Here is a 72,089-nt window from a genome sequence, read left to right as displayed (position 1 = left end):
TGGATAGGGGCGACTTGGCTGTCCTCATCCTCCTGGACCTCTTCGCAGCCTTTGACACAATTTCCCAAGGCATTTTGAAACAACGGCTGTGGGAGATAGGTGTCAGAGGGGGGGGCCCTGGGGTGGATTGAGGACTATCTGACTGGTCGCCTTACCACCGTTCGAGTCGACTCCCTGGTCTCCGGCAGTCGCCCTGTGACTGTGGGTGTACCTCAAGGGTCGATCCTGAGTCCGTTGCTCTTCAACCTGTACCTGACCCCCTTGGCTAAAATCATCAAATCATTCGGCTTTGAAACTGTGTCATACGCGGATGACACCCAGCTGCTGATCACGTGCGGTGTAGATTCCGCTTACACCTGCACTCGTTTTAAAAACTGCATGGTCGAGTTCAGCAGCTGGATGCGGGGAAACAAGCTCCAACTAAACGCGGGCAAGACAGAAATTATCTTGTTTGGCAAGGTAGAGAGGTGCTGGACTCGGGAGTGGTGGCCTGCTGAACTGGGTGCATGCCCGAAGCCCCAACCTGGGAATCATAATTGACAGCACTCTGTCTATGAAAAATCATGTAGCCATAGTGACGGGTACCTGCTACGGTATAATGCACTGCCTCAGAAAGATCTTTAGATGGCTCCCCATTGAGGCCAGAAAACCTTTGGTGCAGGGCCTTATCATTAGTCATCTTGATTATGGTAACGCCTTGTACCACGGCTTGAATGGGGACCTACTGGCAAAGCTGCAAATTTTGCAGAATACCGCAGCCAGACTAGTTCTGGACATGCCGGCTGGAACTGCTTCTTCGCCGTATCTGGAAAAGTTGCATTGGCTTCCCATCCGGCAAAGAGGCCAATTTAAGATCTTGTGCCTGGCCCACAACGCGCTGTACAACAAAGGGCTCCGCTACCTCCAAAAAAAACTTAACCGGTATGTTTCGAAAAGGCCCTCAAGGTCTAGTAATAAGTCTTTACTGACTCAACCCCGTGCGCGTTCCTCTAGGTATGGCCAACGCTCTTTTTCCTACCTTGCCCCGACACTTTGGAATAAACTGCCCTCTCACCTTCTTTCCATTGTGGAACACCAGCAATTCTGTAAAGCACTGAAAACCTGGCTTTCCCCAAGTAGGACCCCCGTGTTCTTTAAGCTCCTTGTCTCTTTTTTCACTTCTCTTTCTGGTTTCTTATGCTGCAAGCGCCTTGAGACCTCACAGTGATAAGCTGCCCTATACAAGAACTTCTGACATTGACATTGACATTAAACTACAATAGAAACATGAAAATCCTCTCAATAGTGAGAAACTCCATAATGGTTATGAAATAGCTGACCCCTCCTCCGAAATAGTCCAGTTATGACTAGCTACACAATCATTAACTTGTGCTCCCTTGAGGAAAATCACAACTCACCCACTAAAAGCACAGCTCATGACCTCACATTTGAAGTGAGAGATGACTTAAATGGTGACAATACATGACATTATGTATAACATAACTACAACCTTGTGCAACTCTGGTTGAAAGCAAGCTATGTCAAAACACTGCACCCAATCTTCTCAGTGGATAACCAACCCTCTCTGTGGATGTATTCCAATGATCAAGGCTCTGTAAATGGCCAGGCAGTGATAGCACTTTTGTAATTATGATTAGATCGGACTTTGGAATGAAAAAGTCAGATTTTTTTTGCAAAAAACGTTGGTCCCTTGCAGCGAATCTGCACAAAACCTTGGAGAACAAAGTTAATCCACTTTGGATTATTCATGGCAGTTTTTGAGCGTATGCGCATCAAGCAGGGGCTAAAACCAGTGAGATCTCAAAAGTGACATGTTCCATTTCAACTCCCATAGAACTCTTTGCACCTCAATACCGAAAAATATTACACCAAACTTGGCATGAAGGTAAAATTTTACGGATCACTGACATAATATCGACACTACTAATGTCGACCAACAAAATTATTAACACACTAATATCGACCACAAAAATATCAACATCCTATATTTATTTAATAAAATACACAAATATCAAAATAACAATATCACTATACATCTAATAGTGAAAACAGAAATATTGTGAACAAAAATATCATAATCATTAAATAAACATAAAAAACAACAAAAATATCTCAATTAAAAATATAGGCCACATTATTTTTTTAAACACACAAAAATTGACACCTTAAAAGTAATAAAAATAACCCAACACATAACATTAAGAATAAAGACAATAGTGCAAACACACACAATATAATTAACTAATTTCAAAACATTTTAATAGTAAAATAAAACACCACTACACAATAATGAACATAACTCACATCATCAAATAAATCATTTTTATAAACAAAGTAACTAAAGATAAAAAAATATTTTAGACATTTACAATATTATTACCTTACAAAATAAATACCAACATATTACTAAATATACACATAATATAAAAAGAATAAACCATAATTTAACTTTAATTTGTGTTTGCCAAATAAGGATCAACTGCCTAAACAATTTAAACGGAAAGGAATCCGACCTGTCATTCTGACCGGCTTCCAACGGGCTCGGAGAGCCCATCCGACCTTCGGAATGATTTCAGTAATCCCAAGGGTGACTCTTTCCGCCCAAGGGATTACAAATTTCGAATCCCAACAGCCTTCCTGTGCTGGCCTTTCTGACACAGAAAGGCTGTTGGAAGTCAACTTCGGGAGCCTCCATGGGTGCACAGTCTCCAGTTGGAGGCTGAGGGGGAACCTATGGTGCCCCCTGTTGATCCCTGCACCCCATGGCAGGCACCTTGAGATGCCTGCCACGGGTTGCAGGGATGAACTGCACCTCTTTGTTTTACAGTGAGAGCATGCATTCTGGTCAGAATGCATGCTCCTATTGTAAGGAATAGGACTGCGACTGACCAGTGTTCGAACACATCCTAATTGATTGGTCAAGACAGCCAACATAAGGTCGATCTGTCCCAATACCAAAAGGATGTTGGGCGGACTTAAGTCCACCCAACATCATAATTAGGGCCTGTATAAACAAATAAAAAATCAACTTAAATCTGAATTATACCAGCAATGAACAGAAAAAGCTCATTCTCTGCTGGATGTTTTCTACACCATCACACTGCCACATCCAAGACTTCTAATTCAACTTTATAAAGTAAGTAAAATATGACGCTAATTTGATAATGTAACAAAATAAAACTAAACTAATTTTAAACAAACTTAACAAATAACCTAATCTTTTTATGTTATATCTCCTCTACAGAATATCCAAAGTACGCACAACTAACTACAAACAACATCCAAGAAACTCCTCCAAAGAAAGGAAGTATAAATTAAAAAAATACTAATCTAATAACTAAAACTCCCAACCCAAAAGCCTACTAACTACCCACTCCCCAAAATACAAAAAATACTGTTAAACAAATTAATTACAAATATATTTTTCTTCAACAGAAAAAAACAAGCACTGCTCCAAAAACCAACTGAAAACTTCACAAAAGTCAACATTTTCTACAAAAGCAAACATGTAAGTATATTTACAATCTGCACTGTTTTTAATAAAATAAAAACATGTATAATACATTTAAAATTTTCTAAATAAATTTCTCATCAAAGTTCAAATATCGAAATGACTGAAGGTACAACATTCATAATATCGCAAAAAGGAAAACTTCTACTATGTTATATGATATATTTCTACACTCAAGAGAAACAAACAGCCGACAATATTATGGAAATGCACTAAATACTATTTTAATGCATGTTATGGGAGGGCAACAACAAGGGAAACTACTGTAATAAATGTCAAAGAGCATAACCCCCCCTACCATAGCAGAGATAGAAGTAGGAGATATTTTAGAAACTCTTAAATGAAGCCATCAAATCCATCAATCAGGCGTTTGTTAAGCGCAACTACTCACCCGTAAGGGTCTCCCTGAGGATGGGGGGTACAGGTTCCAGTACATCAAGGAGTGGGTCCGTCCAAGAACCAGGTTGTGAGGTTTCCTACGAAGATGGGAAGCGAGTTGGAGTGGAAGGGCGTTCCGGGCTTTGGCCTCGAGGTAGGAGAAGGAGCTGCCTCCCGATCTGGTTTTTCTGGTACGTGGTACCACGGCCTAGCAGAGCTGGACTGATCGTAGGGTCCTTTGGGGTGCGTGGAATTTGAGTTGGCTGTTCAGGTACGCTGGCCCGGTGTTGTGGAGGGCCTTGTGTGTGACTCTTGCCTCGATGGGGAGCCAGTGGAATGTGCGCAGGTGCTGGGAGATGTGGCAGTGTTTTGGCAGGTTGAGGACCAGTCTTGCGGCAGCGGTCTGGATGTTATGAAGCTTGCAGGTGAGGTTTTTGTTTATTCCGGAGTAGAGTGCATTGCCGTAGTCGAGTCTACTGGTGATGAAGGAGTGAGTGACGGTGTTTCTGTGTTCAAGGGGGATCCATTTGAAGGTCTTACGTAGGAGGCAGAGGGTGTGGAGCAGGGGGCTGAGACTGAGTTGATCTGGCAGTCCATTTTTAGCTCGGAGTCCATGATGATTCCCAGGTTGCATGCGTGGTCAGTGAGGGTGGGTGAGTTTCTGAGGGAGGGTGGCCACCATGTGTCATTCCAAGCTTTGGAGTTTGGGCCCATGATGAGTTCTTCTGTCTTGGTGTTTCGTTGTAGGCAGGTTCTTTATCTGTACTGGGGTTTTCCTGCAGCCGGATTGGGAGGAGTCAAGGATGTTGCGCTGTTCGATAAAAGTTGGCTGTTGATGGCTTTCTTGATGACTTTCGCCGGGAACAGGAGCAGGGAGATGGGTCTGTAGTTTATGAGGTCGGTGGCGTCCCCCGAGGGTTTCTTCGGGAGGGGGTTGACCTTGGCGTGTTTCCAGTCGTCGGGGAACAAGGCGGCTGCCAGGGAGCGGTTGATGTTGTGGCGGAGCATGGGTGCGATGGTGTCAGTGGCTCTGTTGAAGATGTGGTGGGGGCAGGGGTCCGTGGAGGTTATTGTCCAAGGGACCCCCTTCCACATCCCCAGAGAGTTGCCTTTATGAGGTGTACTGAAAGTGCTCCACCTTTTTGTGGGCTACTTTCAGTGCGCCTCCTAATGGCATGTTTGTCTCAGTGCCACAATCAGTACTATAGCACAGGAGCAGAGGCAAAGTGATTCCCTCATGTGCATGGGGCCATGCCCACATTAAATGAGAAACTGATCTCTCCATGATGACAGAGGCCAAGAAGGTCACAGCAACTTGCTTCGGACTTCTCAGAAGCCTGCGGAAAATCCTAGATAGAATCCCTATGCAACTAAATAAGACAGTGGTCCATTCTCTAGTCACCTCGTGACTGGACTATCGAATCTCATTATTTTTGGGGGCACCCAAATATGCCACCCAGAGACTGCAAGTGGCCCAGAATGAGGCAAGGCTGCTGTGTAACATCCCGATACAAGAGTCAGTGAGAAAGGATTTGTTTAGACTCCACTGGCTCACGGTAGAAGCCAGAATAAAATTAAAGGCACTTATTTATTTATTTATTTGATGAGTTTTATATAGCGCTGGCTAGACCCGGAGGTATCAGAGAGCTTTACATGAGGTTGAGAACAAAACAATATTCTGTTACATAAGATACTAGAGCAATTTGTGAACAGGAAAACCAGAAATAATGGAGCAGAGGGGGTAGAGGGTGAGAGAGAAAAGGGGCATAATACAAGAGGATGAACAGTGATTAAAAACATTGCATCAAAATACAGATAACATCGATTACCTGAGGAATTTTAAAGGACCATATGGCGGAAGAGGAGCAAACCAAGCAGCGAGGAGCAATCTGTAAGTCTAAGGCAACCACAAGATGGAGGGATCAGGTCAAGGACCCCAAGGACCACATAACAAAATGTCGGGCTGCAGGCGAGCACATCCGTTCAGAAATCAAAAAAGGAACACCTACCCCAGGAGCAGGGCGGAATGAGGAGGGCAAGTCACCTGAAGTAGAAAGGGGGAAAGGCTAGAAGTTTTTAAAGTGGGGAAGAAGTCAGCACAGGCACCAGCCCGGTAGGGGAAAAGCAGCTACGGTGTCCGGACGGAGCGCACAGCACGCAAAAGGGAGAACAAGCTTGAAGAGAGAAAAGCAGAGCACCAGCGTCACGGCACTCTGGAGGAAGCTCCGATGGGGAAGAACGATCCACACGCCCCAGCTGCAGCCCTGGGAAGGCGCCGCAGGAGCCAGGAAACTGCAGCACAGGTCCGGAAGGCAAGCGTCAATCGGTGGGGCCACCAGGGCAGGAAAGACAGTCATCGGCATCGGACGTCCAGAGGGAAGTGAAACCGGTGGGCTGGCAGTAGGGCAAGCAGCAGCAATCAAGCCCAGAGGCAGAGGAAAGTCCAGGAGGGGAGAGCCTCATCCCCGCTCACCGACGGCCATCCGGAGAGCTCAATCGGGCATTGGCATTGCCAAGATGACTCAGACGATCGCAGGTCATCAAAGACTCGAGGAATGGTGGGGGAGAAAGAAGACAAGTTGCGGATATACGAGGAGAGCTGTGCCCGATGCCCGGCTGGGTAGGTGACCGCCGTGGCGAGAAACAAAAGCCAATCTCCCCTATAGCTGGCGGGCAGCTCCACCGGGCATCGGCCATGACTGCTCGGTCTCCACAGAAGAAAAGCACCAATCACATTCCAACTCCAAGAATCTCGAGTTCACAAGCGGGAGCCAGATAAACGAGGACCGCCGGTAAACAAGATCACAGGTGAGCAATGGGGTCCAAGGAGGAGGTGGGAATCTGGGATTTGAGCCAATAAGGCAATCCCTGGCCGGGAGCTCGCGGCCGTAGCTCCTCACCTGTTGGCCATCTTGGATTTAGTTTCTGGCAATGGTTATTATTCATAGAGCACGGCACAATAGAGGCCCAAAAAACGTTGGGTGGTTAGTCTCTCCCTACATTCCGAAGAGGCAGTTGAGATCCAGTAATGAAGAGCGCCTAAAACAGACAAAGGTCAGGAGGGAGAAATGGGGAGGAAGATCTTTCTCCCATCTAGCTCCCAAACCCTGGAACTCTTTGCTGTTAGATCACAGATTGATAGACAAAGAACAAGAGTTTCGCAGAGAGATCAAGACTTGGCTGTTTAAGCAATACATTTAAGACATGGTTTGACCCTTATTCAGTACCTGACCACGCAGCGCTGGGAAGCCTTAGGGCAGCTATGCGCTTTATAAATCCCAATAATAATAATAATACCCTCTCTTGATAGCGCTGGTGTTACATGTGCACCAGTGCTATCAGTAGTACAGAAGGAGATGCACAAGCTTCGGTGGCCACTTCTGTAATACCATTCTGCCTCAAGAGCGCACAGAGTGGACACACACATGCTCATGGTGCCCCGGGGCATAATGTATAATAGGGCTGCTAGAGCTCAAATGATTTGCCCAGAATCATAGGATGTTCAGAGGCATAACAAAATCCTGTCCAGCCCCTTCAGCAGAGGCCCCCCCAGTCCTTCAGAAGCCTTCAGAGCCTTCAGAGGGGACCCATTCCATTCAAGGCCAATGAATATCTGTGAGAAATGGAAGACTCAGAGGACCCACTTCACATTCTGCAGCGGGCCCCATCATTTTACGTTACAGCACTGAGCTCAACTCATGGGGGATCCACTGATTCATTTTTATTCACAAGTGGATTGTGCCAGTGATCCGTTCTGGCACCATTTATTTTATAATATAAATTAACAATCTTTTTTGTTGTTGCTCCAAATGGTCTAGATATGCTCAAAATTGGTAAACCACCTTTACAACGCAACTTTCATTCCACAAACCTTCACTCCGCATACCATTACAACGAAAGTACCATTACTCCGCAATACTATTATAACGCATTCCATTACATCTTATATGTTTTTAGCACGCATGCTTTTACAACGAAATTCGTTGTAAAAGCATGGATGGTAAAAGCATATGTTTTTAATATTTAGGTTTAAGGTAAGTATATGGTTTTAGTTTGGGGGTGTTGGGGTATATGTTTTAGGGGTTATGGGGTATTTTAAGGGTGGGGGTGGGTTTGGGTTATGGGGTACAAGGGTATTGTTAGGGTTCAGGGATAGGTTTGGGTTTTTGGGTACAGGCGTATTTCTAGGGTTCAGGGCTAGGTTTGGGGGTAAAAAGGGGTATTTTTAGGGTTCAGGGCTAGGTTTGGGTTTTGGGGTACAGGGGTATTTTTAGGGTTCAGGGTTAGGTTTGGGTTTTGGGGTACAGGGGTATTTTTAGGGATCAGGGCTAGGTTTGGGTTTTGGGGTACAGGGGTATTTTTAGGGTTCAGGGCTAGGTTTGGGTTTTGGGGTACAGGTGTATTTTTAGGGTTCAGGGATAGGTTTGGGTTTTAGGGTACATGGGTATTTTTAGGGTTCAGGGATAGGTTTCGGTTTTGGGGTACAGGGGTATTTTTAGGGTTCAAGGATAAGTTTGGGTTTAGTGGTACAGGGGTGTTTTAGGGTTCAGGGCTAGGTTTGGGTTTTGGGGTACAGGGGTATTTTTAGGGTTCAGGGCTAGGTTTGGGTTTTGGGGTACAGGGGTATTTTAAGGGTTCAGGGGTAGGTTTGGGCTTTGGGGTACGGGGGTATTTTTAGGGTTCAGGGATAGGTCTAGGGTACAGGGGCATTTTCAGGGTTCAGGGTTAGGTTTGGGTTTTGGGGTACAGGTGCATTTTTAGGGTTAATGGCTAGGTTTGGGTTTTGGGGTACAGGGGCGTTTTTAGGGTTCAGGGCTAGATTTGGGTTTTGGGGTACAGGGGCATTTTTAGGGTTCAGGGATAGTTTGGGGATTTGGGGTGCAGGGTTTATTTTTAGGGTCAGGATGGATTAGTGGGTAAGGGTGATGGGGTATTTTAAGGCGTAAGTGTGGGTTATGATTATGGGGTGGAGGGGTATTTAAAGGGACTAGGGTGGGATTCGTTTTTAGGGTGTAAAGGGTAATTAAAAAAATAAACATATATATATAAATATATATGAAATATTAATATCTATATACATATAAATAATACAATTTAAAAAAAAAAATGTTTTATTTAAACAAAAAATATATATGTGTGTGTGTATATATATATATATATATACACACATATATGTATATATATATATATATATATATATATATATATATATATATCAATCACCAACACGCTTTTGCGCTTCCAGAAGGGCTCACCACAACATTCCTGGACCATCCGGTCTCTTGGGACTCCCAAACAGCTTCACAAAATCCCTCCACACAAGTATGCAGGTCCGACGCGCTTCGGGGACAAAAACGCCCCTTCCTCTTAGACACAGCACAAGGGCAAAGCAAGCTCACCTCGTTTCATCCAAACATATTTATTTGAAATGATCCGCCCTTAGTGGGCGTGGCTTGTTCAGTTAAGTTGCCGGGGCTGCTGGTTAATGTAGTCCAGCACGGTATTTGTTAATACCTACAATAGGTTGCATGCCTTGTGCGCATTTATCAATGTTTGTTAGGTCCTTTAGTAGGAAGGGAGGGAGTGTTCTGAAGCCATGACATCAATGGGAATGTTGTGCTGTCAGGCGCGAATTTGTATCCATATCTCAGTCTTCGCAGATGCTGTGTTTGTGTCAGCCTGCATAAGCGGAGCTCCTTCCCACGACTCAAGCCAGCCGTGTAATATTCCAATCACCAACACGCTTTTATGCTTCCAGAAGGGCTCACCACGGCATTCCTGAACAAATACTCACCGTGCTGGACTACATTAGCCAGCAGCCCTGGCAACGTAACTGAACACGCCACGCCCACTAAGGGCGGATCATTCCGAATAAATATGTTTGGATGAAACGAGGTGAGCCTGCTTTGCCCTTGTGCTGTGTCCATGAGGAAGAGGCATTTTTGTTCCCGAAACATGTCGGACCTGCATACTTGTTGGGAGGGGTTTTGTTAAGCTGTTTGGGAGCCCCAAGAGACTGGATGGTCCAGGAATGCCGTGATGAGCCCTTCTGGAAGCGCAAAAGCGTGTTGGTGATATATATACATCCAACCAGCTGAGTTGCCTGTAGTGAGGAGCCCACACAGGTTACTTGCATTTGCCAACTTCTTCAATGGGGAATTACATTGCAGGCAGAGAAACAAAGTTCGCATTGCATTAAGTCCTGCCGGACGCGTTTCGTGCGAAGCACTTAATCATGGGCTGTGGGCTCCTAAAAGAGATCCAGTCAAAGCTGTTGTTTAAGCACCACTCAAATATTCAGTCCCCGCCCCGATGGGCGTTTCCACTCGCATGGCACACTGGACTTTGTAGTGCTGTAGTCTTCCTTAGTGGGTCGCGAGTCACTGGATCCACATTTTCATATTATTTTCCACAGTAGGTAGCGTTGTAACATCTCCCCCGCTAGCGATGTTTTTCACAATTCACCATTGGGCTTCACCTGCTCCCAAAGCCGTCATGTCACATGGCGCCACAGCGGGACTGTACAACGGTACAGCGGGGCCTCCCTCGCGGCCCAGGCTGCGCCGCTCACATCCAACCACCAGAGTTGCCTGTAGTGAGGAGCCCACGCAGGTTACTTGCATTTGCCAACTTCTTCAATGGGGAATTACATTGCAGGCAGAGAAACAATCTTTGCATTGCATTAAGTCCTGCCCGACGCGTTTCGTGCGAAGCACTTAATCATGGGCTGCGGGCTTCTAAAAGAGTTCCAGTCACAGCTGTTGCTTAAGCACCACTCAAATACTCAGTCCCTGCCCCGATGGGCGTATCCACTCGCATGGCACACTGGACTTTGTAGTGCTGTAGTCTTCCCTAGTGGGTCGCGAGTGACTGGACCCAAATTTTCATATTATTTTCCACAGTGGGTAGCGTTGTAACATCTCCCCCGCTAGCGATGTTTTTCACAATTCACCATTGGGCTTCACCTGCTCCCAAAGCCGTCACGTCACATGGCGCAACAGCGGGACTGTACAACGGTATAGCGGGGCCTCCCTCGCGGCTCAGGCTGCGCCGCTCACATCCAGCCACCAGAGTTGCCTGTAGTGAGGAGCCCACGCAGGTTACTTGCATTTGCCAACTTCTTTAATGGGGAATTACATTGCAGGCAGAGAAACAAACTTCGTATTGCATTAAGTCCTGCCTATATATATATAAAGTACTTTTACAAAGTATATGACTTTACCACACATGTATTTGCATTGTAATGGCATGCGTGATAAAGTCATATGAGTTGTAAAAGTTTGAGGAATTATGGCTTTGCAGAGTAATTGTTCAAAGCACAAGAAAGAGACTGCCCCACCTGTTTAATACATTGGCTCAATTAGAGTCCCTGATCTAAGCCATGCAGAGGAGAGCTCACTGACACCAGAGACTGGACCACAATTTTATAAAAGTAACAAAAATCATTTTATTTATCTTTGATTCATTATTTTTTTCTTTTCCTTTTTCTCTACAAATTTCAGTGAGTCATTTCTTAATAATACAAGATCAATCAAAATCAGAGAGAGCATCACAATACATTATTTTGATACATATCCCACAACCACTCCAACAGGTCTCAACATCAAACACATTTTATATCGTCATACACACTCAATAGTTAAGCATACTCCAAACATTCCTCATTCATCCAGGTCCATCATTTTTCCAAGATCAGATGTAACCCAATTCTTCTGTCCAGATGACTCTCCCGCTGACAAAATGGGAGATCAGATGGCAAAAATATATCCGGACAGGTTACACCACGCCAACGCGTGTTTCGGTGCGATGCCAGATTTTAAGGCCACACCTTCATCAGGGCGATCAGAAAAAGGAGGGGGGGACAGGAAGAACACGCATACAATAAGCTATACGAAAGTGACGATTTTCCAACAATGTCGACGCTAAGGTTAACTTCTCGATTCAGGGTGCGTGGAGATTCAACCAAAACAAGGACCAGAGTGCAGGGTCGAGTGATTTGGCAAATCACGGGCGTCTGGGTCCCATATATTTTTCCTCGCAATATCGCCAAATTCACAAAAGGTGGAGCGGATACATCCAAGCCGCAACGTCATGCAATCATAGCAAATGAAACGGCCTCAGGAAATTAATTGATCTCACATCAGGGTCTGATTCATTACGAGGCACTTTCCTCCGTTTTCGGCAGGGTATAGGGCAGCAACGAGTCGAATTTTTCGGAGATTTGACTCCTGCCGGCTGGACAACATATGAAGAAAGTTTCCACAGTTCCGATGTACACGTAGATAATGGGGAGTTCCCGAGGGGAGTAATTATAAATTAAAAAATGCTGAGTGATGGTATGCAGGATAAAAGAATGTGGGATGACTTCATATATTCCTCAAAATTGGCACTTACATTTTATCTGAACTTTATATGCAGAAGATGCAGTTTTGATAGCTTGCATTGCCAATGGACTGCAACTGCTGTTCACACTTTTTTGTAGAGTAAATGAATGAACTAAAACTCAGTGCAAAGGTGTCCAAATCTTATGCAATTATACTTGGCTTGAAATGCACTAAGACCATGTGAATTATTATTTCGGGCATGACACTTAAAAGGATTGATTCTTTGTATTTGAGAGTTGCTTATCATTGTTCTCTTGACTAGCACAACCTGTGGCAACCACACTTAATAAAACCTTTTGGTGCTCTTTTTAGGTTTGCAACTAATCTTGGTTCAAAACCAATTAACCCTTTTACCGCTGCGGCAATTCCGCTGCGGTGCAGCACCTTTGGTGAGTGGGCAGGGTTGCATCGCCCAAAGGACGCGTGACGGCCTTTGGCCGACAGAAGCACGCAACGGGTTAAATGAAAGTTTAATATCTGTAATGCCAAAGTGTATCCATTGCATATTACGGTGCTGGTTTGTGGGGCTACACCATTATCTCTGATCTACATTGTGATGACAACAGATTTTGTAGCTGCTTGCCATCTTTACCTCTTTGCTCATTCACCATTATCTGTTGTGAAGAATTAGGTCAATCAATCCTGGTATTTGATCAAAATGTGTTCACTTCTATGGGCCTCCACATGGCACTAAAAGGAAACCGTCCTGAACTAAAATGCCATAAAAGAATGTAGCCTTTGAACTGGAACATGCAACTCTTTGATTAGCTTATGATAAATCTTGTTTCCAGGATAACGATAGGGGAAACAACCATTACAATGCAGTCATTACAACGCACTACCTTTACAATGTGGTTGGTACAATGCAATTGCATTTACATCGCATGTCATTACAACGCATTATAAGGTAAGTAATGGATTTCTTTTTAGTTTTAGTGTGGGTATGGGTTTGGGGGTACATGGGAGTAGTAATTTCTACCCCTACACTATCCAACACTTACCCTACTGTTGCACTCACTGGAGTGGGAATAGTAATTTTTATCCCTACACTATCCAACACTTACCCTATTGTTGCACTCACTGGAGTGGGAATAGTAATTTTACCCCTACACTATCCAAAACGTACCCCACTGTTACCCTAAAGGAGAGGAGATGCGAAGAAAGGCAAAAATGACTTGTGAAGGAGAAGAAGCTAGGTACATATGAGTCACAATGGACAATCATGGAATGTTCGGTCACATATATATTTGACTGTCACAGTGTATGTTTTTCTTTCAGCAGAATCTTGTGCACAATGTGAGCATCCATAAATGGTGCTGTGATTTGCAATTCGCTAAGAGATTAGCTACTCACCATTCGAGATGAATCAACAACTAACAGAAGATGCAGTTATCTGTTGCAACAGGATAATTAGCATACAGATATGTGACATATCCCCTAGCATTGCAAAACGTTTGCATATTCTTAGACTTTTAAAGGTGTTGCTTGCCAGAATGTGCTAGGTGTGTCAGGGTGGTTACTGTGCGACATCTGTGCAGCTTTATTCCAGGAAATTGGCTATGTCGTGAACCTACTGTAAAATACCTATCCTCTTCAGCTGCAAGTAAACAATAGTGTTATTCGGTTGCACATGGTTGTTGGGGAATTGCAACATCAGGCGCAATACCTTGGCACAAACATGGATTGTCTGTGGAGCCGGACTGCCCTTTTATTCCATTAGGTGGTGGGCTAGAGCCATTTGAGGCTGGGTTTGAAAGCCTAGGGCTGGTGGCTCTGTCACTTTCCCCAGCTCCATGAGCTTCATTGCAGCAGGCACATGGGGGGCTTCAAGAGAGGGATTGACAGGGAGTAAGCGACCAGAGAGGGAGAAGAAAGAATAAGGAATAAAGAGTGTGGAGAGTAGAAGGGGGGGGGCTGATATGAGTGTTTATTTGCTATGGCTGCTTTTGAATCCACAGTACGGCCCTGATTGGCTAGGATGCGAGATCCCAGTGATGAGGCTCTTGAATGACTCAGTAGGTAGAAAGTGCAGTGCAGCAAGTACCCTGGCAGGGCACAGATGACATGGCAGTGGAACTCTCCCACTTCTAGGATTACTTTGACAGGGCTATCTACTTGCTCGATTTCTATGTCAATGTAAAATATTTTGGATGTGATGATGCTGGTCACATTTTTTTTCAGGCACATTGTATTTGTTATTTTTTCACTTTCCTTCTGTTGTGTAAAATGTTTGTCTGGATGTTTCAGGAATGTAGGGAGTGGCCTCAGTCTAGAGGGTGACTTTTTTCAAGTACTACTTGAATAGTTGTGAGTGTCTTCTTTCATACATGAAGCTTCTTCCTGGTCGACTTGCACTTTTGAATATGTGTGTCAATGGATTTGCGTTGTCCTCCCTGTGCCACTCTTCCATTTTCCCATCAAGCACCTATTTTTGATTAGGTGCTCCAATTCTTGTATGAAAGTTTGAAATTCTTGTGAAAATTTACATGTTTGCAGCTGGGTAGTAACATTTCAAAGATGTAGCATTACAAATATGTGGCATAATGGTACATGTGCAGATTTCGGACTTCTCCTTGGGGTATATTTCCATGTGGAGATTTGTGAATTCAGAAACATTATGCTTTACATACTTAGTGGCTGCAACCCATGTGTAATAATACAAATGAGCAAAAATAGCTTTGTGACTGACTTCCACATTAACTGTTGAAACGATAGGCAGTCCAGAGAGTAGGGTCTTGTTGAATGCACGAAGTAGTGTGAGAGGGAAGGGTTATCTCAAATGGAAAACTAGAGAATGGCGTGGAATGAGCTGAGGAGAATGGAATTAATGAAGAAATACCAAAGATGTTTGGGAAGGGCTTGATCGATGTTTGGGGTAACGCTTCGTTATGGGATAGAACAAAACATTTGAACAGTTTCCAGATATAAAGCAAATATGAAAAGAAAACACTGGAATGGAGGTTGGTCCATGCAAGATGGCTGCATTCAGTTACACCTGAGGGAGGTGCATCTAGTGCAGTGCCCGTACAAGTGTCTGGGGTCGTTGGATGCCGCTGAATCGCCCAGATGTCTTAGTGGGACTGTACTGGCACAGTGCAGGCATAGTTTGGAAACATCTGCTGCAAGTTCTCAGAGAAACTGATGTTGGGTATTTCCCCCTGAGATGTTAAGCTGCAGAGGCTGCAACAGCCCACCATCGATTGTCTTGTTGGCGGCGGGTGAGTTGACAACATGGATGCTCATAAATCTTGCTGTATGGCAACTGCGACACAGGACCCAAATGCTGGTAATTGCAAATGGCATGGGGTGGCCAATGTCACTGGGGATACTGGATCCAGGGTTGAATGCAGGAATACATGATATGTGTCAATATCCAGTTAAATAGCATGCCAGAGAAAATGGAGAATGATGATATCATGGGCTTACTAACCGTCCTTGTACCATCGTTCACTGTATTGACCTTCTCTGAATCATGGGAGATGCAGAGTGCATCATGTTCAAGCCCAACAATCCTGTGTGTGGGGCAGTCAACAGTCCATACCTGTATGTTTTCTTCATGTCCCACATACCAGGAAGATACTAACTACCACAGAACAGAGACCTGACCTGAAAAGCTCAGCTGCTTTTCAACTGAGACATTTGTGAGAACACAACGATTTCTGACTCTACCTTCTCACCTCCAAAAGTTTCAAAAGTGAAACTGGCTTTGGAAGGACTCCTCTAATATCTCCTTTAAGGCGTGGTGGTTCAATGTTTGCCACAACCATAGACTTGACACTGCTTTTGTTTTTCCGGCCCACATGGCCGCAAAGCGTATGGACTTATGGCTCCCTGTCACGCTTTACTTGGATACTTGTGCTACTCGTTCGTTTCGTCCACTGCCTTCGCAACAAGAAGTCCTCAAACCTCCTTAAATGCTCACTGCATTCCATTTTTCTTTTCTTCATTGTATCATTTTTATATTCCTTTTAGGTATTTTCATGCTTTAATGATTAATGTTTTATATGCCTTTCCCTTTTTTCATTCCATTGGCCAGATTTTTCCTTTTGATACTATTTACACCCTTATGCTTGTTTTATTTATCATAGTTTTTCAACGTTTTATATTTCTATTGTGTTTTGTATTGACACCTTGCTTTTCTCTTTTCAATATCAAATAAAAATTTTCTTGAACTTAAAAAAAAGTGAAACTGGCTATCAATAACACAACAATTAAAGGAAAGAAAACTGAGTAGTCTGAACTGGAGGATGTGGGGAACTTTCTGGATCTTCTGTACTCGACGGAAATGGAAACCACCTCGACTCCCTTTTCTATCGTGGATCTGACACAAGGGATGCACAACAGGCCTGGAATAAAATTGACAAGTACAATATCAGACGCCTTTAGAAATACATGACCACTGATCAAGCAAGACAGTTTGAAAGGGCTCTTTCTCAGAGATATTTTAATGTGTTGCTGTTATGGTAGGTTAGTGTGTTCTGTTTAGGGTGGTGGGACTGCTAAAAGGTGTTGAGTGCATTAATACTGTCTACGGGGTCCGTAAAACATTTTTTTTATTTGGTGGTCCCCGAGGCAGAGGTGAAAATAAAAGAAAGAAGTACTACCCTAGGGGATTAATGTACCCAGGTAGCTTTAAAATGTGATTTATGTAGGGTAAACATGTTTTGCGTCTCGTGGTCCAGTTGGATCATTGGTGCTTCATCAGGACCAGAAACCAACTAGCAGTCATAATGACGACTGGAACTCCATAGCAGCCCCCTAAAAACAACAGGCCGAGATAGCCATGCATGGAGCAATCATGACGGAGTATTTGATAGTCAACATCGCACTTAATGGGCTCTTGGTAACCACTGCACCCGCCTACTTCTGAAAGGCATGATATTCAGACGAGAATGATACACAGATCGAGTGGAAGTGTACAGGATTGATGAGACTTTCCTTTAGGAACAGTACATTTTTGTCTATTGATTCTGATTCGGAGCTTTGGTGCTGGAGCTTTGTCAGCTCCATGTCCCACCTCTTTGATTTATAGTGAATTAGCACACACACATCTTCCTGCTTGGAGAAATGCAGAGCGGCTATGTTCATCGCTCCTTGCCACATAAAATATTGAAAACCTAAGCAGATGAGGAAGGCAGATATATATTTGTGAAACTGATGGTAGTAACTACGATTCTCATTGTGGGATTGGTAAATGCTCCTAACCAGAACAGACAGGGCTTCTTTTGCAAGTGTCTCTATACTCTGCTATGAATTTGGCATCACTAAGACAGTCATAGTTGGAGATTGGAACCCGTCACTAGACCCTTTCAGTGACAAGATTGTCCTGTTGACCAAGCAAGTGGAGATGATAGGGCTGTTTTACAGGACCTTTTGATTGACCACAGCCTTGTGGTGATATAGCGCTTGACCCATGCCACAAACTAGGACTATACCTTTTTTATCTCATTCATATGGAACTTCCTCCAGGATTGACTACTTCCTGATGACTTTGTAGTGTGTGTGGGGCGGGTGACAAATCATTCCCCAGTTCAATTGACACTGGACTTTTAACTCATGAAGACCTTTTGGTTCTACGGTGCATGGCAGCGCATAACCTGAAAGGGGAAAGTAAGCTACCTAGACCCATACAAGAATACATAATGCATACTCTCACTTTAGTCCATTTACTATGGGTAGCAGTCATGACCACATGGTGGGGTAAATTAATGAGCCAGCCTGCAAAAGCGAAGAGAGCTGTAGAGGCGATGCAGATCCTGCTTAAACAGGAAGTCCACGGCTTGACTTTGCAATATAAGGGGACACTGACCCAGACCATGAAGCCCAAACTTATGGTAGCACAGTTGTCGCTTAATGCAAGATGCACTCGAACAGCAGGAAGTACTCTCCTCAAATTAAAGCAGAGACACTATAAGAAGGACAGAAACATGGATGGCTAAATGCAGGCCATCTACGACAATGGCAAGAGCAGACTTGTGTATCAGTGATTATAGGTGACAGACGGAAGTTATTAACTCAATAGAAATAACAGATTTCTATCATTATAGGAATCCCAGTATATCATGTGGTACATCGCCCACTTGGAAGCTTAATTTTTGAGGAACCTATAGCTTCATTTATTGTCAAAGGAAGGCAGAGCAGTCCTCGACCACAAATTCATAAAAGCCAGGCAATAATTTTCCTTAAAAAAAAAATCAAGACGGTTATGTCCTAGTAAATGCGTTTTCAAACTAAATTTCACTAGGAATTCTTCCCCTTTTGAGCTTCTCAGTTTATGCCCCAGAATCCCTTAGATGAAATAGCCGCTGCTATAGATTCCCAGCCTACGTGTTTTCCTCTGCTATCTGTTTAGCATTAGCAAGGCTTTATTCTGCAGGACAGTGGACGGTCACGTGCTGCAGGATTTCTCGCAGTTCTGAGTGCGCAGCTGAGGAGAGCTGCGCGAGGAGCGATGAAACGCGGCCCTATCTCCCGAGACCACTCAGTCCTGGAGAGATACTGTTCTGATGGCTCTCGGATTAAGGGGATTTGGGCTGGGATTTAGAAGGCATTTGCGATCACATTTCCATCTGGCAGTCCTCCAGAAAATGAGTGAAAGAAAAAACAGGGATCAGTATTTCTGCGCCAATTTGTTTCAAGGGGTTACAAAAAGTGCCAAGTTTGTTCATCGAAGTCAAAATGCTTCCTAAACTGTTCTACTTATTTCACTGCGCCATGAAGGGGTGGTATACAAATATCTATATTTACAGATGGAGTGTGTAATGCGAAAGTTAGTATTACTAAAAGCACTGTACTCTGTATTCCGTTTGCGTAAAAACTGTTATTCTGTAATGGGGATGTTGCGAGTTAAGCTGCAAGGCAAGACTCATGAGGCAATTACTGGTTATTGGCAGATATCTGCTATTATTAGAGGTTGACTGAGTCCAAGACTACTGTAGCTTCCCGGCACAGGCTTAAATCCCTTCAGGTTCCTGACAGAGATTGAAAAACCTTCTCGGAGCGTGAAGGATCAAATGCTGAGATGCAATCATTCATATCTTGCTTTATTGCAAAGTGGAGTTAATGGACGCGGCCGCCTCTTTGGTACCTGCAGCCGTGCACATGTGCTGCTGTGCTCGGAATGCCACATGTTCTTTACTTTCCAATTACACAGCTGCTGTACTGTGGCGCTTTTAGGGCAGGGTTTCATCCACACCTGTGCCTCTGCAGATATGAACCATAGAAGCGGAAGGCGTAATACATAGCATTTGAATAAAATGATGAATTTAAGAAATGTTTCATTTGGGATATCCTGGAACACATTCTTGTCTATACATGTTTTGCAGTCCTAGCTCCAGCGACATTTTGTTTGCTGCTTAGAAGTTCATGTAGCGCCCACAACATGGTATAATGTTCTCTAGCTGCTAAATAACTGACTATTTTTTGCATTTTATGTAATAAACGAATGACAAACGCAATAGGTTCTTGGTTTCAAGAATATGGCACTGTATTATATTGTAATTCTTAATGTGCAGCTTTCATACTAAAGGCAGCTTTAAATGGCAACTCATGTTTACATGTTGAGAGTTTACCATACAATGGTGCTGCACGTTTGTGATGCAACATGTCTTGTTGGGAGCCAGGGCCATTCGGTATCAATCACCTGGTGCTTTTTTGTTTTGATAAACTTTTCCTTTGCCTTCTCCTCAAATCTCATTATTGTAGGCATGTGTTATCTGTTTTGATTTACTCTTATTTTACCTCTTTGTTCTTTTCCCCTCTTTGGTCATGGGACATATGAGTGCCGGCAATTGTTTTCGCGCAGGTGTCACTCTGAGCTGACACCCCTAAGTGACAGTGGGCAAACACAGTAGCCACTAGATCACATGGCGCTGGCATCCCATGGAACTAAGGGCCTTATTGATGAGGCCATTCATCACTTTTACGACGCCGGTGCGTCACTTTTTGTGACGCACCAGAGGCGTAAAAATGTGCCTTGTTGCACCATATTTACAAAGTGAAGCATCTAGGTAAATGCGTCACTTTGTAAACCCCTGCGCCACATTATAGCTGCGCCAGGTATAATGTATGCAGGGGGGCGTTCCGGGGCAAGAAAGGGTCATAGAAGTGGCGCAGTGAAATCTATAAGATTTCACTGCGCCACTTCTAAGACACAAATGCGTCAATATCTAACGCCTGCCTCACAGTGGGCATAAGACTGACGCAGGCCCTTTCACAAGGGTCTTGCCCCATGTGAAAGGACACATTGCTAGATGTTGCGTCACTTTTGTGACACACTCCGGCAATGCGTCACTTTTGCGCCTACAGATACGTCAGAAATACTGACGTATCTGTAACTCCTTGCGACATGATGTGTCATATTATAAATATGACGCATCAATCATGACGCAAGGAGTGCGCACTGAGAAGTGACGCATCACTGCTTTCACGCAGCGATGCGTCATTTCTCATAAATGAGGCCCTAAATGTATAAAGCTCATAGCTGCCCAAGCACTGCTTTCCAGCGCCAATGGAGGCAGATTGGAGAGGGCACTGTCAGAGACTAAAATAGCTCGGTCTTCACCTTCTTTTGAAAGAGCTTTAAAGGAGGTAACAGTTGTTACCACAAAAGGTAGTACATTCCATAGTTTTGGGCCTAAGCATTTGAATGAACATCCTCCTTCCCCCCGCCTCACCAATTTGACGTGACGCTCAAACTCCCATACCCCGTCAGAAGTCATGCCTTGGAGAGACGATGGTGTGTTGTCTATGTGATGATGTTTACTAAAAGTGTGTGTCTTTAGGGATATGGTTCATAGGTTTGTTTGTTCAATGACCATGTGTTATCCAACAGCAAAAAAGGTACATGCAGCTGTATGGTTTTAGTTTTGGTAACGTATTGTTTTGTTTTGCTTCTCCCCTGTCCCCCCTTTTACAATGTAATTCCATTCATATTTCAACAGCTGTGATATCATTAGTATAATCATAGATGATGTAATGTTGTACTATATGTATGAAGATGTGTGAGTTTGTGAAGACGAGTTACAACCGTCAGGAAATTTAAACAGTGAGGGAGGGGAGCACAGTATATGTTTGCCTGCACCAGTCTTCCTAATGTATTATGACAGATGCAATCTTCAATAATGTTCATACTCACAAATGATGAAGTGTATACCACCCAGTGTTGGTACTGCAAGTGTTACATATTCTTGGACACACGTTTCGTTCTAGCTGGCACTCGTGGAATGTGGAGTGCTCTCGAGTGAGAAACAATGAGTAGAATTTCAAACATTTGCCTATATCTGCAGACAAAGGAAAAAACAGAAACATATGTGTCCATAGATATGAGATATAGAAACTAGCTGTGTCAACATATGGCAAACACTCCACTACCTGTGAGTGATTTAGAGTGACTGCAATCTTGAACTACATTTATAATAACACAACAGTTTTGCTTACTGCCTCCCTTAACTGATTAATTTCCTGTCCGTTTTGGGTTTGCGTTATACTCACTATATACAGACTATATACAGGGTACTCTATACATGAGCTGCTTTTCCCCTAAACTTGAGAACTACCCAGAGTTCTCTGCTTCTTTCTAGCATAATTTATGCATCACTCTATGCCTGAAAGGGTATTGTTTAGACTTATACTGGGTGCTCTCTTGTTTCTGGATAAAGCTATATCTCTCTGAAGAGCTCTAATGAGAGTGAAATATGTATATGGGTTTTCTTCTGTTTGTTTCTGGTTGGCATGGTTGGTATTTTACCAATTCAAAGCTGTAATACTGTGCCTTGAATGGCAAAAGGCTTTTGTTATTTTACAGCTCGGCATGGATGACACTGTGCTAGGCCTATGCTTGAAAACGTTGCTGCAGAAATTGCAGAAACCTATGCTTAAAGACTCTGATAGAAAAGCTGACATTTAAGGTGAGCACATTTAGAGTGTTGCTGGTGTTGAGGGTGGTCTATACAGGAGATGCTTTCCACCTAAACTTGAGAACTACCCAGAGTTCTCTGCTTCTTTTTTGCATACTTTATGCATCGCTCTATGCCTGAAAGGGTGTTGTTTTGACTTATACTGGCTGGTCCCATGTGTCTGGACGAAGCTCTACCTCTCATGTGATGTATCGCATGCGTTGTAACATCATTTATTCAATGATAGCGAAACATGTCAGGGTTTGCTTCTGTTTGTTTTGTGGTGGCTTGGTTGGTATTTTACCATTTCAAAGCTGTAATACTGTGCCTGGAGTGGCAAAAGGGTTTTGTCATCTGTAGATCGGAATGGATGGCACTGTGCTAGTTCTATGCTTAAAAACATTGCTGTAAAAATTGCAAAAACCTTTGTCCATTTCTATCTCGGCATGGATAGCACTGTTCTAATCATATGCTGAAAGACTTTCATAGAAAAGCAGACATTTCAGGTGAGCAAATTTAGAGTGTTGCTGGTGTTGAGGGTGCTCTATACAGGTGTTGCTTTCCACCTAAACTTGAGAACTACCCAGAGTCCCAGAAAAAACATTTAATAAATGAAAAGGGAGTGGGGTAGGAATGCCATGACCCCCTACCTCTGGTCCTGGGGACCCCTGAGACCCTGCCAGGGTTAAATAGCATTTAAAAAAAACTTTAAAAAAAATGTTAGCGGATTCGCAATTTCAGCAAAAAAAATAACAAGCGCGGACTACCGTGCTTGTTTTGAAAAGAGCCCCTGGTGGCCAGGTCCCAGGGTTTTTTTTTTTTTTGGAGGGGGTGCATGGGACCCCCTCTCTAAAGGCTCTTTGAGCCCCAGGGACCACCACCAGGGCTTTATCTTTATAAGTGGAGGGGGTCAAGGATGACCCCTCCTCCTGGGCTTTGTAGAAGCCATGAGGACTGCCATCTTCCTAGAGCAATAAAATAGCATACTAAAGGGGGTCCTTATGGCCTCCCACCCCATGACCTCTCTAGGGCCAATCAAATATATAAAACTGGGAGCCCCTCCCCCCCCCCCCCCCTTCTGGGCCATTTTTGGCTTCCGGAACCATAACTTCCCTGGGTGGGGAAGGCCCATGAAAACAGAAGGAGGGGGGGGGCGGGCACCCCCACTCCTTGAGCCATTATGGCCCTGGAGACCGCCACCACCATGTCTGGCTCCTCCTATGTCCCTGTGACAGCTCCCGGCAAGTTACAGCAAACACTAACTCTGCTCCCAGCAGGAGTGAGCTTCAAAGTGCTCCCGCTTGCTGGGAGCTGAGTTTTCATCTGTTTTCCTGCCCACTGTCATGTGAGATGGGAAATAGATTAAACTTTTACTCTCACACAGAGGGAGCTGCATGTTTAGCAGCTCCCTGTGTGTGAGAGCAATGCAGACTCCATGGTGCATTCAGACTCAACCGCCGTTCCCAGCAGTGCTGACTGGGTGTCCTCAGAGGGCTCCAGGCCATCCAGCACGTGAAGGCCTGGCCCCGGTGGGTCGAGTCCTTGGGTCTGAAATCGGCCTAGGGAGGGGGCTACGTGGCCCCCTCCCCCATTGAATCTTGGCCAAGCCCTGGGGATGGGGTCTCTGGGGCCAAAATCAGCTCAAGGAGTGGGGCTGCACAGCCCTCCTATACCATTACAGTTTTCAGTAAGCCGTTTTGGCCCTAATGCTGATTTCACAGAAATTAAACCTCAACAGGAGGCACTTACAAATATAAACATAGCAGGTGCCCCCACTGAAGCTTCACTTCTGTAAAGAAAAAATAATCCTAACTCCTGTGTTTGGCTGGCTAAGGCAAAGAAATGTGTTTTCTTGGCAATTCCATATTGAAAAAATGATCTGAAATGCATAGCTGCCAGGTTTTTAGATTGCTTGGGTGTGATATTTCCATGGTTTCAGTGGACTTAGGACTGACATTCTACAGGCGAATATGTGTCGCTTTGAGTGACATCATCTGTTATTTTCCTTAATACAGTTAATGTCTCACACAGGCAAAGTGCGTTCCCAGTCGTAGGATAGGGGGATGTATGATGTTAGCACGCACACTTTTACCACGCATACCATTACCACGCATTTTTTACAACGCGATACCTTTACAACGCATAGTGCTTTGGGTGCTGGATAGTGAATAGTTTAATTTACTATTCCAACACCAGTCCCCGTGGACACTTGGGAAGGTTATTGGATAGTAAATTAACCTATTCACTAGCCATTCCCTAAGTCAGATCGCCTCAAAGCGCTGTGCGTTGTAATGGTATGCGTTGTAACAGATGCGTGGTAATGGTAGTGCGTGCTAAAAGATGCGTGCTAAAGGTTGTATACCAGGATAGGGCCTCATAGCGCTATAAGTAGTCAAGCTACTATTACCTACTCACCCAAATAGGATTCTTTTCTGTTTCTCTCTGGTTATAAACAGACATCTGCAAAGAGAATGCATTGACTAAGTGAGGTTTCACAACCCAAAAGAGTGTATTTCCCACTCATAGCGTGAACTTGCATTGTTCATTAAAGTGGGTGCATGTTTTTAGAGGTAGTTACCTCTAGGTGAAAGACTAAGAAAAACACAGAATTATTTCTTCTTTTTTAATTGTGTCTTTGCCACACCCGTCTTCATGATCCATCATGGCAAACATGCTGTTGAAGCAATTTAACACATAGTTACACGCCCAGAAAAGTTCACTTCTCTGAGCCGGCAGGGATGAGCTAATAATGTACTACTTGTAAGCACGGCTCTGCCCCTTGGTTTAACAGGGAATGCAGTGAGTGGGCAGTCAGGGACACACAACCCATGTATAATAAATCAATGACACTGCGAAGGGAACCATACCTTCGAAAAGCTGCTTGTTAAAAAGTAGATTGTCTCCCTGTGCTCTGCACCTCACCCCCTTCTATCTGCGGCTGAGGCTCGGTGGAACAGGCAAGTCAGGAAAACTTCATAATGCATCAGAAGATGCCTGATGCTGACTCGCCACTCTCACTGCTGAGGATCATCGGACTCCTTCAGTGAGCCGGAGCCTTCAGGGCACGTCATGAAAGGTGAGCTAAAAGGGGCTCCACCTTGCAGAACTGAACGCACAGAGGCAGCTTCTGCTTGTTGCACAATGCGCCACTTTGAAATATACAGCCACTAGTACACAGACGGATGACCGGACCCGACTAGCCACCAGGAATGAAGAACCCAGATGAATAAAACATACTGCTGCACTCTGCAGTTACACCCTGAGAGTGTGCTGCATGACTGCACCCTGTATAATCGACAAGTAGAAAAGACAAATGTCCAGGACACTGCACGACCCATTCAATACACACAGTGATAGGGACAGGGCAAGCTATCATGCCACGTGAGGTGATATCTGAGGGCTGGACCTGGACGCTGCACTCTGGTGCTATGTGATACCAGTCAATTAAGTAAATAAACAACCTAGTAAGCCCGCATGCATAACCCCCTGGGATGTTGGTGGCTTACATTGGTTACTGCTTAAATTTTCTGTTTGGAAGGATGTGTGCATAAAAATGGCACTCTGTGAAGCTTAAGATGTCATTGCTGCGCACTTGTGGTTTACTATGTTTTCCCTTTTCCTAGGTGTTACCCAGGAGCGGCTTCCATGTAGCAGCTGTAACCACTTTGAGGGTATACAGACCCGCCCTGGCTGAGTTAAGAGGGTTCTCATTTTAATCTTTACTTATTATAGCACGTGCACTACACTGTTTATTATTGTGGTCCTGAAGAAGCGCCAATGACCTACAGGCAACAGAGGCGCAAAACATGTTGGCCTTGACTTTTGACACCTAGGCCTAATGGGCCCTTTTGGGGTCAGTCATTTTTTACACTATCACGTGCACATAAATTGATTTACCCTCCTTTTACCCAATCCCCACACACCGGCATGCAACATCCGGCAATTCTCAAAAGAGATCTCCGATAAAGTGACCCTTCGGGGGACCCGTAAGGAATTGCAGCGCCGGCCCTACCAGGAGCAAATGCCCGATGATGAAGTATGACACCCCCCGGTGTGTGTGAGGGCAGCAGAGGATGTAGAATTAATTTCCCTCTCACATTAGGACATTTCCAAACCTAGGATTACTTTAGTCTACCCTTTTTCTTAATCTCTCTGTGTTTTTAAATATGGGTGACTGTTAGCACCCCGATTCATGGGTGACTTTTGCACCCTTGTTAGTGACTTTTTGCACCTTGAACTATGGGTGACTTTTGCACCCTGATCTAGGAACTTTGTCCTCTTTTTGATAAATAGATTTATATTAGGAGCATGGACACTGGACCTTTATAGCTCCTTGGTCCCCCTTCTTTGTTTAACACTAATACAGCTGTCCCTTGACTCACCTACAGTCACTTGTGACCTCCAGCCCCCATTGACCTCCTCTCTCCTGTATTCTCAATTGCTGCACTCACTCATGCTCCCCGTTGCCTCTTTTACCTCACATTTCACCCCGGCCCCTTTCACAGCCCTATTGTTGATAGAGATTTCTTTTCTTTCTCTCTCTTCTGCTGCATTCATTTTTACTGGGACCCTGTGACCAGTAGCGGTCGGTGGTGGGAGTAGCTGCCGGGCAGTGGCGTGGGGAAGGGCAGGGTGGGGTGTAGTAATCTATGGATTACATAGGATTACAGGTAAATAAACATATAAATAAATAAAACAAATTTTGTTGTGAGCACTGCATCCCCAAATGCGATGCAGTGCACGCAAACAAAATTAGTTTTATTTATTTATATGTTTACTTACCTGTAATCCTCCGTAATCCCCTGTCCCTGCCCCTCCCCACGTCACCGCCCGACAGCTACTCCTACAATTGACTGCTACTGCCTGTGACACCTCAGCTTTGACGCTCCATTGCTCAAATCTACATGATTGTGCATTTTTGGGATCCATAACTCGAACCAAGCAATTGCTGTTATTTGTACTGCTTCTCATTTGAGCACATCTCACTGTTACCCATCTTTCCAGTGCTGTAACATGACTGTCGGTACTTGGTTTTTTATTACACCTAATTTGGTGTAATCATAATCTTTACAAAGTAAAAAGAAGAATAACCTCAATAAAAAAAGTATATATTTTTTTTAAACCAAGTAAAGTCTGTTTTATATACCAACCAACCAGACCTGGGCCTGGCTCATTACTTTTGCCTGGGATACCACTGCAAATTCACGCTGGCTGTGATAAATTAAGCATTGCTTGCTGCGCTGCTCTGAGAACTACAGTGCCTTGTGAATCGTTGTGCACAGCAGGAGAAAGCTCAATTATGCCTAACATAGCATTTTAGTGCAGGGATGCGGACACCATCACTAAAATGTGTTACTATAACCCATGATGTGTGGTACTTGGCAGGGCTTGAAATGCTTTGCGGAGGTTAATGCTTCATTGATCTATTGGAGCACCCTCTGTATGTGACTGTGATTTGTGGGTTCTTTGTTGTCCTGTCCTGGTGAGAGCAGAGTCCACGGTACTCCCTTTAAATGACAATGAGTATGGAAATGTGAAAATCACTTGAAAGCTTCACCTGTTTGACCCTGCCGCCCTTAGTAGTATGCAACGGTGTTCTTGCCTTCTGCCAGGTGATGGACAGCTTAACAAGCAGCCCCCCAGGGCGTTTCCCATCAATTGTGGTTAGAAGTTCCTGATGGAGAGGAATATGAGGACATCTCCACCAAACAAGCACTTACTTCATATAGTTAAGAGGAAATACCCTTGTTTGGTGGAGAATTACCTCTTTGTCGTCTCGTTGTCTTCTCTTAAGGAGGCTTCATGTTATGACATATATATGGATAAAGACATACCAGGAAAAATCACATTGCTAAAACGCACACAAGGTCACTGCAGACATTGCTTAATCTTCCATTAAGCAGTTGTAATGCAGAAAATGTACTGGACATTTACCCAAGGAGGAAGCACTTAGTAATTCACCAGTAGAAATTACTCCCCTTGGGTAAATATTTTGGGCAAAACTGTGGACTTTTGTTGGATTAAAGGGCAGGTGCAGTTACTTTGTAGCTGAGTCACTCAAACAGCGGCTGACACTTCCAATCAGACACCTAGGGCTTGATTATGAGTTTGGCAGTCCATGGGACTGACAAACTTGCCGAGTAGGTGCAGTGGAGGTTTGGGACTGCCGCACCAGTGGTCCGACCGCAGTATTACAAGTACGGCGGATGGACCTCCAGAGAGGCCAGGGATCCACGATCCCTGGTAGTGGAGAGGCCGTCTGAAGCCAAAGTGTCCTTGTTGGTGCCGCTGTGGCACCACCAAGCATATTATGAGTTTCATCACTGCCCTCCTTTTCATGGCAGTGAGCGTATCATAAAAAAGGTGGGGGGAGAAGAGCAAACTTTGGCGGCCTAGAGGGCTCCCTGATTCCTCGGTGCATGGGGGTGCATGCAGTGTGTACCCCCCTGTCTTTCTGCACTCCCAGTTCCAGCATGGCATGGACTTTATAGTCCATGCCGTGCTGGAACGCGCTGTGGCTGTCCCATGGCACTGCCTTTGTAAGGCTCTCCTATAAGCCTTTGAAAAGCAGCACCATTGGCCAGCCGCTGCAGGACCGCCCGCGTGGATTATAAATTGCAATCTGGCAGGGGGTCGATGGTGTAGTTGGTGGTGTGGGAGCGGGGCAGTGGCATGCCGTCCCGCTCCCACACTGCCAAACTCATAATCAGGCCCTTAGACACCCACTTGTACACTCAGGTACTCACACACCATGCCATGTCTGGGTATACCCTTCCCACTTAGGGCAACAAATATAAAAAGAACAGATGATGGGCGGAATGCTGAACAAATCAAACATAAAACCCCAGTCACAGTTCTGGATTAAATCCATAGTTTTTTTGCATGCCATGCCATTTCGGTGTGTGAGTGGCTGTATGCTTGAGGAGTGGGTGCACAAGAGGCTGTATGGGTAAGTTAGTGGTTGTGTGTGTAGGTGTATGGGTGAATAGATGTGTAAGTGGCTCTATGGATCAGTGAGTGGGTGTGTGAGTGCTTGTTTGGGTCTGTGAATGGGTATGTGAGTGGTTGTGTGGGAGTGGGAGTGGGTGTATGAGACTTTCTATGAGGGTGTGAGTGGGTATTTTCAATCATTGACTTTCTGGGAAGTGTAATGTGAAGCCCAGCTACACTCCATAGCCTCTTACATGAGTTGATTATTGATGTGTGTACTATGTATTAGATTCTTCTGCTTTTAAAAATGTCATTTATGTGATCTGGATCTGTTTTATTTATAACTGTGGTCACACGCTTTCTTCGGTTTGGCTTTGCAGTGCACCTGTAATTTAGACTGGGTAATCTGTCTTCAGTCACTTTCTTTCCAAACATGATACGTAACCTTGTATCTTTAAATAATATCACCTGTGTTCTCTGTTTTTTCACCACGAGGTTGTGTACACATTCCGTCTTGGGTTCCAGTCACTTTCGGGTAAATTGAGGCTATTTATTTTCACAACTCCATTCCTTCCTGCTTTCCTCCTAACTGCATGTACTTTGTAATATATCGATTTGATTTTTTCCGAAACTTTTGGCTGCTTTTGTCGGGTGTTTATCCGATGCTGGCGTTTACACTTGCCCGCTGAGACACATCTTCCGGTCTGATATGTCCAGTCAATCTATGTTTGAGGTTTACATTTTTCTTTTTCACGTGATGGGTTTTATTCTTTTGGGCACATAACTTTTTTTTATTATTTTCTGAAACACTGGGTCTTGATGGCACACACTCAGACTATCGTGACATAACCTCTTTGTCCATGATCTTGAGATGTCTTTTCACGATGCATTTTGATCTCTTATCTGGTGCCTGCTTGGAACCGTAGTACGTTTCGGAGCTTTCCCATGAACCTCTGTTACACTGAGTGTATTCCTCTATTTAATAGTGCTCGGCCTGCACATGATTAAACCCATGTCAGTAACTTATTCTGCATACTAATAGGAATGTTAACAGTACACTGCCTGTGCCTTCTGTATGAGTTTAGTTTCTCACCTTTTTTGCTTAACGCATGGACTCTCTTTATGCTTGAACTTATGATGTGTCTTCACATAAACATTCATGTCTGTAATCAACAATTCTCCTTAATTTGTAGTTACCCCTGATGAAGGGTGCTTCTCACCTGAAATGCATTGGATTCTTTGAGCAACTTTGATGGACATTTTCTGGCGGTAAAGATGCTACTTCTGTGTTACCAGCAGATGTGGTGAGGGGGGGGGTGAGGCGTGAACAGACCTGAAAACAGGATCAGAGCCCTACCTGGCAGCGCAGCGTGAGGACAGCGCTCGGTGAGCTCTTTGGAAGCGGAGCGGAGGTTCGTGCAGCCAGCCACAGTAACCGGAATCCCGCCACCAGTCGCGCCGCCGCCTAGGGACTACACTTCCCATCGGGCATAGCGGCGGCGCGTTCCCCGACGCAGTAAAAGCGCCGGGAGGGGCGCTACATAGGTGGAAGCCCTCGGTGGAGCGGGGGTGAGGCGTGAACAGACCTGAAAACAGGATCAGAGCCCTACCTGGCAGCGCAGCGTGAGGACAGCGCTCGGTGAGCTCTTTGGAAGCGGAGCGGAGGTTCGTGCAGCCAGCCACAGTAACCGGAATCCCGCCACCAGTCGCGCCGCCGCCTAGGGACTACACTTCCCATCGGGCATAGCGGCGGCGCGTTCCCCGACGCAGTAAAAGCGCCGGGAGGGGCGCTACATAGGTGGAAGCCCTCAGCGTCGCGGGACGCGAGCGGGACGCCCGGGGCTAAGCCCGGGCAAAGGGCGGGCCCTCTGAGGCCCTCAGAGGCACGAAGAGGCCTGGCTAGGCCTCTCCCTATCAACTGTTGGCTGGAACATCAAGGTACTTTTCATATCTGTGAAACACTTTAGTCACCTATATTCTGTTACGTGTCAGGCTTGTATCCAAACAGATACCGATGCTCAGTTACATCAGCTCTCTCTTTGGCTATTTTTGAGGACGTGCCCTCTGCAAGTTGTTTCTACTTACTGACAAGACAATGGGGAAAAAACGGCTACCTGCACCGGATGAGACAGTGAACACTCTAGACTCATATTTGGTACAAGTGGTCAATGACATCAATAACAAGCGAAGGCAATCCCTTGGCCTAAGTCAGTCACCCATTATGCCTCCTGAAAGTCCGTCCACAAGCGTACTTAGCGCTGGGGCATCTGACCCACCGCAAGCAAATCCTGCAATACATCTTACAGACTTGACCATTCATTCTAATGGATCCGAGGACACCAATGATGCTGACGATAATCTTCAACCTGATAGAGTAGACCCAGCAGATCTTTCAATAAACACCAATAACGATCCAAATCATCAGTCATCTATTACGGAAGTAGCATCTCAATCACCGCGGCCCGCTACACGGGCGGTCAGAGCCTGCCGTAAATCCACAGCCAAACGGGGGGGGAAACACCTAGGCAGAAAAAAGGCTATCACCCCACCTCCCAAGCGGCTAGGGAAACAGGCTGATTTTGACACCGAGATCGAGCCTAGAAGTAATAATGACGACGATCTCTTTAACAGAATCCAGGAAATGATGGACATTAAAATCAAGACCATAATTAAACCCCTCATCGGGAAACTGGATAAATTAACATCTGAGGTTAAAAAGCTGGGCACAGCCCATAGTAAGTTGGCTGATGAGGTGGAAAACTTGTCCTCTCTTGTTACCAATCTAATACCCACTAATGGGGAGCACATTTCTAGTGTAAGTAACCCACAACCTACTCATCAGGGTTCTTCGCCCCCACCTTCCTCACTACCAACCTTATTGCCTGTTACTGGTCAAGTCGGGGACGCAGCAGACCCGGGCACTAGGATAACTTCCGCCCCTGTGGGGATACAGCAGGAGGATTTTTCTGCTCAATTTATTCTGGAAGCCTTACCGGTAGTTCTGGTGCTGGCAAACGTCCCTGTCCTAGCAGAAGGCAAAACAGAGTCAAATCTGGATTTAAAAGACAAAGCGCTGTATTGGCTCACAAACAATATGCACATGACAGCTCAAGGACACGACAAGTTGGCAGGGGATATTGTCATGTCTAGGAGGGTATCTTGGATAGGAAGCAAGCCTAAAAAGTTCACAGGGGATTGCGTTATTCTAAACTTCGCAAACGCGGAGGTCCTTCCAGATATTCTGAATAATGTCTTTCCGCCTCAACGACGCAGAGGTTCTATAGTCCCTCTCACTCTCAAGTTCTTTTATGACAAGTCTAAATTTTGCACCTTACCTAATCCCACTGGTTACAATAGATACACCATTAGGAATAACTGGAGAGATGCCACCAGACCGCGGCATCCTAATGATTGGCTCCAGCCTATAGTTTACCAGGACCGTGGAATATCGTATCGCCCAACAGACCTGAATACCAGGTCCGTTCTGGCTCGAGAGCCAAGAGGTAGTGTCTGGGACGGGGGCTTGCCGGGCGAGGTTCGTAATGCCTGGGGTCTCAGGCAAGCTCAGTGGCAGAGAAATGATCAGTTACCGCATTACCCTAACACTCCTCTACTTACGTGGAACCCAGCACAATATGGCCAGGGTCAGGTAGCCACTCCGTTTGAGTGGGGCGTTAGCACAGGTAATAGGTTTGCCCCTCTATCGGACTTAAACATATGTGATTGACTTGAATCAGGATCCAGGCATGCCAGGGAGGCACCAAATGAGGCACCAAATGAGCCACCATTAGCAAGTGGTGCTTTGGCCTTACAACATCCAGTCGAAATAGCCCTAGCAGTTCCAAATAACCCAAAACCACCACCGCTCGTTCCATGTAGGATCATAAGTTGGAACGTAGCAGGGACAAATGCAAAACGCCAGGACAAAGCTTGGCTGAGCTTTGTCTCAGAATATCATATCATCGCTTTACAAGAAACGTGGGACACATCCAACAGTTTTTGGCTGGATGGGTTCTCTAGTTTCGTCAAACCTGCAAGATCCAGTAGAGCGGGTAGGGCCAAAGGTGGCTTGGTGCTTCTATTCTCATTAGCCCTAAAAGGTACCTACAGGCAGATTAGCACTGAATCTGATAATATCCTGATAGTTGAGAGGGTGATTAACAAGGAATGCAGGACATTGTTTGTCAATTTCTACAATTCCGGGAACAGTGACTACAGCGGCCGCAACATTGCTAACCTGGAAAATATTTTAAATATAGTCTCACAGGATATCGATTTTTCTTTTGAGTTAATTCTATTAGGCGATTTTAACATTCATCCATGTGGTTGTGCATGCAAGGGAAAAGATGTTGACGAGGCTGATGATGCAGCCATACGGGGACCCCATTTTGAACATTCTGCTGAGGGGCAGGAGCTCGAGGAGCTGTTGGCCTACTTTGATCTACACGAACCGGACTGTGGGCAGAGAAACCCAACTTTTATCGGAGTTTATCAGGGAACAGTGATTGACTACATTTTTGTTTCATCAGGCATCTTTCAGCGGATCATGGCCTACCGCACAGTCCCTACAATTTACAGTGACCACAATCCTGTCCTGCTTGAAGTGGCATGGGGAGCTCACTTGGGGCCACCACCAGCAAAGCACAAACCTGCCCATCCCCTGAGGACCACAGATCAAGCTAGACGCATTAAGTGGGCTAAAGTCATTCCGGAAAACTTTTATGAAAAATGTTATCCAAAAATCAAAGTACAGGTGGAACAGTGCAGAGTCCCGGGCACCGAAAGGAACAAAATTATCGCAGCGTATGAGGCAATTTGCGATCAGGTCTCGAAGGACCTACTTGCCAAACCCACCCAGGGTGCCGATGGACATAAGCGTTGGTTTGACCATGCATGCTCCAAAGCCCACAGAGAATTATTGGCGGCCCTTAAATCTGTGCCCAGGGTCAAAGAGGACATCGTGAGTTTAAGGAAAGTCTACAAAGCTGCCATAAAGAAACGCAAAGATAATATCAAACACGAAACATGGGATAATCTCCTTTCGGCAGCAGTATTGAAGGACAGCAGGAGATTCTGGGAAATTATTAAACAGCCTTTATTCCTTGATGACAGCAACGATCCCATGGATTGCGTGATCACCGACGAGTCTTGGTTGTCCTTCTTTGAAAAAGTATATGGGGGGGATGACGAAGGAACAAAGAAAGGCACATCGTTGAACATTGATGGCCACCACATCATCTTTAACACCCAAGAAGTGGAAAAAGCCTTGCTGGCAACCACTAAAAACAAGGCACCTGGGCCAGACGGAGTACCTGCAGACTTTTTCTTGTTCTCACCTAAACTCTGGGCCGAGGTCCTGACAAACGTATTTAATGCAGTTAACGGAAATTCAGCTCCCGCTTCATGGGTCCAATCCATCATCGTCCCCATTTTTAAAAACAAAGGTCGGCGGGACGACCCAGCATTTTATAGGCCAATATCCCTCCTGGATTCAACTGTAAAGATCTTGGGCAGAGTACTTCTATCAAGATTGAGGGAGAACATCGAGGACTGCGGGGGGCTGTCCGAACTGCAATACGGTTTCAGGGAGAGGAAAGGGACCATCGAACAATGCTGCAACCTGCACCTACTCATCTCCAAGTACACGGTCGCCAAGGAGGGTTCCGTATTTCTCGCCTTCATGGACCTCTCGTCGGCGTTTGATCTCGTAAACAGATCAAAACTGTGGGCGATACTATTAGAGTTGGGTATTGACAAAGCACTGGTTTCATTCATGGCAGCGCTGCATCGGGAACTCTTTGCAGCAGTGCGTGTATCAAACAATGGCAGATGTACCCCCATGTTTAAATCTTTAAAGGGGGTGCGGCAAGGGTGTATTCTGGCCCCTACGCTTTTCACCTTGTATATTAATGGCCTAGGGGAACACTTGCGCGGTCAGGACGCGGACGTCCCGCGTGCAGGAGATGTGCAAATACCGGCACTCCTGTATGCGGACGACGCGGTGCTGATTGCTCGTACTGGTGTCGGACTGCAGCACCTATTGGATGCCTTTGGCTCCTTTATGGACAATTTGGACCTGAAGGTGAATGCGTCAAAATCTCACACGATGGTCATGGGGCATGAGTGCACTAAAAAACGTCATAAATCATTCTTCTGTAGTGGGGTTCCTGTCTCGAAGGTCACCACGTTCCCCTATTTGGGAGTCTTGTTTGACCACAAGGGAACATGGGGGCCCCAGGTTACAGCAAAAAGATTGGCAGTAACTAGGTCCTCTTTAGCGATCCTTGGCTTTGCGGGTAAGTTGGGGGCAAGGCCAATGGAAGCCCTTTTAAAGATCTATAGGTGCAAATCCGTGGCCATAGCACTTTATGGATCTCCGCTATGGGGCTATGTAAATCTTGAGCCTATCCAGAGAGCGGAAAATAAATTTATTAGATCTCTCCTCTCCTTACCCCAGTCAGCCCCAACCTACTCAATACATCAGGAGGTGGGTTTACCCTATCTCTCGGATCTATTAAGCCTAGCGCCGCTGATCCTATGGCTGAAAATATGGTTGAATGACGATCTCCCACTGAACCATACCATTTTGAAAGATGTACTTTCCCTAGATAAATCTAAGAGCATTCCATGGCTGACCTATTTAAACAAATCATTTACTGATCTAGGCCGACCAGAACTTTTCCTAAGCCCAGAAAAAATCAAGGCATCAGACATCGTCTACATAAAAAAGGCTTTTATGGAAAAGAAGGCAGCTCGTCGAGAGGATGTTGAATTATTGAAGCCCTCAGTTAGGGCACACAACCTCCTGGTTAGCGCTCCCTTACTTGCCCCTTATCTCAGCTTCGTTACACATCCCTATCACAGGTTTTTACTGACAAAGTTCAGGTTCAACCTGATACATTTTTACCTGGGTTCTTTTAAGCAATGGCAGAAGCCAGAGCTAGCCCCACCTTGTAGTTGTGATGACTTTTCGGTACAGGACACAATGCATTGCGTTATGTTCTGTAGCCAATTTCACGAGCCGAGGAAAAAATATTTGCTCCCCATCTTGAGAGAAGCAGGTTTTACTCAGGTACGCCCGGCGCTGCTTTATTTACAGCTTGCGTCAAATCCACGTACAACATTTTGTATTGCAAATTTTTTAGTGGCCGCAGCAAGGGTGAAAGCTGCCGGTCAAATTTCGCCCTCTTAAATCATGTACATAGTACTTTTTAATGTGTATGAAGTATGTCGCTTTTAACATTTAATAGCATATATGTATTTTATGCCATGTTTTATTGTTTATGTTTCTTTGTATGACTTGGAAAAAGTCGAATAAAGATATCTTGACTGACTGACTGACAGATGTGAAGTCAACATCTGTGACTAATACTTTGTCTACTAGCAATGTAATAAAACATTTTGGTTTCATTCAGTGGAGTACGGACTTTTGCTTTGGACTTTTGCCACAACATATTGTGTACAAGGAAGCTTGATTCTAGGATGCCTTCATGTCCCAGTTTTTCTTTTCAGAAGCCACCAACCAGCCACACGTGCTGTACACATTGAAGCTAATGATAAGCTAGGCTGAAAAGTGGGTGTTCCTCCCCACAGCACTCTAATGGGGCAACCAACTTTTAGAAAAAGCTTTCACTGATAGCAGACCTCCCCGAGGACTCGGTACAAGCCCTGGACTCTAGAAAAAACAATGTAGTTATGATGCTGAATTTCATGTGGAAATTACTTTAACATCCTAGAACATCCATATAACCCTTCAACAAGCAGGCATCTCCCTTCTGAGTTTGCTGCCCATGCACAGATAACTACAATACTTCCTGTGTAAAGGGTGTGTAAAATCCAGGTAAATTATTTTAGATCAGGGTATGATGGTGGCTGGATGAGTGGAAGTCCAGTTCCTTAATGGGGCAGAATTATTTGTAATGTATTTTTAAACAATTCTTGAAATTGGGAAGACTAGAATGAAGCAAACTTATTTAACACACTTTTGGCCATATTTCATGGTATCTACACTTTGGGTTAAAGTCCAATAGGGGTTTTATTTGACTTGGGAAATATGGGTGGCATCTGGTAACCTCCGTTTTTTTGTTGGTTTATAAGTCATAACCAGTGCATTGCAGGCGCGAGAGTTATAGTTAGCGCAGCTAATTTCTCTGGTTTTATACAAGTGAAATGTCAGCTTAACTATGACATCTCTGTAAAGCTTGTTTTTTTCAGTGAATTCTAAAGTTGTTTTAATTTCATTTTTCTAACTATACCGTCCCTGTAACGTTTGTTTTATTCAGTGCATTTCTATGGTTTTTTAACTAGTTGTCGGGTTTGCAGAGTGATGGAGAAAAGGGGCTGGGCCTCTGACCAGCTTTCAGGAATCCCACTCTGTAGGACTTACAGGAGGTACTAGGAGGGTTTCTTGGATCCCACGGTCCCCCAGGAGTAAAGTAGACTTCATCCCCCAACTAGTAGTATACCACGAGCCATGTTAGCAGAGCGGTGGAGAAATGGAGCATGGACTTCGAAGACCTCTTAGCAATCCTGCTGTGTGGGAAGCATTGGAGGTAACAGGAGGGGTAAATTGGCCCTCAAAGACGTCCTTGGGGGCCAACAACCCTCTTATTACCTGCAGTAAGTTCCAAACAGCAGGATTGCTGAGACTTGGTAGGACACCATGCCCCTTTTCTCCACCATTCTGCAAACGCACCTCCTGGCACACTAGTAGTAGGGAGATGAAGTCCCCTTGGTAATTTAGGGTCCTTGGGGAACAACTACCCCTCCTGTTCCCTCCAGCAAGTCCCACACAATGGGTTTGCTGAGAGGTTTTTGGTGGCCACACCCCCTTTCTCCACCACTCTGCAAACGCGCCTCCTGGCAAACAGCTGCTTGGGGAAAGAAGTCCAGTTTAGTCCTTAGGCTCTCAGGAGGCAAGGGAACCTCATTTGCTGGAAAAGCAGCTGCAGGGCCTCCTGCCCAAATGGTTACCCAACTTTTCATTCTAAACCAGATAGACACTATAGCACGGAGCAGTTGTGTTTCAGATTATTTTGCACAGAAATATTGTCTCCTAAATATTGTTTACAAAGATATTGTCCTACTGGGTTTAGATTTTCTAACTAACTCTGATGGGATGATATTTTTGAAAACAATATTTATATCACAATATTTATTTCAGAAAATATTCTGATGATATTGACTTAGTTTTGCGTTTCTAGGGTTTTATTTGCTGTGTTAGCCTCTCTACCACCCACCATTTTATAGTGTAAACTTTAGTGCTCAACTTTTCTTTCTCTGCAAAGCCAAGTGTCTATAGCGGCTAAGTTGGTTTTGCCATTGGAGTTCAATGTTATTGGTGGCCCTGGGACACAGTGTATAATGGCAAAACCCTCTTAGACTACCACTCAACAAACACTAACTGCCCAAGTATCCCAAGAGAATACATCACCCAGTTCTTCCTTTGATCATCCCTAGCTGCCACGTCTTTTATGCTGTATTGTATGTCTTCTGTATGGAAACAAAGGTCTTGCAAGAGAGAACATCTATTCATCACATACATATGCCTTCAGCAGAATACTAAATTCAAGATGGCTCCTGTCCTGCCATTGTAATGGGAAAGTTGCAAAACTCCCCTTTACCTTTCCACAGCGCTGGGTCACCCCCTCAATTACCCTCTCCCATGTTTATCATCCTACAGAAAAATTAATTACATTGTTTTTCATCATGCAGTAAGATTAATGACACCCACTACCTCTCTCCCTGTTCGAACAATTAACCCATCTCTGACCCCATGATGTGTTATTAAAAGAGGAGAGATTGGCAGGTTACAAAAAAATCACTTTTATTGTTCTGTCTTCTGTTTACATTCCCCCACCTCTTTACAAAAATAAAAATTCATATTTATGAAACACATTCATTTTGGTGCATTGCAAACCTTTTCTTAACTTTTCAATTCCCATTTCTTGAATACATAAAAATGTCAAATTTCTTTTGCTTTTCAAACTTCATATAATTTATCGGATTTCTTTAACAGGTGGTTTCGACAGTTCTTAACTGGAAAAGATTGCATCAATCAATATAGCATCGATATGTAATAAATGTTTCTATCGATTACACAACGGCTTAGTTTTGATCAGTTAAAGTCGGCTGTTAGATTGAGTCGCCTATTTTTATTGTTTTACATCTTAATCTCTTTGGAATCAGTGAACGGGGCTGCCAATCAGAACCCATCCAAAGTAATTATCAAATTCACAATACAATACATTCATCTACCTATATTCAATGCTCTTCTTATAATTTATAGTTTTGTAAATGCAAAGTTGAAGTTTGTGAATGCATAGATTCCTGAGGCGTTTTTGGTTAACCTATGATATATTACTTTTCAGTTTGTGAAGAGAGCTAAAATTCTATTTTTGATTATTTAAGTTAAATGTTCTTTACTCTTCCACGTTACTGAGTTAATGGCTCATCTCGACATATTTTAAAGCATTTACATGCAAATATGTACAAAAAGCATGATGCAAAATGCATGAATGTAATTGTAATGTGAAAAAAGCATTTGTATATTAGCAACTATATTCTGCTTAAATCGGGAATCATAATTTATGCATGTTGGTAGCCATAAAAAACCACAGGGCATAGTTAAGAGTCCAATAAACGAAGCTACTAACATTTCTATATCATCTCGCTTATCCACTATATTACACATGATGCTTAATTATTCAGATTAATTGATTATTTGAAGGTGACATTAGAGACGAACACCTATTACAATATAAAGCTAATTTGACACTTCAATAAGGAAGATACATGAATAAAAGTGTTTTTGATTTTAAATGTAATAAGTTTAAGTTCAAGTTCAGGAATTTGTATAGCGCACTACTCACCCAGAAGGTCTCAAGGCGCTTGAGGGAGGGTGGGTGCATTACTTATCGAAAAGCCATGTTTTTAGCTGCTTTCTGAAGGAGAGGTGGTTCTGTGTAAGGCGGAGGTGAGTGGGGAGAGAATTCCAGGTTTTGGCCGCTATGGGAGAAGGATCTTCCTCCCATGGTGGATCTATGGATGCGCGGAATTGCGGCGAGGGCTTGACTGGATGATCGTAGTTGGCGGGTGGGTGTGTAGAAGGACAGTCGTGTGTTGAGGCATTCTGGTCCTACGCCGTAGAGGGCCTTGTGTGCATAGGTGAGGAGACGGAACGTTATTCTCTTGTTGACGGGGAGTCAGTGGAGGTCTTTCAGGTGGCCGGAAATGTGAGCTTGACGGGGGATGTCTAGTATGAGTCTGGCTGAGGCGTTTTGGATGCGTTGGAGTTTTTTCTGTAGTTTGGCTGTGGTTCCGGTGTAAAGGGTATTTCCATAATCCAGTCGGCTAGTGGCCAGTGCATGGGTGACTGTCTTTCTTGTTTCGGTGGGGATCCAGCGGAAGATTTTTTTGAGCATGCGTAGGATGTTGAAGCATGAAGATGAAACGGCGTTAACTTGTCTGTTCATCGAGAGGGAGGAGTCTAGGATGAAGCCCAGGTTACGTGCGTGATCTAAAGGTATGGGTGCTGTACCCAGGGCCGGTGGCCACCATGAGTCGTCCCAGACAGAGGGGGATGATCCTAAGATGAGGACTTCCGTTTTGTCCGAGTTTAGTTTTAAGCGGCTATTCTTCATCCATTCGGCTACTTCTTTCATTCCTTCGTGTAGGTTGGTTTTGGTGGTGTTTGGGTCTTTGGTGAGGGAGAGGATCAGCTGGGTGTCGTCTGCGTAGGAGATGATGTTGAGGTTGTGTTGTCGCGCGATGGATGCGAGGGGACTCATGTAAACGTTGAAGAGGGTAGGACTGAGTGATGATCCTTGTGGTACGCCGCAGATGACTTCGGTGGCCTCTGATTTGAATGGAGGGAGGCGGACTCTCTGAGTTCTTCCGGCGAGGAACGAGATGATCCAGTCCAAAGCTTTTCCTTGTATTCCGACGTTGCTGAGGCGTTGTATGAGGGTGCTATGGAAGACTGTGTCGAAGGCGGCGGAGAGGTCAAGTAGGATGAGGGCAACTGTTTCTCCGTTGTCCAGTAGCGTTCGGATGTCGTCTGTAGCAGCGATGAGGGCGGTTTCGGTGCTGTGTTTGGCTCCGAAGCCGGACTGTGAGGGGTCGAGGGAGTTGTTGGATTCAAGGAAGGCGGCGAGCTGACTATTGACGGCTTTCTCAATGACTTTGGCAGGAAAAGGGAGGAGTGAGATGGGGCGGTAGTTCTTAAGTTCAGAGGGTTCTGCTGTGGGTTTCTTCAGAAGGGCGCTGAGTTCGGCATGTTTCCAGCTTTCCGGGAAGGTAGCGGAGTGGAAGGAACAGTTGATGACATTGCGGAGATGGGGTGCGATGATGGAGTCTGCTTTGTTGAAGATGTGGTGGGGACAAGGGTCCGTTGGTGAACCTGAGTGGATGGAGTTCATCAGGCGGATGGTGTCTTCAGTGGTGATTGGGTTCCAGGCGCAAAGGTTGTGAGAGTGCTGTTTTGGTTCGGAGGTGGGTGGAGTGATCTGTTCTTCGGACTGGTTTTCAAAGCTGTTATGTATGTCGGCGATTTTGTTGTGGAAGAAAGAGGATAAAGAGTCGCAGAGGTCTTGGGAGGGAGTGATGTCTTTGGTGCCGGTGGTGGGGTTGATAAATTCTTTGACGATGTTGAATAGTTCCTTGCTGTTGTGGGAGTTGTTGTCGAGTCGATCCTTGAATGCTGATTTCTTGGTGGAACGGATCAATTGGTGGTGTTTGCAGGTAGCGTCCTTGAAGGTGGTCAGGTTGTCAGTGGTTGGGTTTTTTCTCCAGGTTTTCTCGAGGGTACGACATAACTTCTTGGAATTCTTAAGGCCTCGTTGAACCAAGGGGCCTTTTTGCTACCTTGTTTGATCTGGTGGTTTTACAAGGGTGCTAATTCGTCAGCGCTGTGGGTGATCCATTGCGTGAGGTTGGTGGCAGCTTGGTTTGGGTTCGATGATATGGCAGGAGGGTTTTGGTTAAGCGATGTGAAGAGTTGGTCGGTGGTGATTTTGTTCCAGTTTCTTCGAGGAATAGGTTGTGGGGGTTGTGGGTCGTGGTCTTTTTGTAGCTGAAGTGAACGCAGCTGTGGTCCGTCCAATGGAGAGCTGTGGTGTGATCGAAGGAGATGTGTTTGCTGGAGGTGAAGATAGGGTCGAGCGTGTGACCAGCTAAGTGGGTGGGGGTGTCAACAAGTTGTTTGAGTCCGAGATTGGCCAGGTTGTCCAGAAGGGTGGTGGTGTTGCTGTCATTTTTATTTTCCAGGTGGAAGTTGAGGTCTCCCAGTAGAATGTAGTTTTCGGAGGGAAGGGCATGCGGGCTGATGAAGTCAGTGATGTCTTCGTTGAATTGTGTGCGGGTTCCAGGTGGTCTGTAGATGAGGGTGCCTCTAAGTGTGGTCCTGGGTCGGTGTGGATCTGGAAGTGAAGGTGTTCGGCGGTTGCGAGGTTATCGTCAGAGCTAGTCGTGATTCGGATGGTGTTCTTATGGACGATGGCGATGCCTCCTCCTGTTTGGTTGGTGCAGTCTTTTCGGATGATCTTGTAAGCATCCGGGATGGCTATGGTGATGTCGGGTGCTGATGAGGCGTTCATCCAGGTTTCTGTAAGGAAGGCAACGTCCGGCGATGAAGTGTCGAGTAGGTCCCAGAGTTCAGTGGCGTGTCTGTGGATCGAGCGGGTGTTCAGCAGGATGCACCTCAGGTGGTTAGAGTCGGAGCTGTGTTTGGGGGAAGTGGATTTGGTGTGGGTCCTGGTGCAGGTGAACTTGCAGGAGTGGCAGGCGAATGGTCCATGGGTGTGTCCTGGGGCAGCTTCGTAGCATTGTGGCGTGCGTCCGGGGTTAAGGGCATAGAGGGTCGCGGCGTCATACGTTATGCGGGTGGAGTGGGTTTTGCGAGGACCAGGGGGTCTGGTGCTGGGCGCGGTCCAGGCGCGGACGGGCGTAGACGGGCTTACCTTTGGCGCACCTTCAGCGCGCATGGGACGCGACCGCTGCGCGTGAACGCTGCACGCGTAGGCATCTGTCATATGTGGATAGTGGAAAGGGAGGGGCGAGGGAGGATCAGCTGGGAGGCGGGAGTGGGGTGGAGACCCGGGCAGGGAGGCACAACAGCAACAACAAAATGGCAGGCAGCCTAAAACGAAACAGAAAGCAAATGCAAAGCAAATGGCAGTGGCCCCGGTACAATCAGGCACACCTCGAAATCTACAGGCAGCGCAGCACAAATGAGACTATACTAACAGCGTACTTTGGTAACCTAGCGCTACGATGTTTGAATGAATAAAATCAATAAGCAATCAAGGCAGTCTAGCGCTACGATGTTTGAATGAATTAAATGAAAAAGCAATCAAGGCAGTCTAGCGCTACTATGTACATGTGCAAATTAATCCAGCAATCCAAGTGAGCAATTTAATCCAGCAATAGCCGCAGCGATGCGCTACGATACCAGGCTGTAAGGCAGGCAGTGCGGGGAGCAGCGTGGGGAGCGACCGCGTCTGTAGGAAACAGGACGGTCACAGTGCTCTCGCGTGATAGCGGGCCTAACAGTATCAGTGGGAGGGAGGATCAGCTGGGAGGCGGGAGCGGGGTGGAGACCCGGGCAGGGAGGCACAACAGCAACAACAAAATGGCAGGCAGCCTAAAACGAAACAGGAAGCAAATGTGAAGCAAATGGCAGTGGCCCCGGTACAATCAGGCACACCTCGAAATCTACAGGCAGCACAGCACAAATGAGACTGTACTAACAGTGCACTTTGGTAATCTAGCGCTACGATGTTTGAATGAATAAAATCAATAAGCAATCAAGGCAGTCTAGCGCTACGATGTTTGAATGAATTAAATGAAAAAGCAATCAAGGCAGTCTAGCGCTACTATGTATATGAGCAAATTAATCCAGCAATCCAAGTGAGCAAATTAATCCAGCAATAGCCGCAGCGATGCGCTACGATACCAGGCTGTAAGGCAAGCAGTGCGGGGAGCAGCGTGGGGAGCGACCGCGTCTGTAGGAAACAGGACGGTCACAGCGCTCTCGCGTGATAGCGGGCCTAACAGTATCAGTGGGAGGGAGGATCAGCTGGGAGGCGGGAGCGGGGTGGAGACCCGGGCAGGGAGGCACAACAGCAACAACAAAATGGCAGGCAGCCTAAAACGAAACAGGAAGCAAATGCGAAGCAAATGGCAGTGGCCCCGGTACAATCAGGCACACCTCGAAATCTACAGGCAGTGCAGCACAAATGAAACCGTACTAACAGCGCACTTTGGTAATCTAGCGCTACGATGTTTGAATGAATAAAATCAATAAGCAATCAAGGCAGTCTAGCGCTACGATGTTTGAATGAATTAAATGAAAAAGCAATCAAGGCAGTCTAGCGCTACTATGTACATGAGCAAATTAATCCAGCAATCCAAGTGAGCAAATTAATCCAGCAATAGCCGCAGCGATGCGCTACGATACCAGGCTGTAAGGCAAGCAGTGCGGGGAGCAGCGTGGGGAGCGACCGCGTCTGTAGGAAACAGGACGGTCACAGCGCTCTCGCGTGATAGCGGGCCTAACAGTATCAGTGGGAGGGAGGTTCAGCTGGGAGGCGGGAGCGGGGTGGAGACCCGGGCAGGGAGGCACAACAGCAACAACAAAATGGCAGGCAGCCTAAAACGAAACAGGAAGCAAATGCGAAGCAAATGGCAGTGGCCCCAGTACAATCAGGCACACCTCGAAATCTACAGGCAGCGCAGCACAAATGAGACTGTACTAACAGCGCACTTTGGTAATCTAGCGCTACGATGTTTGAATGAATAAAATCAATAAGCAATCAAGGCAGTCTAGCGCTACGATGTTTGAATGAATTAAATGAAAAAGCAATCAAGTTGGTAGAAACCTTGCCACAACATACTGCATGCACAGGTAAGATGAGATGAAAATAATGATACATCGATGTAGTAAAGACATCATTCTTGTAGGTAACAAGGACCCCCTGATATGGATATGACTCCTGGGTCAGGGTCAACAATTTTTTGTAATAGCAAATACCCAGGCAGACTTCAAACACAAAAGCTGGCTAAATAGTAAAGATAAAAACATAAATGTGTACTAGATAAAAAGTAATGCAATGGACTGAAATGATATCAAAAATAATTGAAATTTTAATAGATGAATACACTTTTCACATAAAATACATAAAAAAACATGTGGCTATTATTTAAGTATATATTAGAAGCACATCATGATGCATAAAAAAAGGATCTTTTGTTTTCCTTTTTATGAAGAATAGGGCTGTGTGTCAACGCGTTTGGACAAAGTCTTTTGTCTTCATCAGGACTAGTAGATAGTCAGCCACTCTTTCTAAAAAAATCTTTTTGATCAAAGTAGTTCAGTGTAGATGGAGTAAGGCACCTTCGTTTTATTTACTTGTTTCAGTCTGTGTTATAACTGTTGAGACAGTATTTAATGCGGCCTTCTTTTTTCACCTTCACCTATTACTTGATTTTTCTTTAAAAGGGGAGAAGGGATCCCAGGAAGCGTTTACTCATATGGCAGCAAGGTATACTGAGCGATATGATACGTTATTGGTCCGTTTAGCTTACGCGCTTGTATCTTCTTTTCAAAGGATGCAGTGATGCAGTTCGTAAAAAAGCTCTTTGTAGCTTGGAAGCGAATCAAGGGATGCGGTATATGTTGGTTTAAATGCGCGCGGTAAACGTGATATAGGCACGTTTGGATAGGTGTGCTGCTGCTCGAAAAATAACTTCCTCCTTCAGCGGTTCGGGATAGACGAATGGCGTTTTTTTGTGTCGCCATTCGTCTATCCCGAACCGCTGAAGGAGGAAGTTATTTTTCGAGCAGCAGCACACCTATCCAAACGTGCCTATATCACGTTTACCGCGCGCATTTAAACCAACATATACCGCATCCCTTGATTCGCTTCCAAGCTACAAAGAGCTTTTTTACGAACTGCATCACTGCATCCTTTGAAAAGAAGATACAAGCGCGTAAGCTAAACGGACCAATAACGTATCATATCGCTCAGTATACCTTGCTGCCATATGAGTAAACGCTTCCTGGGATCCCTTCTCCCCTTTTAAAGAAAAATCAAGTAATAGGTGAAGGTGAAAAAAGAAGGCCGCATTAAATACTGTCTCAACAGTTATAACACAGACTGAAACAAGTAAATAAAACGAAGGTGCCTTACTCCATCTACACTGAACTACTTTGATCAAAAAGATTTTTTTAGAAAGAGTGGCTGACTATCTACTAGTCCTGATGAAGACAAAAGACTTTGTCGAAACGCGTTGACACACAGCCCTATTCTTCATAAAAAGGAAAACAAAAGATCCTTTTTTTATGCATCATGATGTGCTTCTAATATATACTTAAATAATAGCCACATGTTTTTTTATGTATTTTATGTGAAAAGTGTATTCATCTATTAAAATTTCAATTATTTTTGATATCATTTCAGTCCATTGCATTACTTTTTATCTAGTACACATTTATGTTTTTATCTTTACTATTTAGCCAGCTTTTGTGTTTGAAGTCTGCCTGGGTATTTGCTATTACAAAAAAAGTAAAGACATCATTCACCACAAGCATGAACAGGTAATGGGTGGAATTTTTATTTCATCATTTTTTAAGGGCACTTCTGGTGACACATACAAATAACTGAGTCTGGGTCCCTCCATAAGTTAAATGTAAATGTCCAGTATTTGTAAAGCGTGAACAATTACCCGAAAGTGTCAAGGCGCTGGGGGTCCTCAGGAAGATTAAGCGAGCTATCTCCCAGAGTCACATGGTGCTGGGCTGATCTGCCGCCGGACCCGGGGATCGAACTGTGAGCCCTGGTTTCCTGAGTCCGTTGCCCTGGCTGCGGCCCACACCTCTTCCAAGTTGGTCAAGTCAGTTTGCTTGAGAATTATACTAGCATGAATTCACATTTTCAGTTAATGTGATCTTTACATTTTGGGCTGAATGGTGCGTCAAGCAGTTGAAGAGCTGAAGCAGCACTATTTTGCACCCTAGAAAGTGGTAAATGGTTGCATGTGAAAAAGACTTCAACAGCATATGCTGCTTTTCACTGGAAATGCTTCTGAATTTGCTGACAATCTAAAGTAAACAACTGAATGTAATAACAACATAATTAACAATTCAAAACAGAATATCACACAGCAACAGGATTACAACACCACAAAATCATTTTGCCATAATTGAGAACAAAACACAGCCACACAAAAAAACAATAAAACACATCTCCACAACAAAATGCCAGAACAGAAAAAATATCTAAGTGTTCTTATAACACACACCTCCGAGATTCTATTTTCATAATACGAGGCACAGGGTGTTTGGAATAACCACTGCTTTAACGTACACCAAGACATAAAACAGCTCCAGTCAAAAATGTTTTGTGATGTGGCCCTTGTGTTCTTTTCTTGTAAGCAAAACCTCACTTGATCTTTCTTGTTCACATAAAATCTTCTAATGGCATTAACATAGCTTGCGTAGGAGCTGGTTTTAGGACAGCACACAATCTGATATAATCAGCATTATCCAGGGCAGACATAAATGAAAAAAAGATTATGAGGTTGTTCCACAAAAGCATTTATGATTATGTCAAATAGTACTACAGGAGTACTATTTTTCGTACTCTTACATGCCTTTGTGATTGGCCCCGAAACGCCCAGCTTCCGGGACCTAGTCACAAAATCATTTATGAGTACAGAAAGAAGTATACAGGAGAACTCTTTAGTACTCCCAACTTTGTGAATCACTATCAGACTGGAGGCTAAAAAGTGTGAAAATGAAGAAACCAGCCAAAATCCCTTCTTCATTTATGGGTGCAGAATTTGGAACAGCATGCCAAATCCTTCAGGAGCACCCCACCCCTGCTTCAGTTTAGAAAATAGCTGAAGTTTCATAATCTTAAAGCTCACTACATGACTTTTGTATTTTCACAAACAGGTCCTCTTCGTCGTAGGGGAGGTATATGTCCTTTCTTCCCATTATATGAAGAGAAAGACATGCCACTGACCATTGTTCGTGGTACTTTGGTTATAGTGAAAAACTTGGCTTGGCAAATCTGTACACAAAAAAGTCCATGTGCATTCAGAGGTCATCATTTGATGCATGCAAAACCACAGGTACAGCCAAATACACGCCTCCATGCATAACTATATAGACACTTGCAAATTGTCCACGTCTGTCTTGCACATATATGAATTTTCCACTTTTGTAACACTGCATTTTTTATTTGCTCATTTCCACATTAAATGTTGTACTTATTCTCCACAAAATAATCTCTATATAAAATGGTAAGACTCGGTCTTAAGGAACTGTCTCTGAAATGTACCTTTCAAAATGTTTTAAAACAAGTTTACAATGCATTTGATTGGCTAGCATTAAATTATAACCAGTGACATAAACCTGAGTTTTTTCAAATTACGCAATTTCTGGAGGAATATTCCTTTTGCAACATTAAAATATTAAAATACAGCTATCCTGACAATTCATGCGAAACGGCGTACAGCATAGCAATACCTGAGATGTATTATGTGCAACATGTATTTTTTATTACCAAAATATACATAATGCTGCGCAAATGCATATCCAGAGTCTGACGTTTATCTAAAATTCCTGGGGCAACTTCGTGGGTGTATTTTGCTGCAGATGTGTACCTATTTCTAATTTCTTTCGCCACACTTGGGTAAAGAACGTAAATTGAAACATGCAGAAGCCGGATTAAAACCTCCAAAGAATGACACCCAGCCACTTGTTACAAGCAAACGTGCAAAACAAATTTAGTAAAGCTGATTACTATAATGCAGCAGCTGAGAGATTAGCAGAAAATGACATGGGCGTGTAGAATGCTTCCACCACGACCAAATGTCTATTTCTGTGAGGTCTCTGGTTTCACTGCACCTCCATATTTTAAGAACTAGATAAAACTATCAATCAGTAATCTACACCCAGTACTCAGTTTGGAAAAAAAAGCATATGTGCAGAGACTGAAAGCAGGATAACAAAGCTGACTAGTCTTGCTATTGTTCACCTCTTTTTGCCTCTTTGTAACTGTTTTCCTTTGGTACACCAATTTCCCGCCTTTCCCTCTGTTGCTCTGGGTCAAAGTCTGATGATAAACAGTACGTCCAGGTCTCTAAAAATAAGCCGTGGTGCCCACCCTCGTCATAAATCAGAGGGCTGTTTAATCCAGTGCTACAAGTCATGGGGCACTTGCAGGAACAGCTGCTGGCAGGACAGCATCTGACGCCTACAAAATATATAATGAAAATGCGCAATTCTCTTAAAGTGAATACCTATGAGTTTGGGCTTCATTTTAGTTTAGAAAGACGTGCAAATAGAAAGACAGTTTTTTTGTTGTACAAAATCAACAATATTTTTGAGCTTGAAGCTGCGCAAGTTTGGAAATGAAAATACTTACTTCTTTGCCTAACCACACTCTTGTTTTCATTTCCGTTCTCATTCCTAGTATTTATAATTTGCTTAAGGTTTGCAATTTAGTAGTCTTAAACTAGGCCTGGAGGCTATGAGAACCTGAGGATAAGCCGAGCTGGGGCACTGTCGTTCCCCAATCTTTGTGGCTTCAGGGGGAGGTTCTGGAAGCCATTTGCTCGCCCTGCCGCTTCTGGTCCATGTTTTCTTGAAGTTTCCTCACATTTCCCAAAAACAACTGAACCGGCTTAGATTTGGGAGGGGTTGCCCAGGAAAGGCATCTCCGAGTTGGTCTTGAGGGTAATGCCAACGGTTATTTAAAATTACCAGGGTCGAGGCACAAGTCGCACATCAGTGACCAAACTGCACTGGTTTACCCAACATTTTACAGTGTCTCGTGTCCCAGGAGTGAGGAATAACATAGATATTGCCTCATCTCATTCAAAGATGGAGGAGCCTAGTGCCCTGTCTCCAGAAGAAGTACCAACTATGACGTCATTCCATGAGGAGCTGTGCAGTCTTTGTGCCCCATTTTCCCTGAGTTGATCACCCCCACTATTGCTCCCGGACCAAGAAGGTATAAGACAGCAAATTAGCATTTTCTGAGTGTCTCATAATACCAGCTATTCAGGTGTCATTCGCTAGAGGCAATGTCTTGTAGCTGATTGCTAAGCACAGAGCATTGGGTAAATCTCCACAATGTGTGAAGAGTAAGTTATCAGCAAGAGCACATTTATGCCAACCTCTTAGGGGTCCGTGTCCATGCAAGTGCTTCCTGGTGACAAACGCCATGCATGAGTGGATGCGTTTATGCCCTTTAACACCTGTTGTTAGGCATCCCCTTGATATCAATAAGGTGCTGCTGCTTATTGAGGTGTTGACTTCCATATGTTCTATGCTTGTGTTGTGCTATGGTTCCAGCTGACATACTGATCATTTTTGGTGTATTTGAGATGTCCGAATTGGTAGCCGTTCCATCAGGGAGGTTAGTTCAAAGGAGCAAACGTTTAATGATGTTGAGCAAACAAGGTGACAGTGGTGCTATGGCACACCTCTTGGGTGATTGGACCCCATTGTAGGGGCAGGGCAAAGATTTACCAGGGACATGGGTGGTTTGGGTGGAACATCATGATATTTAGGGGACCACATATGCACAGCACATGAACACACACATATAAATACATATCGCCCATGTCCCCAGTATTGTATTCTTACTTGTACTGCACTGACTGCAAGAGTGCTGTTATCCCTCAGGTACATAGCACAGGTACAGACCAGAGAGCAGCATGGAAGGCTGAACTATACAAAGATACACCATAGCTGGTGGCAATTCAAGTTTCTTCAACACACATCACATGCTGCAACAGTTTACATCCCTCTTCGGTCTCTCACCCTCTGTGTTACACATACCTACATACACGCATACACATATAGGCACCCACCCATATCTGTATCTTCCTAATATGCTCTAATATGTCTTTGTTGCTCTTGTGTAGCTGGTCCCTGCAATGAGCAGGCAAGGAGTGAGAGACATAAGACTCATAGCAGAGAGCGAACACCATAGTGTCACAAAGATGGAGTGGGTGTGAGCTCAAACACCATGTGGAGGTAGAACTATAAGATATGCATGGAAATATGGGAGGGATGGTAAAAGGGTAAATATCAGGGTGGGATGAACAACCAGTGTTATGGACATGGAGCGATGTTAGATATAGACATCTCAGGCACAGCACTGACTGCAGCTCTGCAAGTCTGCGATGTCTTCGCTGAATTGTGTGCGTGGTCCCGGTGGTCTGTAGATGAGGGTGCCGCAGAGGGTGGTCTTGGGGCCAGTGTATATCTGGAAGTGCAGGTGTTCGGCGGCGGTGAAGGTTTCGTCGGAGTTAGTTGAGATGCGGATGGTGCTCTTGTGTACAATGGCGATGCCTCCGCCCGTCTGGTTGACGCAGTCCTTCCGGGTGATCTTCTATCCGTCCGGGATGGCTATGGCGATGTCGGGCGCTGAGGAGGCGTTCATCCAGGTTTCGGTGAGGAAGGCGACGTCCGGTGCTGTCGTGTCGAGCAGGTCCCAGAGTTCCACGGCGTGCCTGTGGATGGAGCGGGTGTTGAGCAGGATGCACTTCAGGTGGTTGCTGCTGGTGCAGGGCTTGGCGGGGGCCGTGCAGGTCCGGTAGCAGGAGAAACAGCAGGCTTGGCAGGCGAAGGGTCCGTGGGTGCGTCTCGGGGTGGCTCGGTAGCAGGCAGGGTTCCGTCCGTCATTGAGAGCGTGGAGGGTGGCGGCGTCGTAGGTCCGTCGGGTAGTCTTGCATCGGCGGGGGCCAGGGGTCCTGGCACTGGGCGCGGTCCAGGCACGGACGGGCGCAGACGGGCTTGCCTTTGGCGTGCCTTCGGCGCACAATCGGCGCGCCCGCTGCGCGTGTCCGCTGCGCGTGCAGGGGGGCGTCATAAATGAGGAGCCGGGAGGGAGGGTCAGCTGGGTGGCGGGAGCGGGGCAGCGGATGGGCAGGAGGGGAGCGGGCCACAGGGAGGCAGCGGCGGGAAAAGTGGTTGGTCGGGCGGCTCAGCGGCGGCTGGGTCATCCGGCCGTGCAGGCATCAAGCAAAGCGGTAAACAGGAAGCAAAAAACAATCACAGGCAAGGAGCAGCGGTCCATGGGGGCGACCTCGCCTGGAGTGCAGGCTCAGCAGTCGCTCCCAGCACCTGGCGCGGTCCCCTTAAATGAGGAGCCGGGAGGGAGGGTCAGCTGGGTGGCGGGAGCGGGGCGGCGAATGGGCAGGAGGGGAGCGGGGCTGCAGGGAGGCAGCGGCGGGAAAAGTGGTTGGTCAGGCGGCTCAGCGGTGACTGGGTCATCTGACCGTGCAGGCAGGAAGCAAAGCGGTAAACAGGAAGCAAAAAACAATCCCAGGCAAGGAGCGGCGGTGCGTGGGGGCAACCTCGCCTGGAGTGCAGGCTCAGCTGTTGTTCCCAGCACCTGGCGCGGTCCCCTTAAGTGAGGAGCCGGGAGGGAGGGTCAGCTGGGTGGCGGGAGCGGGGCGGCGAATGGGCAGGAGGGGGGCGGGGCCGCAGGGAGGCAGCGGCGGAAAAAGTGGTTGGTCAGGCGGCTCAGCGGCGGCTGGGTCGTCCGGCCGTGCAGGCAGGAAGCAAAGCGGTAAATAGGAAGCAAAAAACAATCACAGGCAAGGAGCAGCGGTGCGTGGAGGCGACCTCGCCTGGAGTGCAGGCTCAGCGGTCGCTCCCAGCACCTGGCGCGGTCCCCTTAAATGAGGAGCCGGGAGGGAGGGTCAGCTAGGTGGCGGGAGCGGGGCGGCGAATGGGCAGGAGGGGGGCAGGGCCGCAGGGAGGCAGCGGCGGGAAAAGTGGTTGGTCGGGCGGCTCAGCGGCGGCTGGGTCGTCCGGCCGTGCAGGCAGGAAGCGAAGCGGTAAACAGGAAGCAAAAAACAATCACAGGCAAGGAGCAGCGGTGCGTGGGGGCGACCTCGCCTGGAGTGCAGGCTCAGCGGTCAAAGTTTGTTTGTAGCTGTGACAGTAGCAGTATAATCTTCTCATAGCCACACATCTCAAGGACAGTACTAACAACAGCTGGTCACGTTTTAGCAATGCAAACTCCCTTCACATTCTGAGCATAAGTGTTGCGCTGACTGCAGCATTTCAAGCTTCACACATACACACACACTCCACACACGCTTTGGAAGTTGGGAAGTATGTAACTGTGCTTTTAGTTTTTTGATACACTCACTCAAAAGCCTGGCAGCAGCAAAAGCTTTCCTAACAATCACAGTTTGGCTGTAGCTGTGACAGTAGCAGTATAATCTTCTCATAGCCACACATCTCAGGGACAGTACTAACAACAGCCAGTCACGTTTTAGCAATTCAAACTCCCTTCACATACTGAGCACAAGTGTTGCGCTGACTGCAGCATTTTAAGCTTCACACATACACTCCACACGCGCTTTGGAAGTAGGGTAGTTTATAAAGTGGACCAAGGCATATGCAACTGTGCTTTTAGTTTTTTGATACACTCGCTCAAAAGTACCTAAAAACACTACAGGGAATGGTCCCCGCAATGCACCTGTCCTCACAAAGACAGTGTTTGTCTGGTTCTGTCAAGGTTAACCCACGATATAAGGGCCGAGCCAGTCCCCACAGCATGGGTTATACATGCGCACACACTCACACACACACACACACACACACAAAACCCACAACAACTAATTATCTAAATGTTTTTTTGTCTTTGAGCTCTGGTGCTATCTGTGGACTAACCCTCTTGATAGTATGGGGTGAGCTTGGGCAAGAACAATGCTCAAATTTGATTACTGTAATAGAGTCAAAGTATGAACACATTATGGGATGGATGCAGTTGAACTCCCTTAAACTTAACACTGATAAAACAGAGGTGCTAGAGTTCAGAAAGGGACCATCAATTTGGAACCAGTTTTGGTGGCCGGCGGAGGCAGGCTGGTGTCCTGAACCGATTGGCAAGATTATAAACCTAGAAATCATGTTCAATGATCAACTGAACTTTGCAACTCCTAACATTAGCTTGATATATACAGCAGATTAGGAGTTTCTTCTGCCATAAAATGTTTTGATGTATGCATATTTTTAATTGACCTCTCGTATGTGGATCAATGGCATTTATGATTTTGATTTGTGGATTTATGCATATGAGAATTTGATCAGTGATGCACAACTATCAAAAATGTTTTTTTCCCCTGCACTTTCTCCCCTCTCCCTGTGGGCGCATTGAATTTGTGTATACTATTATCGATTCTCTGATCATTGAATGGTTATAACGGTGCGGTGAAAATAAATAAACACGATGCACCCTCATTTGTTTTGGATCAATTTAACTAAATATTGTGATCATTAATAATTGATTTTGTGCTTGGTCTGGGACCCCTTTATATATATATCAGCGGTTGTTCCCAGCACCTGGCGCGGTCCCCTTAAATGAGGAGCCGGGAGGGAGGGTCAGCTGGGTGGCGGGAGCGGGGCGGCGAATGGGCAGGAGGGGGGCGGGGCCGCAGGGAGGCAGCCGCGGGAAAAGTGGTTGGTCAGGCGGCTCAGCGGCGGCTGGGTCGTCCGGCCATGCAGGCAGGAAGCAAAGCGGTAAATAGGAAGCAAAAAACAATCACAGGCAAGGAGCAGCGGTGCGTGGAGGCGACCTCGCCTGGAGTGCAGGCTCAGCGGTCGCTCCCAGCACCTGGCGCGGTCCCCTTAAATGAGGAGCCGGAGGAAGGGTCAGCTGGGTGGCGGGAGCGGGGCGGCGAATGGGCAGGAGGGGGGCAGGGCCGCAGGGAGGCAGCGGTGGGAAAAGTGGTTGGTCGGGCGGCTCAGCGGCGGCTGGGTCGTCCGGCCGTGCAGGCAGGAAGCAAAGCGGTAAACAGGAAGCAAAAAACAATCACAGGCAAGGAGCAGCGGTGCGTGGGGGCGACCTCGCCTGGAGTGCAGGCTCAGCGGTCAAAGTTTGTTTGTAGCTGTGACAGTAGCAGTATAATCTTCTCATAGCCACACATCTCAAGGACAGTACAAACAACAGCTGGTCACGTTTTAGCAATGCAAACTCCCTTCACATACTGAGCATAAGTGTTGCGCTGACTGCAGCATTTCAAGCTTCACACATACACACACACTCCACACACGCTTTGGAAGTTGGGAAGTATGTAACTGTGCTTTTAGTTTTTTGATACACTCACTCAAAAGCCTGGCAGCAGCAAAAGCTTTCCTAACAATCACAGTTTGGCTGTTGCTGTGACAGTAGCAGTATAATCTTCTCATAGCCACACATCTCAGGGACAGTACTAACAACAGCCAGTCACGTTTTAGCAATTCAAACTCCCTTCACATACTGAGCACAAGTGTTGCGCTGACTGCAGCATTTTAAGCTTCACACATACACTCCACACGCGCTTTGGAAGTAGGGTAGTTTATAAAGTGGACCAAGGCATATGCAACTGTGCTTTTAGTTTTTTGATACACTCGCTCAAAAGTACCTAAAAACACTACAGGGAATGGTCCCCGCAATGCACCTGTCCTCACAAAGACAGTGTTTGTCTGGTTCTGTCAAGGTTAACCCACGATATAAGGGCCGAGCCAGTCCCCACAGCATGGGTTATACATGCGCACACACTCACACACACACACACACAAAACCCACAACAACTAATTATCTAAATGTTTTTTTGTCTTTGAGCTCTGGTGCTATCTGTGGACTAACCCTCTTGATAGTATGGGGTGAGCTTGGGCAAGAACAATGCTCAAATTTGATTACTGTAATAGAGTCAAAGTATGAACACATTATGGGATGGATGCAGTTGAACTCCCTTAAACTTAACACTGATAAAACAGAGGTGCTAGAGTTCAGAAAGGGACCATCAATTTGGAACCAGTTTTGGTGGCCGGCGGAGGCAGGCTGGTGTCCTGAACCGATTGGCAAGATTATAAACCTAGAAATCATGTTCAATGGTCAACTGAACTTTGCAGGCAGTGCAATCTCCTGACATCCTCATGTTTCTTACTTCTAAAGGTTATGCATAAAAGTCTACCATTCATTCCCAAAGAGCTCAGCAAAACTGTGGTAGTCGCATTAATTCTTTCAAGAATCGATTACTTAATAAATTATTTTTTGGGGTTGAAAAACGCTAATTATTAAAACTTGAGTCATTGCAGAATGGCACACCATGGGTGTTACTTAACATCCCGAAATATCACTCTATTTCCAACTGTATCAAGGAGCTCCACTGACATCCTGTCCAGTAGCGCATAGAATTCAAGGCTCTGTGTTTGGTACACAAAGCACTATACGGAGGGGCTCACTGGACTTACAGAAACTCTTTTCATGGCACCATCTGCATTGAGACCTTAGATCAGCCAGCAAAGGTTTAGTGCAGATCCCAAAATTTCGAAGAGCCAGATTGGGGGAAGAAGCCTCTCCTACCGGCAGCTAGGCTTTGGAACCTGCTGCCAGTCGTAATCAGGCTACAATCTAACAGATTTCTGTTTAGGAAAATGCTCAAGACCTGGCTATTTCCATCCAAGCCAATCTAAGTAGCATATTTCTGCAACAGTTCCTGTGCCACATTACACATAGCGCCAAGACACCTCGGCATTTGTGCATTTTATAAATACTTTTTACCTTACCTTTTCCTTTACCTATGAACAGAAAATGGCAGGGACCAAAGTGAGGAGACAAGATTGCCTAACATGGGGATGATTTCCAAGACAGGCAGGGAAGAGATGAGACAGAGTTTGGGCAAAGATGGAACACCATGAAGTGGGACGTGGCAGTGTTTAGGCAGGTAGGGAAACAAGCACATGCATCTTCTTTAAAGAAGAGGGATGACACGTGATTGGGAGCTGACTTGGTAAAAGGTAAAGACAAGAATTATGACTTGAGCAAGTTGGATGAGTGAAAGAACACTGACAACATAGAATGTTGCAGAGCAGGGCCTGATCATCCTGTGAAAATCTTTGCAGTTTTTTCAGAGTAAAATCAATAATTTCAAGATCTTTCCTCTCCCACATCATTTACCGTTGACATAACTGTCACTAATAGGACATTGTAAATTGAAAAAAAGTTTCTTGGTATGTGGCCAACCCACTTCTGCAAATTCTGGAAGAAAAATACAAAATTGTAAAACCCTAACAACAAGCTCGGTTGAAATTGTCAACTTGTCCCCAAATGATGGCCTTGTTCGTAACCAGCTGATCCAAACTGTCTCAAATATCTCTGTTCAATCACAGGACACGTTTTTCTTTTGAAAATAATGGAAAACTAATTACTTTCAACTCAAGAACTACCTGAAAATAAGCAAACTTATTGATGACTTTCAATCAAGTTTTCACACAGACCCTGTACCTGAACTTCAGTGGTCAATTTTGCTTATACTATCATAATTATCTTAATGAAAATGTTACCTGTCTGTTTATTCTTCTAAACCTATCATCTGCCATTGATACAATGGACTATACAAATCGTCCTATGCATCTATGCATCTGTAATTAAAGGTATTGAATTATAATGGTTTGAATACTAACTTGACAGCTGTAACTAATGTGTTAAAATTGTGGAGTCTCATGCTAAACCAACTCCTATTAAGCATGGTGTACCACATTACTTAATCTTGGCATCCTCTCTGTTCAGCATTTATGTTGAATCCCTTGGATCACTTATTATCAAATTAGGAATTCTGAATAATCTCTCTGTAGATGATAGCCAGTTATATATTCGAGTTGATGCAAATTCCACTCATACAATCCTATCCGCTTCCTCAAGCAACAATGAAAAATGTCTACAAAATTGACACTCAAAACTAAATATGCTAAACACAGAATTGCTTATCTTTCCACTCAACCCTAATTTCCATCTATATAAAAATTGAAAATGCAATACAGTCTGTGAGGTTTTGGGACCAAATATTTGATCCTGCAAAATCCTAAGAATTCAATCTGGACAGGAAACCTTAATATTGGAATTTACAATAAGAAGGCAGCCAAAGGAGTAATTTTTCCAACCCAAACTCCTCAGAAATCTTACCGACCACCAAATGACCTGAAAAATGCAGTGTAATCTTGTCTACAGAGCAAACTGTGTAAGACAAAGTCTTCCAATGCATATTCATTTTCCATGCATGGACATAAGATATTGAACTCCCAACTCGTATAGATTTGAGACTGGCGGGAGCGCAGGAAGCATTTTTACTTTCAATTCTCCTACTGGGCTCATGGATTAGGATTTTTACTCAAACTCCACATCTCACCTCAGAGGTGATGGACCTCCAATGGACCTTTCTCTGTCATAGTGTGTGGTGAGGAGACAGGATGTCCAACTGTCAGATACCCAATGAGGGTTACTAATTGATAGACTACTCACAAATTGATAATCGGGATTAAATAAATCACTCTCAAAACCATACTATAGAAATAAAGCATAGCAATTGGTAGACTGAATCTCCTGAAAAAGTTTAGTCTAATAAGAACCATACGAGATAAGAGCTCTACTGTGGCTTCACAGAACAAGAATAAAAAGAAACTTATGTTCTGAAAATAATCTATGACTATCACTGTTATACATTCAAAGTTTAGCATAGTTTCGATAAAATACCATTAGACACAATTAGACTCAGACAACTTTAGAATAATAGGTTATTGTATTAAAGATCCAAAGTCAATACATAAAAGTAACATTTTAAGAATCTCAGTCATATCTCATTTCATGTCTCTAATGACCCTATTATCCGAGTCGGAAGGAAAAATATCCTCTGCAATATCAGGTCGCTCTCAAAACATTCAGCCCAGGTCTGGGATTTGATTTCCTCTAAACAACCTGACCTATGCTATTTTACTGAAACCTGGTTAAAACCATATTCTACTCCTGCTATTGCGCTGGGAGTTCCTAACAACTATAAAATGACTAGGCTAGACCGTCCTATTAAAATGGGCGGAGGAATCGCCATTATATATAAACAAGACATTTCCGTTAAAATCTTAGAGGAACTGACGACCACTGAAATCGAACTTTTAGTCTTCAAAATACCATACTCGTCTAAAGAATGTCAGATAGGTGCCTTAGTCTATCGCCCTCCTGGCTCCTGTACAGGCTTTTCGAACCTTCTGATCGAGTTGCTAGCTCCCTATGTCAACAGTGACAGTAACTGTGTATTAATGGGGGACTTTAATGTTCACAGTGAGAAGTCCGACTGTAGCGAAGCGCAAGCCTTGTTGACAGATCTGTCACTATTGAGGCTAAGTAAACGAAACTTCGGACCCACCCACATAGCTGGCCATACGCTGGACTTGATTTTATCTAATTCTTCATTGGTCTCCTGTCTGCCTGCGGAGCAGGTCAGCTGGACCGACCATTTTGTCCTGGAATTTTATACTCCATTTCCTGAGCCTGTCAAGTCGCAGCAGATTTCACTACCCGCTGTCCGTAGACAATGGCATAAAGTCACAGAGAGCTCTTTTGAAGAGAAGTTTATTGTGCCCACTATTTTTCGTAGTGAAAATATTGACACGGCATTAATTAAATTCAGTAAGGCGACTAAAATAGCCATTGATAAAATAGCCCCTTTGAGACATTTTAAACCCCGACCAGCTGCTAAACAGTAAGTGTGGTTTTCTGATCACTTAAGGACCCTGAAACTTTCTGCGAGGAAGTTAGAGAAGAGATGGAGAACCACCCACTTGGTAGAAGATAAAAAAAGATACTGGGATTTACTTTCTATCTACCATAAGGCAATTCGGAGAGCACGAAAGACACACATAACAGCGCAAATTGCCGAGGCTGGAAACTCCCCTAGAGATCTCTACCAGATTCTGCAATCTTTTGTTAAGCCCACAGCTTGTGAATCTGTAGAAATAGATAGCATCCCAGCAGTTGTGTGATGAGATATCCTATTTATTTTTTCACCAGGAAAATTGATAAAATCTATGAAAAAATAATTAGTGCTGGTAATGATAAGGTTTCCTCTATAACAGCACTCTCTCAGGCTGACACAGAGTGGAAACAGGATATACATTCTTTGGAATCCTTCCCCCCCATTTCTGGGGAGGAAATTTTGACATTGGCGACCAGTATTAAAAGTGGGAGCCCGGAGGACATTATTCCAGCCAGGATTATACCTGCTCTGACAGGGCTGCTTTGCCCTTTTTTTGAGCAACTTGTGAATCTTTCTCTCAGTTCCGGCCATGTCCCCAAAGATTGGAAACAAGCCCTTGTCAGACCCATTAGGAAGAACACTGCCATTCCTTGGACGGAATTGACTAATCTAAGGCCAATCTCACTGCTACCTTTTCTTGGGAAAATATCTGAAAAGCATGTCAATTTCCATCTATCCAGATATATCGAATTGGCTGACGTTCTTGACTATTCCCAGTCTGGGTTTAGGCCAAGGCATAGTACGGAATCCACTTTGGTATCTGTGACTGACGACTTACACATGTACCAAGACAGAGGCTTTTCAGTGATCCTGGTTTTGTTAGATCTATCAGCGGCGTTCGACACCGTGTCACATTCCATCTTGACAGAACGGTTGTCGAACGCCGGGATCAAAAATAAAGCCCTTGCCTGGCTAAAGAGCTTCCTATCCGACCGCACCCAGAGTGTCACCATGGGTGCATACCGGTCAGCGGAGGTAGAGATTTCCAAAGGGGTGCCACAGGGCTCTTGTTTGAGCCCTACTCTCTTTAACATCTATGTGGCACCCCTGGCAAGAGTGATGCGTAAGTACGGTTTCATCCCCGTGTCATATGCTGATGACACGCAGCTCCTCTTCCCGTTCAAAACTATCTCCGCTGAAGTGAAGAGCTCTTTCTCAGCTGGTATGAAGGCAGTGGCAAAATGGATGTCGTCCAACTGCCTTCAATGCAATGTCAGTAAAACTGAGGTTATGTTGTTTGGGGAAGCTAAATTGCTTTGGTCCCCGGACTGGTGGCCCAGCGACTTGGGTGTTGTTCCCGAACCCAAGTCGATTGTAAAGAACTTAGGGGTCCGTCTGGATCAACATCTGACACTCAAGCAACATGTTAATTATATCTCAGGTATATGCTTTCACACCATCAGCCTACTGCGCAAGGTTTTTCCTCTTCTGCCTGATTCGGTGAGGAAAACTCTAGTCCAGGCACTTGTTTTAAGCAGGATTGATTACTGTAATGGTCTACTGCTTGCTGCCAATGAAGGGGTAATGGATAAACTACAAGTCATCCAGAATACTGCGGCCCGCTTGGTTCTTAATGCCCCTCCTAGAACTGCCTCCAAACCCCTTCTTGACCAACTACACTGGCTCTCTGTCCGGCAGAGAACGAAATTTAAAACATGCTGCCTGATTCACAAGTGCCTAAATGGCCAAGGACCTGCTTATTTGAAAAAGAAATGTGTCCCTTACACCCCCACTCGATCTCTTAGGTCCAGTAATGATCTTCTTTTGCAGGTACCACGGGCTAAGAAAGCCAGACACGGGAGCAAGGCACTTTCCATAGCAGGACCTACTCTCTGGAATAAACTCCCTCTGTCACTCAAACAATGCACAGATCATCTAAAATTTCGGAAACAATTGAAAACAATACTGTTTAAAAATGAAATTTAGCTTCCACCCCCATTTATTTCTTGGTGTTCTACAGGTGTCAAAGCGCAGAGATACTCCACTGAGAGTTGATTCCAGCGCTATACAAACCAATAAATAAATAAATAAATAAATATCTAACAATTTGGGAATATAATGTCACACATTTAGTTAAAATAATATAACCCTAAATAACAGAATCCATAACTAAAAAAAAAAAGTTAATATTAAGTAAGTATATATTTTGTATTATATGTATATGTTTTTTTTATTAAATTATGTATATTAAATATTAATTTTAAATACTATAACATATTTTTAACTACGTTTATTACATTTATAAGTATTATTTAATTTATTTTACATATTTTGTTTCATTAAAAAAACAATATTTTTTAATTACGATATTTTTGGCATAGATATTTTTTTTCTCTATATTTTTGTACTTACCTTGTTGGAGATAGGATGTCGATATTGTTGACATCGATATTTTTGTTGCGATATTTTTGTATGTCGATATTTTGTATATCAACATTTTGTCAGACATTCGCGGTGAAAATGTCAAGGTAAGACATAAGCTCTCCTCAAAGGTGTGAAAACGCAATAAATGACAAAGCGTCAGCCACCTCCTCTTCCTATGCATCATGGTTAAATAGTTCAAACTTGTCATCAATGACATGGTGGGTCCACAATGGTCTGATCGTTTCATTCGGCTTCCCAGGTACACATTCTTACTCCCTCACAGGTTAGTTGTCACATAGCTTTTTCAGTTTGAAACTGTTTACATATGTTGGAAAAAGGTCTCTTTCCCACCATTCACACAGAAAAGTCTAAGAAAACTGTCTTTGTTTAAAAAGGATGTCATATGAATTAAGAACAAATAATGCAACATTTGAGAACATATCAAGGACATTGTACAAGACTGTGAAATAATGCAACTCATCAGTGAAGTCAGACAGCTATGCTAAATTATCATTACTTTCTTAATTTTTCTTGTTAAAAATATAAAGTAACTTGTTACTTAAACTTCTTAAATCTATGAATCGAGTAATCCTATGGTATTTACCTACTCAAACACGTGCACGGTGCACATTTATTCTCATTGTCGTAATTCGGTGTGTTGTGAAAAGGCAAGAACAGCTTTTGCGCTTCCTCACTGGTTGTGAGTCAGTGGGGGCGTTATTACCAGGTGGGATGCCCTCCACCGATCATATATGGGCCAGTGTTCTCACATCTGGGTTTCTCAGGTTTGGAAAAACTGAACCTAATTTTACTGCCAGAAAATGTTGTTGTGTAAATTCACATAAGGCTATGGCTTCATGGAAGGTGAACGCAATGCTCCTTCTGAAAAAAAAATATTCATCCTTTTCCCTACTCTAGCTACCTACCCATCGTCTCCTCATTTATCACCTCCTCATAAAAGGTGTTAAATCTGAGCATTAAAGGGAATGACAAGCAGATTTCCATGCCTGCACACTTAATCCCCACTCCGAGGGTCTTACTCATAATAGATGGGATTCCACATGGAGATACCGGCAAATTACAGTAATTCTAATCACTGGGAATTTTCACGTAATTATGGCGAAGGAGGTTAGACTGTTCATCTCTCTCATTCACTTTAAATGCTCCCTGAAATTGCATCTTCTCGAGAAATACTTTGATACCTGATATCCTTATTTTTCTACTATTGTGCATCTGTAGTCCTCTCACTTACCCTTCTCCGAAACTTTACTTCTAAACAACGAACCGTGGGGCTCATTTATGATAATATGACACGGTGCAGCGTAGCAAGTCACCTTGCTGCGCTGCACTGTGTGACAGGGAAATGGCAGGAATTCACTGTATTTAAGGCAACATGGCACATTCCTGTCCTTTCGCTTCCGCTGGCACCCTTTCGGCAACCTAGAGCCAATGCAGGGGCGCATGCACCATGGTGCAAGCATGCCCGTGTTGCATCCAGGATTGTTTTTGTGCAGGAAGGTGCCTCTTTCTGCACAAAAATAATACCGGGAGGCATATTCCTCTTTCTATATGTGCTACAGAATGCAGCACACTTAGAAAGAGGAAAAAACAAGTAGAAATAGACATATTTCTCCTTGCTACTCTTACCCTGGTAAGGTGTAAGATTTTGCCGCATTCACATGTTTACAAGTTCTTGTAAATCTGGGGGTGCCTCAAAGTCCATGGAAGATGCATTGGAACACCCAGAAAATGCTCATGGAATGCCTTCCCAGGGTGGAGTAACACAACACAGCAATTTGCGCAGCGTTGCGTTACTCCAGGTTTTTGAAGTCACTCACAGCCATACAAAGTGACTTTGCGTGGCTTCAAAAATCTGACTTAGAGATTTGCGCCTCGCATGTACCACTTTGTGTGGTGCTAACACGGCACAAGCCTCTCGTAAATATGCCCCTACATTTTCTTCTGTGGTTGTGAATCTACTGTATGTATTTCTGAGTTTTATGATTATGATCAAAGGTCTTGAAATGAGAATGCAGCTGACACTGCTATCTGACACTGTATCTCACATATTAATTTTTTTAACAATATGTATTATTATTCTGCATATAAATTGTCGTGTTCTTCATGTGCGCCGGGAGATATATTGAACACAGGACGCAGGTTAGTCTAACATTTCTTTATTAGCATCTCTTGCAACTGCTGGTCAGCACCTCGTGCAGCTGCTGGTCAGCACATCCGTCCTCGTCCATGTCCTGGTCATTGTCTGTCCCCTTTCCTGTCTCGTCACCGGATCTGGTGTCCGGTGACCTGGTCACTCTGCCTGAGGACCCACAGGGTCCTAACGCCCTACTGTCAGTCGCCCACACTATCGGGTCACGACATCTCCCCCCTTGTTGCAAACAAATGTTCGTGACACATTTACCATAGTCCTCATTCACAGTTATATTGATGGAGGTGAACAAACGAGAGAGAGAGAGAGAGAGAGAGAGAGAGAGAGAGAGAGAGAGCTAGAGATAGAGAGAGAGAGAGAGAGAGAGAGAGTACTTGTCATTCTACATCTCTTCAATGAGTCTCTGTTGTTTACTGCATGTCCTTCGTGATCTAGTGTCTCCATCGCTTCCTTGTCTTCTATCTTCCTCCTTCCATGTGGCTGCAGTTGTCGCTGCCATTTCTTCTTCCTCCGCCTTCAGCTCCTTGAAATGCTATCTTTTTCTTGTTATTCGTTGTCGGTCGGAGGCAGCTGTTATCATCGATCCTTTCACTTTCGTCACCGCCAGTGAAATCTTTGGAGAACCGGTTGTCTGGTTATCGATATTGTTTCTGTCTTACCACCTTTGGTCCTGGCCATGCGGTGCCTCTTGCCTTGATTTTCCTTGGTGGCGCCTGTCCGCTCTGCTCATTGTATGTCTTTGTCCTTTCTTTTTGCTGCTGTTTCTCCTGCGCAAAAGTCCATTGTATGTCTTTGTCCTTTCTTTTTGCTGCTATTTCTCCTGAGCCAAAGTCCTCTCGTGTTACTCTTTTTTACCCATTTTGTTTCCTTTGTCTTTGTGTCTTTCCTTTTGATTTCTTTTGTTTTATGTTCTCCTTTTCTCTTTCCTGTTTCTTTGTGGGTCTTTGTCCCTCTTTTCTTTGTTATTTCTCTTTTCTGTCCTTTTCCTCTTTCCTGTTTTTTGGTGGGTCTTGGTCCCTCTTTTCTTTGTTATTTCTCTTTGCTGTCCTTTATTTAGCCTTATCTCTGGCTTTTCCTTTATTTTTACTTCTTTCTTATTTGTCCTTCCTTCTTTTCTTTGTTTTTACAAAATTCTTATTTGGCCTCTTCTGGGCTTTCCTAGTCTTTTTCTTCTTTATTTCCTTGTTTTCTCATGTTTGCATCTTTCCTGCGACTTATGTCTTATATTTATGTCTTTCCTTTTGTTTTCTTTTCTTTCGTGTTCTCCTTTCCTCTTTCTGTTTCTTTGGTGATCTTTGTCCCTTCTTTCCTTGTTATTTTACTTCTCTTTCTTCTTTCTTCTTTTCTTTACTGCCTTGTAACTTCTCCTTTGCTCTTTCTTTGTCCTTGTGCGATCTTTGTCCTTTTGTTTTTCTTTGTTGTTCTTTATTTAGCCTTATCTCTGGCTTTTCCATTATTTTTACTTCTTTCTTATTTGTCCTTCCTTCTTTTCTTTGTTATTTCTCTTTCCTGTCTTTTATTTAGCCTTCTCTGGCTTCTTCCACTCTCTTTTGCTTCTTTCTTATATACATATATATTTTTTTCCTTGTCTCTCTTTTTCGATTTGTGCTTTTTCTTTATGTCCTTTCTCTTTTTTTTCACTTATTATTCTTTATTTTTCTCTGTTCTTATTGCACCATCTTCTTCCTTGGCCTTATTGCTCTTTTTCCACTTGTGCGCCCTTTTGCGCTTTATTTATCCTTTTATTCTTCACTCAAAATGTTTATTTTCCTTTCTTTCTCTTTTCAGATTTTTTCCGTGCTTATCTTCGTTTTCTTCCTTATCTTCGTTTTCTTCCTGTCTTTTCTTCTTTGTTCCTTTTTATTGCTCGCGTTCTCCTTAATTCACCTTTTCTTATGTTATTCTGCTTATTTGCCCTTTGCCTGGCTTTGAAATGGCTGCTCTGCTTTTTCCTATGGTCTTTTCTTGAATGTCCCATTCAAAATGTCTGCCGTCGTTCTCCCAATACTTTGGTGATCTTTGTTCTTTCTGTCCTTATTATGTCCCTTTGTTCTCCTTAGTTTTGCCTTTAGTTTGTTTATTTCTAGCTTCTTGTTGTCTTTTCTTTTTCATTTCCTTCTTTTTCGACGTTATTTGGCCTTAAAAATGGCCGCTTCATTGTTGTCTATCTTTCTTCCCTGATCTAAGATGGTCGCCGCTGTTCTCGCGCAATTTTGCGGTCATAGTCGCAATGCCTGTTCCTAAGATGGCCGCCACTGTTGTTCTCAATGCCCATTGGCTCAGCTCGCCTCATTCTAACATGGCCGCCGAGACTCTCGATGTTGGCGCGATGGCTCGCGCCAGCCTTCTCAACTCATTCCCCTATTTCTCAGCGCTTACTGCATCCGCGCTGGTCTTCACCGGTGTTAGTCGGGGTGGGCTCCCGCGTCGATGCTCAATGGACAGTCTTTCTTGTGTCTCCTACACTTCCAGGGTGGGCTCCTGGTGTGTCTCCAGCCATCGATTGTTCGCTCGAGTATCCACACGTCGTTCGTCACTTTCCTTCGTCGCCAGTTGTCGTGTTCTTCGTGTGCGCCGGGAGATATATTGAACACAGGACTCAAGTTAGTCTAACATTTCTTTATTAGCATCTCTTGCAACTGCTGGTCAGCACCTCGTGCAGCTGCTGGTCAGCACATCCGTCCTCGTCCATGTCCTGGTCATTGTCTGTCCCCTTTCCTGTCTCATCACCGGATCTGGTGTCCGGTGACCTGGTCACTCTGCCTGAGGACCCACAGGGTCCTAACGCCCTACTGTCAGTCGCCCACACTGTTGGGTCACGACATAAATATTGATACAAAATGTATAAATTCCCATTGGGGGCTTTCTAAACCATCCAAAATTAAAAAATAAAATAATGGGTGCACCACAGGTGAGGGTCAGGGAGGTTGAGCTCACTGTAGAATGAACACATATGGAGCAGCTGTGGATCAGTGTAGTGTTTTGACGAAGTGTTGCTGACTCTCTCTGATAGAGGAACAGAACAATGGAATTACTCAAACTTATATTAGACAATTTCAAACTAAGGGCCAGATGTACAAAGCCTTTCTATAATTACAAAGGGTTTTGTTCTGCTAATTGTGCCGTTTGCATCAAAACAAAAAGGCTTTTTACTGCCTCCTCAAAGAAGGCGGTAAGCTTTTTGCAAATAGAGAGGGCTCCCCAAGGGAACTCTCCTCCCTTGTGAATGGTGAAAAAATATTTTATGTGTAGGCAGTGGTTCCATGGACCATGGCCTACTCTTAAAAATTAAAATTGCATTTATTTTTTATTTACACACATTACATTTTCTTGGTTACATTTAAAGAAGAAAATATTTAAAGGCAATCGCAGACATGGCTGTCTGCTAACCCCAGCAGGCCACCATGCCTGAAACTGCAGCCAATCATAGTGAGTCACAATTTGTGACCTGCCTCATTAATATTCATGAGGGAGGTTAAATTGTCATCCACTAGGAATCGCTAATTTAAAAAATAAAATGTTCATACATTCGGAATAGCAGTTTCCTAGTTGCGATTCGCAGAATATTGCAATTTGGAAATTGCTGTTCCCAAAGTTAGCACCTCTGGCCCATGGTCACAAAATCCACATGCAATAAAAAAAACAATTCTTGGTAAACCTGTTCCGAAAGTGTAGCTAATTCGTGGCATCATATTACATAAGGATTTTTATTTTAATTTATTTTTTACAAAAAATAAAGCTGTTTTTGTATATTTTTCACAAACAATTTAAAAGGGTATACTTTTCCAGTGCCCATGCGAACAATTAAATAATTGCTGATGGTACAGGGCAGCAATTACGAAAACATCTTTAGCAGTATAGAACAAAGCAAAGTGCATTAGTACAACCAGGCTTCAATATATTGTGCATGGTTGTAGGATGAACGAAAGTTCAATTAGCTTATAGTTGTCATTCCTAAATTTAGCCCAAGCGAGCGCAAATCGATATTTTAGCCCTTTAGTGAAAATCAGGACATGAGAGGACAAGTTATTCTAACCACATTCAAATAAAAATTAAAAAAAATAATCATAATTAGCTCTGTAAATATAAAAATAAAAATAAAGTGGTCAAAAACATTATTACTCATGGTTGTACGTTCGATAACACATATAGAAATATTAACCTGTCATAAATATCATGTCCTAAAAATTGTCTACACAAGTAGCATTCGACTGGCTATAGAATTGTATTATTTATTCCAACAGAGCGGTATTTGTGTAAATGATATTTAGGACGCAATATTTATGTCAGATGAAATTCTGAAAATGATACGCTGGTACCAAACCGTACATCATACAGAAATGATCTGAGGAAATTAAAAAGCAATTGTCTGATTTGTGGTTCCTGTCAAGTGCTGCTCTAGTGTTTCTGTGTGTGTGAGTAACATGTGGAGCAAGAAGTGCCTCTGGCATTACAGGATTGCTGAAAACAGGACTTCATAAATTAACACTGTGTTCAGAGATTGAACCTAGACCTTATGCTTCTCTTTGACCCTTCACAGCGCCCAGATGCAGTTTGGATAGGTTCATGCTATATAAATATCATATACATACAAACTTACTTAGGTCTATGCAGGTAAATGTCCAAGGAAGCAGCATCTCTGTGGACGTGTGTTGAGACGATTGCTCTCGATCTATGCAAACAAAAGCACTTACTGTGAAATCTTTTCGACCCTATGTTAAGGACAATCGTCAGGATAAAGTTTGGAAGTGTGCACTCTCAGGAGTATTCGCTTTCTGTTTCGCAAATGTGTACTGGGTTTTGTCCACCAAATATGTTAAATGGAGCACTTTTAGTTGTCAAATGCACTTTTCCTAACACAGGAATTTAATTAAAAAAAAATGAGGTAGACCAAAAAGTGTAATGCGATATACTGAATTCCTATATACGTACATCATACACACGCCCTTTTGCAATGATTTCCTTATTGCTTCGAAAGTCAATATGCTAGAACAAGCCACTTGATTATACATAATCAGTCTCCTATTTGGTTAATGATGAGTTGTAATTAAGGTATGAGAAGGTGCTGTCAAGAGTGATTCCAGAATCCAGTCCAGATTTCTGTAGTCAAAACCACATCCAACTGCCATAAAAGCGGAGATATAAAACCATCTGTTTGTTACTAATTACAAACAGGAGTGAAAAAGAACTTATGTGTTTTTCATTGACTAACAATATCGTGAGGTTAGCAGGATTTAGTTTGGCAGGATATCACATTGCGGGAAACCATCAAATTTTCCTGGCAGAACAAGATCATTTGTGTAAATTCTTTGCGTACTGTATGTATAATCCTATTTGCAACCCATTAAATGAGAGTGCAAGGCGAAATATTGTCAACTTGAAAAGGCAGCTGGAGAGTGTATCTTCTGCTTGCAGGGCACTGGGCCTGTTAGTTATGTGAACGCATACAACACAGAAGGAAAACGGCCTTTACAAATCTGGCTAAGCCATGTGTGCCTTTTCCCCGCAAGCGTAACCATGCATGCCTGACCCATGCATGCCTGACCCATGCATGCCTGACCCATGCATGCCTGAACCATGCATATGGCTTAACCATGCATATGCATAGTTAATGCAGTGCGCAGTCTAGATGCGCATATGGACGGGCACAGGAAGAAGAAGGATCAGGCGAGGGAGCTCGGGGACATGGTCTTGTATGTGGGGATGGGTTTTGGGGAGGTCATTTATAGGGGTGGGGTTCGTTTTTACGGCTTGGGGGGGGGGGGTCGGGTTGTTTTCAGGGATTGGGGCAGGGGAGCTAGGGTGTGATTTTTACCACACATATTCCTGTACCAGTCAGTCAGTCAAATGAGCTTTTTTCGATTCGTTAAAATCATAAAATTAATTCCTTCAAGTCATTCCTTTACCATGAAATTGCACGGTAAAGGCATGTATGGTAAAAGAATGCGTTGTTAAGATGCATTAGTTGTTCAGGCAGCGTTGTAGAGGCATGCATAGTTTAGCCATGCGTGCCTCATAAAACCAACACAGAGGCTCCAAATCTATCAGACCAGATTTGAAAAATATCATGAAGCGAAACCTCAGCCGCTTGCCATCAGGACATCACAGGTGACCATCAACCTCACTTGCTTTTTTTGCACACCACCACCAGACATGCAGGAACTGATATCCGACATGAGAACATGTTACTTCAACAGGCATCAAATACCAGACCAAATCTATCAAAGTGATATCACCCACCAAAACATATCCCTTGAACTGACATCAATGACCAGCACATGCCATTCACATAACACCAATCAGCAGAACAAACCTTTTGAACTGTGATGACTCACCAAGACATAACCTTTGAACTGGCATCAGTCACCAACACTTATCTCTCGCATGAAACCAATCGGCAGAACATACCCCTTGAGCTGGCATCGCCCACCATCTACCAATAGGACTTACCAGTAAGGATGGGCAAAAGAAGTACTACTTCTATATAGTTGGTAGAAAATTACAATAAATACATATGCACACGTGTGAAAAAAATACAACGAAGCACAGAGTTGTGCAACTGTACACATCTGTGACAACACACTGCACTATGAAGTGAGTGCACTAGACATAAAACACAACAAACCACTTAATTAGATAGCATCAGGAGTCTCTAGAACACACTGTGGAAGGAGATAAATGTGTATATGTGTGTGAGGGCAGAGAGAGTGTGAGGACACCTTGCCCGACTACAATCAGTGCTTTAATTTTTCTTATCTCAACAATATGAATATGGTGCAAATATAGTAGCTAGCATTTAAATAAAATGTGACATTTGCAGAGGCATTTCAACATATGGTGAACGCCTTGTATTTGTGCTCACTGCCTGGCCACATGTCACATGGCCCCACGTGTCTGGGGTCACCATCACACGCACGCACTTGCCCTATAGTGCTTGACCATCAATAACAGTGTCGCAATTAAACGTCTATAACTTCCATATGGTGCTAACAAAGAGAACTTGGTAGAGGGAGGTCAAGCCTGGCTTTATCATTCTGTTGCATGTTCCCATTTGTTGAGTGGGAGAATGAAGATATGACAGCTTTAGGGACTGCTTTGTGGTCGTCCGAGCGCCTCATAAATCTGCCCTTTCTCCCCTCCCGCCACGCACTGATAAATCAGAAAGCGGACAAAGCGGCGCCCGCCCTGGGGGAGGTCACCCAAGCAAGAATGCTCAAAGGAACCAAATGTTTCCCCTTTCTGACTGACGAGGCAGCTTGAATGACGTAGGGACAGCGATGTGTGCTCAACAAATGAGATGGCCCGAAAGAATGGCAGTTTGCGTTGGAGCCCATAGTCATAGTCGATGTAGCCCCTAGCAGGAGGGAGGGTTGTGCATCAGGATTTACTACCTAGGTTTTAGTGCGTGTGTCTGGAGGGGTACCTCTATTAAACCAGCTCCTTTGTCCCAAGGCTTATGCTTCAAGCCCTTCCCTGCAGCAGACAGGTGTCGCTAACCACATCGTGCCCTTACATGGGGGCGCGCGTCTCCGCGCAGATGGCAGAGGTGCAGATGTGAGCGAACAAGCCTCCACCTTGGGAATTCATTTTCTGATTGTCAATGTGGCAAAGAGGAGATCATAAAAAAGTAATAGATAAATAAAAAAGCAAAGGGACCCTGTTTCGGCACTATACATATTGAAATCCAGCTGGTGAGACAAAACCAAATAACAGATGCTCACATAATAAAGAAATGAGGGGCACCTGGTGGAACATGGACTGTCGATTTAAGATGCTCAGCTCTCGAAAAACAAAAAACATTGTACAGAATTAGTAAGTTATGTGGATGTTGTTTGTCTTGTAAGGAGACT

This window comes from Lissotriton vulgaris, chromosome 9 (genome assembly GCF_964263255.1).
Source record: "Lissotriton vulgaris chromosome 9, aLisVul1.2, whole genome shotgun sequence".
Lineage (NCBI taxonomy): Eukaryota > Metazoa > Chordata > Amphibia > Caudata > Salamandridae > Lissotriton > Lissotriton vulgaris.
Note: the sequence above shows the minus strand (reverse complement) of the source record.